The 65,149-nt window shown below is 36.8% G+C and overlaps 7 protein-coding genes across 7 annotated transcripts; 5 read left to right on the top strand and 2 right to left on the bottom strand.

The window, feature by feature from the left end:
* Positions 1-26,892: 26,892 nt before the first annotated feature.
* On the bottom strand, positions 26,893-28,261 carry K441DRAFT_581749 (uncharacterized protein; the record flags this gene model as incomplete). Its single annotated transcript, XM_067644427.1, has 3 exons — positions 26,893-27,656; positions 27,713-27,820; positions 27,871-28,261. 3 exons carry the CDS (start codon positions 28,259-28,261, stop codon positions 26,893-26,895), a joined length of 1,263 nt encoding a protein of 420 aa, XP_067499528.1.
* Positions 28,262-28,478: 217 nt separating this feature from the next.
* K441DRAFT_265793 (uncharacterized protein) lies at positions 28,479-31,440 on the top strand. Its single transcript, XM_067640844.1, has 11 exons — positions 28,479-28,783; positions 28,834-29,464; positions 29,519-29,563; positions 29,614-29,680; positions 29,745-29,952; positions 29,995-30,097; positions 30,155-30,261; positions 30,318-30,510; positions 30,570-30,711; positions 30,773-31,026; positions 31,088-31,440. Exons 1-11 carry the CDS (start codon positions 28,695-28,697, stop codon positions 31,160-31,162), a joined length of 1,914 nt encoding a protein of 637 aa, XP_067499527.1. The 5' UTR covers positions 28,479-28,694; the 3' UTR covers positions 31,163-31,440.
* Positions 31,441-42,739: 11,299 nt separating this feature from the next.
* Positions 42,740-44,726, top strand: K441DRAFT_699476 (uncharacterized protein). The gene is made up of 3 exons (XM_067653162.1): positions 42,740-42,870; positions 42,917-43,774; positions 43,836-44,726. Exons 1-3 carry the CDS (start codon positions 42,825-42,827, stop codon positions 44,471-44,473), a joined length of 1,542 nt encoding a protein of 513 aa, XP_067499526.1. The 5' UTR covers positions 42,740-42,824; the 3' UTR covers positions 44,474-44,726.
* Positions 44,727-45,308: 582 nt separating this feature from the next.
* On the top strand, positions 45,309-46,664 carry K441DRAFT_644057 (ribosomal protein S5 domain 2-like protein; the record flags this gene model as incomplete). Its single annotated transcript, XM_067646743.1, has 1 exon — positions 45,309-46,664. The coding sequence occupies one exon, from the start codon at positions 45,309-45,311 to the stop codon at positions 46,377-46,379; it is 1,071 nt and encodes a 356-aa protein (XP_067499525.1). The 3' UTR covers positions 46,380-46,664.
* Positions 46,665-47,041: 377 nt separating this feature from the next.
* On the top strand, positions 47,042-48,044 carry K441DRAFT_680716 (oxidoreductase-like protein; the record flags this gene model as incomplete). The annotated part of the gene is made up of 2 exons (XM_067651394.1): positions 47,042-47,117; positions 47,182-48,044. 2 exons carry the CDS (start codon positions 47,042-47,044, stop codon positions 48,042-48,044), a joined length of 939 nt encoding a protein of 312 aa, XP_067499524.1.
* Positions 48,045-49,506: 1,462 nt separating this feature from the next.
* On the top strand, positions 49,507-50,751 carry K441DRAFT_680715 (uncharacterized protein; the record flags this gene model as incomplete). The annotated part of the gene is made up of 3 exons (XM_067651393.1): positions 49,507-49,616; positions 49,671-50,273; positions 50,316-50,751. 3 exons carry the CDS (start codon positions 49,507-49,509, stop codon positions 50,749-50,751), a joined length of 1,149 nt encoding a protein of 382 aa, XP_067499523.1.
* Positions 50,752-52,582: 1,831 nt separating this feature from the next.
* On the bottom strand, positions 52,583-52,867 carry K441DRAFT_448475 (uncharacterized protein; the record flags this gene model as incomplete). The annotated part of the gene is made up of 1 exon (XM_067641684.1): positions 52,583-52,867. A coding segment is annotated over one exon (285 nt), but the record flags the coding sequence as incomplete, so codon positions are not given.
* Positions 52,868-65,149: the final 12,282 nt, after the last annotated feature.

Raw genomic sequence — 65,149 nt, 5'->3', positions numbered from 1 at the left:
GTAGTCTAACTTCTTACTTAGTTGTTAACTCTTAAAAATTTTGTATAGTAGCTATACTTTATCTCCCTCCTTAAGATCTGGTCCCTTAGATCTCTTAATATTATAGTACCTTTTTATTCTCTCTTATACTTCCTTTACTAATTCTATAAGGTCTATATAAAGATTTATTAGTGTCTTTATTCTTTCTTTAGCTATACTACTTGTTTTCTTTACCTATTGCGGTAACAATAATGTCCTTAGCTTATATCCATAATTTGCCTTAAATAGTAATATGCCTATTCCTTCTTAAGGTATTACATTATATGCAAACTATATAACTAGTAATAGTAATACCCAATTATTCTATATATAATTAATATAATGCCTTAGATACTATTCTAGTATCTAATTTAATCTCTCTATTTAACCGTCTATCTGCGGATAATATATAGTAAAAGTTACTGCTTAAACTCTTTACTCTGCTAAAAATACTTCCTAGAATACTACTATAAATCTTAAATCCCTATCTAATATAATCTTACTTAGTACTCTATATCTTATAAATACTTCTTTAATATAGATTCTAGCGATATCTTCCGCTAAGATTTCTTCTATATATGCTATAAAGTACCCCTACTTTATAAGCTTATCTACTATTACTAAGATTACGTTATAATCTTATCCGGTAATAGAATCTCTTAATTTTAGTAACTTAATAATAAAGTCCTATAATATAACTTCCTATAGTCTCTCTGGTATTTTAATAGGTTGTAGCCCTCTATATAGCTTATGCCTTATTAGTTTATTCCTTTAGTAATTTAGATATTCTTTTATAACCTTTCTAGCTATCCTTTAGATTCCATTAATAATATACTCCTCTTAGAGTCTTAATACTAAGCCCATAGCTCCATTATATCCTTAAGTTAATCCCTTATAGAATTCTTCTATAAATTACTCTGCTATACTTCTTAGGATATATTTTACTTCTTAATTTTCGTATATATCCGTCTATAGATCTTCTAGCTATTCTTCTAAAATCCTTTATACCTAAAAGCTTTCCAGTATCTTATAGACTTTCTCTAGTTTATTACTCTCTTAAGTTGCTATAATCTTTAGATAGTTATATCTAATTAATCTATCTATATCTTTTTACAGTAAAGCCCCTAATGGCTTTTTATCATTTTATAGTTTAGCCTTTTAACTTAGAGCATCTGCCCTTATATTGTCTGTACCCTTAGTATACTAAATCTTAAAATAGTATTCTATAAGCATCTCCGCCTATCTAACCTATTTTTAGTTAAGTTCCTTTATTATTAGGAATCCTATTAGGTTCTTATAATCTATCTTAACTATAAATAGTTTCTCTATACCTTATAAGAATACTCTTTATTTCTTTAATGCTGTAATTATACCTAATAACTCCTTATTATAAATGTCATAGTTTAACTCTAGTAGTGTTATCTTTTAACTATAGTATGCTACTAGGTGCCATCTATCTTAATATCTTTATATAAAGCACGCCCTTAGTATATAGTTTAATATATCTATTTCTATAACCGTCTCTAATTTTAGTTAATAGATCTTAAGAACTGGCTCCTAGGTAAATAACTCTTTAACTTTTTTAAAGAGTTCTTATTATTCCTCTCCCTATACCTATAGTTCTTCTTTCTTTCTTTATTATATAAATGGTTTAATATCTTTTAACTACTACGCTATAAACCTTCTATAGTAATTATAAAACCCTAAAAACAATCTTAACTATATAATATTCTCTAGTTTTTACCAATTTACTATAGCCTCGATCTTCTTTAGATCTATACTAAGTTAGCCTAATTTAATAATAAATTTAATAAAATTAGTCTTCTTAGTAAAGAACTTATATTTCTTAATCGCTACTAACATTTATTCCTCTTATAGTTTCTTTAAGACCTATTTAACATATTCCCTATATTCTTCTTTAGTTATTAAATAGATAATAATATCGTTAAAATATACCATAATAAATTAATTTAAGTGTTCTTCTAATATATTATTAATACGCTTCTAGAATATTACTAGTGCGTTTATAAGCCCGAATTATATAACTAATAGTTTATATAGTTCTTCCTTTAACCTAAAGGCTGCCTTCCATTTATTGCCTTCCTTAATCTTAATCTAATAGTACGCCTATCTTAGATTTATCTTTATAAAGATTTACGCATTACCTATCCTATCTTAGATTTCGCTAATTAAGGGTAAAAAATACCTATCCTTTCTAGTAATGCTATTTAACTATCTGTAGTCGATATATAGCCTTAGTTTACCATTCTTCTTTAGTATAAATAGTACTAAATAACCCGCTAATAATTGCGATGGTCTAATATATCCCTTTTATAAGTTTTCCTAGATAAACTCTTTTAATGCTCTACCTTCTTTTTCGGTAAGCTTATAAATTAGAAAGAACCTTAAACTTATTTCTAGTTCTAATTTTATCTTATAGTCCCATACTATATACTTTAATAGCTTCTTACTTTCTAGTAACTATAGTTTCTTACCATACTTATAGTATCTCTTTGGTATATAGCTCAGCCCTTTCTCTATTTCTTTATAGGTCGCTTCTACTTAGTACTATATTAACTTAGCTTATTATTATATCTTGCGGCGTTAAGTATCTCTAATATCGACCTAACCTGTAATCTAATTAATCCTTAGATTATATTCCTATAACTAAGGTATCCCTAATACTGCCTTATCCCGTCCTAATGGTAGGATATTAAAAGATATCTTGATTTATCTCCTTTTAATAGTTAACTAAATAGGTCCTGTTTTAAGACTGATAATCCCTCCTTTATAGGCTATTGGATCTCCTAAAATCATAACTAATAGGTAAAGTTGCTCCTTCTATCTATGCGGTAGCCCTATTCTCTTAACTACTGCTAGTAAGATATAGTTTTGCGTTACTTTACTATCTATTAGCGCTTTAAACTATTAATTTTACTATTTAATTCCTAAATTTAGGTGCCGTCTTTAAATTCCTTTAAGGGTCTAAGGCTCTACTACTGGCTCCCTCTAGTCCCGTAGGCCTCTACTTTTCCTAACTATTAGCTACTTAATCCTACTGCGCTTGGCTTACTCTTTAGCTAATGCCTAGTTCGCTTTTTATCTTTAATATACTATAAACACGTATTCTCTAGGCATTCCCACTACTATTATCCGTCTAAGCATTCTTCTATAAGGAATCTTCCTGGTTAAAGTATTAAATCTCCTTCTTCTTAGACTTCTGCTAGATGCCATCTATATATATATTTAGCATTCCTATATTATTACTTATCTATTATCCAGTATATCCTTACAGGGTATTTCCAATTCTTTTCCTTTAGATTCTTATATATCTTATATATATCGTCTATATACGCAATCCATAATAACGTGTAGTATACTAGGTGCTTTAGGTTAACTCTTAGCTCGTCTTTATCCCTAAGTTTAAACCTCTATCGTGCTAATCTAAATATTATAACTTTATTTGCAGGTACTAAGATACGTCTCTTACTTCTCTAGTCCTCCAATTATTCCTCTAGATCCTTTAACATTATAATTAAGGCTTTTTTAATATAATTTATAGCCTTTTCTATAATTAGGTGGTCTTGGATAACTTTCTTATCCAACTATATATAGAAATCTTCCTATTTATTATTGTGCCTCTACCTATACCACTTTTAGTATAGCTGCTAGTGTTACGGACGCTTTAAGTACGATATTATAACTACTTAGAGAAGAGACAGAAGAAGCTAGTTGGTTAATATAAGCACGGTCTAAGATGGAGCCGATAGAACTATGTGACGAGGAATAGTAACCGAGGTTACGTAGGGTGATCTGTATAATCCGTAGGATCTATATAATCTATAACAGAGTAGATAGAGCATACGTATATTACGTATAAGAAGGGTTTTATAGGAGTACGGTTGTATATTTAAGGACCCTTAGTCCCTACCTAGATAGTTCCTTCCTTATAGTAATTCTTAGAATACAATTAAAGTTAATCTATTAGGCAACCACTCCACCAGTTATTATTACTTATTAACTATTATTACTTGCATTTCCTATATACCTAGCCCAATAACAAGCCCACCGTAGTTCTTACTACTAGGTTCCATTATATAATTACTACCCGGTTACGGTATTAATAACAGTAAGTTAGATAACATGCCACTAAAAGCAGCCACTATAACGCTATTAACGGCAGTAACTATATTAAGGTTAGGTAACGACACCAGTATAGTAAACACTAACTTATAGCAACCTATAACAGTTAGACAGTTATAAGAGATAGTTAACTAGTTAACAGAAAATAATATAACGTTGGAAAATAGGATTAACGGGATAGGCGCAGCAAAGGTTAAGTTACTATTAATTAAAAGATACTTAGGAGAGAGATCAAAGCTTAAAGGATTTCTTATATAAATATACTTTAAGGTCGCGTAAGAGGGAGCTAAGCTGGCAATACCTATAGATTAAATAGTATACGCAGGATTATTCTTAATAGGAAGAGCACTTAAATAGTTTAAGCCTTACCTAATAAAAATCTAGGTAAACGGAATAATGACTACGAACCAAGAGGTACGGTTTATGTTCTTAAGCTAGAATGGATTTATTAAGTAACTTACACAAATATTCGGAGACCTAGAGGTAGTAACTACGGCGGAAAGAAAACTCTAAGACATTACGCAATAAACCTTAGCAATTAAGTATATAACACAGTTTCAGACGTTAGTAATATAAGTTAAGTGGAATAATAGGGCGCTTATAGTATAGTATAAATAAGGACTTAAGGCTAAAGTCTAGGACGTAATTATCCTAATAAAAGATACGGATACCTTAAGGGAATTAATAGATTAGGCGATTAAGATTAATAATTAGATCTACTAAAGGGAACAGGCTAAAAAGGGTTAGGATAGAGTTCTACAGTTATATAAGGCGTAGAGTACGCAATAATAAAAGCTAAGTTAAAAACTATAGTATAGCGTAGAGCTAATAGACCTAAGTAGTACTAAAGAAGCCTATAAGAGATAGAGTAAGAACCCATAGAAACCTAGGGGATAAAGATTAAGTAATTAAAGGTCTAAGAAGCAGAGGCCGAATTAGGGATCTTAGCAGCAGAAGATATTTAGGCGGACTTTACAGTAAGAAAAATGGTTTAAAGAAGGAGCTTATATAAATTGCGGAAAATAGGGTCACTATATTAGAGACTATAAAAGTAGGTAAAGTTACCATATAGTAAAGGGCATAAGACTAGTAGACAATATATATATATAGAGGGACAATAATATACTACAAGGAACAAAAGAATGTTTAATTAGAAGTTTTGCGTTTTGTTATAATAACGCATACTAAATTTATAAGAACGCTAAGTATGGCGCAAGCTATTAGCTATAGGAGCTAGCACCTATAGAATATAGAGGAACCAATAAACTAGTTCGCAGATCGGACATTAAGGACGATAAATTTAACGTAGGCAAAACACTTCGTGACGATAAGGCAATAAGAGCGGTTTATTAGGAACACGTAGCTATCGGAAATATTATACTAGAGGTAGAGAATAATTCCACTATAGAACAGGGAACATTAGTAGGGATTAAAACCCTACTAGACACGATGTCTATCGCTTTACAAGACGTAAGAGAAGTAGGACAGCGAACCACTTCGGCATTTAATAAAGGCAAAAGGCCAAAGGCTTAAGATTCTCACAGCGAGATAAGAGACGACTAAGATTCTTAAGATAAGATAAGGTAAGCTTAAGGACCTATAATAGACGATAACCAATAGAGTAGAGTAACGGCTTAGTTTAGTAATATACGAATAAGCTTAGGACGAAGTTTCCTAAAGGCATAAGACTCTTAAGATAAGATAAGTGAGATTTAAGACTCTTAAGACGAGATAAAAACACTAAGTAAGCCTAGTTAGACTAAGGCTAGAGCTAAGCTTAAGTTAGAAGCAAGCTTAGGATTAAAGAATCTAAGGGGCCAAGAATTCGGAGTACGAATTAAGACACCTATAGGTAAAAGGCAAGGAGCTTCTTTATAGATTAGAGAATCTATAGCGCAAATAGTAATTAAACTAGAAGACAAATATATAGACCTAGAGGACTTACTAGTAGAATACAGTGTTCGGACTAAAGATTAAAAAGTTAATACTAAGATTAAGAAGTACGAAGACTTTAAGGATCTAAGCATAAGGCATAAACTAAAAGAAACTATAGAAGAATTTAGGTAAAGAATTATCGCATAGTAAGAACAGAAACTAGATAAGAGATCTAGTATATTAGGACGTATAAGGGATAGAGCGCTAGTATAAAGAATTACTAATAGGCCTAGGGCAGGCACACTAAGAGCTAAGTGGCTTACTAAACTGGAAGATAAAGAGGATCTAGGAATCCTAACTAGGTTTAAAAAATAATATATAAAGGGCTATTACAACATAGTAATAAAAAGATACTTCCTTACGGACAAGCCGTACACACTCTAGTAGCTATACTAAAAGTAGTATAGGCAAAGGCACAATAATAAGTGGGAAGATTTCTATATATAGTTGGATAAAAGAGTTATCTAAGACCACCTAATTACAAAAAAGGCCATAACGTATATTAAAGGAGCCTTAATTATAATATCAAAAGATCTAAAGGAGTATTTAGAGGACTAGAGAAGCAAGAGGCGTATCTTAATACCTACAAATAAAGTTATAACATTTAGATTAGCATAATAAAGGTTTAAACTTAAGGATAAAGACGAGCTAAGAGTTAACCTAAAGCACCTAGCATACTATACGTTATTATAGATTGCGTACATAGACGACATATATAAAATATATAAGAATCCAAAAGAAAAGAATTAGAAATACTTTATAAGGATATACTAGATAATAGACGAGTAATAGTATAGAAATGCTAAATATATATATAGATGGCATCCAGCAGAAGTCTAAGAGGAAGAAAGCTTAGTACTTTAACTAGGAAGATTCCTTACGGAAGAATACTTAGACGGATAATAGTAGTAGGAATACCTAAAAAACATGTGTCTATAGTATATTAAAGATAAAAAGCAAACTAGGCATTAGCTAAAGAGCGAGCTAAGTATACTAGGATTAAGCAGCCAATAGTTAGAAAAAGTAGAGGCCTACGAAATTAGAGGGAACCAGTAGTAGAACCTTAGACCCTTAAAGAAATTTAAGGACAACACCTAAATTTATAAGTTAAATAGCAAGATTAGCAGTTTAAAGCGCTAATAGATAGTAGAGCAATAAGGAACCATATCTTACTAGCAGTAGTTAAAAGAATAGGATTACCTTATAGACAAAAGGAGGAACCTTACCTATTAGTTACAATTTTAGGAGATCTAATAGCCTATAAAGGAGAGATTATTAATCTTAAAACAGGACCTATTTAGATAACTATTAAAGGAAGACGAATTAAGATATCTTTTAATATCCTACTATTAGGACGGGATGAGGCAGTACTAGAAATGCCTTAATTATAGGAATATAATCTAAAGATCGATTGGATTATAGGTTAAGTCGATATTAGAGATACTTAATGCCATAAGATATAATAATAAGCTAAAATAGTATAGTACTAAGTTAGAGTAATATATAAAGAGACTAAGCGAGGCTTAAGTTATGTACTAAAGAGATACTATAAGTATAGTAAGAAACTATAGTTACTAGAAAGTGAAAAGCTATTAGAGTATACAGTATAGGACTATAAGATAGAGTTAGAACTAAGAATAAGTCTAAAGTTTTTTTTAATCTATAAGCTTACCAAAAAAGAAGGTAGAGCATTAAAAGAGTTTATCTAGGAAAATTTACAAAAGGGATATATTAGACCATCACAGTTATTAGCGGGATATCCAGTACTATTTATACTAAAGAAAAATAGCAAACTAAGGCTGTATATTAACTATAGATAGTTAAATAGCATTACCAAAAAGGATAGGTATCCTTTACCCTTAATTAGCGAAATCTAAGATAGGATAGGCAACGCGTAAATCTTTATAAAGATAGATCTAAGATAGGCGTACTATTAGATTAGAATTAAGGAAGGCGATAAATAGAAGGCAGCCTTTAGGTTAAAGGAAGGACTATATAAACTATTAGTTATATAATTCGGGCTTATAAACGCACTAGCAACGTTCTAGAAGCGTATTAACAATATATTAAAAGAATACTTAGATAAATTTATTATAGTATATCTTAATAATATTATTATCTACTTAATAACTAAGGAAGAATACGGAGAATACGTTAAATGGGTTTTAAAGAGACTACAAGAAGAACAGATGCTAGTAGTAATTAAAAAATGCAAGTTCTTTACTAGAAAGACCGATTTTATTAGATTTATTATTAAACTAGGCTAACTTAGTATAGATCTAAAGAAGATTAAGGCTATAGTAAATTAGTAAGAACTAAAGAATATTACGTAGTTAAGATTATTTCTAGGGTTTTGTAATTACTGCAGGAGGTTTATAGCATAGTAGTTAAAAGATATTAAGCTATTTACGTAATTAATAAAGAAAGAAGAACTATAGGTATAGGGAGAGGAATAGAAGGAACTCTTTAAGAAGGTTAAAGAGTTATTTAGTACCTAGAAGCCAGTTCTTAAGATCTATTAACTAAAACTAGAGACGGTTATAGAAATAAATGCATTAAACTATATACTAGGAGTATACTTTATATAAAAATATTAAGATGGATAGTACCTAGTGGCATATTATAGTTAGAAGATAACACTATTAGAGTTAAACTATAACATCTATAATAAGAAGTTATTAGGTATAGTTATAGCGTTAAAGAAATAGAGAGCATTCTTATAAGGTATAGAGAAACTATTTATAGTTAAGACAGATTATAAAAACCTAATAGGATTTCTAATAACAAAGGAACTTAATTAAAGATAGGTTAGATGGGCAGAGATACTTATAGAATACTATTTTAAAATTTAGTATACTAAGGGTACAGACAATATATAAGCAGATGCTTTAAGTTATAAGGCTAAACTATAGAATAATAAAAAGCCATTAGGGGCTTTACTGTAAAAAGATATAGACGGATTAATTAGGTATAATTATCTAAAAATTATAGTAACTTAAAAGAGTAATAAGTTAGAGAAAGTCTATAAGATACTAGAAAGCTTTTAGGTATAAAGAATTCTAGAAGCATAGCTAAAAGATCTATAGATGGATATATATAAAAATTAAGAAGCGAAGTATATCCTAAGAAGTATAGCAGAGCAGTTTATAAAAGATTTCTATAAGGGATTAACTTAAGGATATAATAGAGCTATAGGCTTAGTATTAAGACTCTAAGAGGAGTATATTATTAATGGAATCTAGGGGATAGCTAGGAAGATTATAAAGGAGTATTTAAATTGCTAAAGAAATAAACTAATAAGGTATAAGCTATATAGAGGGCTATAACCTATTAAAACACCAGAGAGACTATAGGAGGTTATATTATAGGACTTTATTATTAAGTTGCTAAAGTTAAAAAATCCTATTACCGGATAAGATTATAACGCGATCTTAGTAATAGTGGATAAGCTTATAAAGTAGGGATACTTTATAGTATGCATAGAAGAAATCTTAGCGGAAGATATTACTAGAATTTATATTAAGGAAGTATTCGCAAGATATAAAGCACTAAGTAAGATTATATTAGATAGAGATTTAAGATTTATAGCAGTATTCTGGGAGGTATTTTTAGCGAAGTAAGGAGTTTAAGTAGCAACTTCTACCGCATATTATCTACAGATAGACGGTTAAACGGAAAAACTAAATTAGACACTAGAGCAGTATCTAAGGCATTATATTAATTATATATAGAACAATTAGGTATCGCTATTACTAGTTATACAGTTTATATAAGCTTTGCAGTGTATAGGAATTAAACAAGCGACTTAATTATAAATCTATGGAAATTAAGTGGTATATATACATGAGAAAGGTATAGGTAATAGGATAAAAGGGGAGACTAATACGTAGTCGAAATAGGGTAATATAAGGTATACAAGATATATAAGGGTAGTGCTGACGTAGGTGAAATAGGGTAATATGCAAGGTCCGGTAGTCGGTTACAGTTTATATATAATATAATACCTTAAGAAGGAATAGGTATATTACCATTTAAGGCGAATTATAGATATAAGCTAAGAACATTATTGTCACTATAGTAAGCAAAGAAAATAAGTAGTATAGCTAAGAAAAGAATAAAGACGTTAATAAATCTTTATATAGATCTTATAGAATTAGTAAAGAAAGTATAAGAGAGAATAAAAAAGTACTATAATGCTAAGAGATCTAAGGGACTAGATTTTAAGGAGGGAGATAAAGTATAGCTACTATATAAAAATTTTAAGAGTTAACGACTAAGTAAGAAATTAGACCACGTTAGACTAGGACCTTTTAAAATTACGTAGAAGATTTCACTGGTTATATTTAAGTTAAACCTACCAGCCAAAATAAAGATCTACCCTATATAGTATATCGCAATACTAGAGCTAGTATACGGGAATATTAAGCTACTAGTTTACAAAGCAGACACGTATAGAGGATAAGAAGAAGACGAATAGCAAGTTTTAAAGATTATTAGTTATAAGGATATTAACAATAAAATATAGTATAAGGTTAAGTAAATAGGCTATACTAAGACTACCTAGGAGCTACTAGAGAATTTAAAGAACGCTATAGGAAAGGTATAAGAGTATTAAAAAAGATTAGGTTAAGCAGTATTAATAAAGAGGAATTACTAAAGAATAAGTCACCTAAGGGGGACCTAAGAAGAGTAGTTACCGAACTACTTAGATCTATTTCCTTCTCTATTAGAAGAGAATTCGTTCTTTTATTGCTAAGTTCCTGCAAACCTTATTTTATAAGTTTCTACTCCTTAAAACGCACCTTCTTACGTACCTTCTTAAGACGGATTAACCGAGCGGACGCCGCAAGACGAGACTTAAGGGCCCGTTACTAAGCATCGGCAGCCTCCCATTTAGCGTCCTAAGAATAGCGTAATTTAGTAAGAGTAATAGACAGTTTATTATCTAGCCGCGTAGCAGTAGATTAAATATAAAACCCTAAGACAAATTAATTAGGGAACCAGACGACTATTAAGAGTAATAGGTTATATATATTTAGTATTAGAGATAAAGCAAACGTTACAGAACGAATAAATATTCGCTTTAGTGCACTCTAAGTAAAAGGACGGTTATCGCGAAAATAGGTTCGCTAACACAATATAAACTAACCCCTTTTTTAAATAGCAAGAATACGGAGATGGTATAATCTTACTAAGAGATAATATTATAGCAACAGTGCAAACATAACAAGTAGTTAAGAAAGAAGAAATTGCTTTAGGTATAATAAGCAATAATATTAACCAAATTAATTAAACGGATATTATACCTCTAGTAAACAACTTAGAGATATTTTAAATCTTTAAAGACAAAGATAAAGAGGAGGGAGATAGTGTTATGGACGCTTTAAGTATAATATTATAACTACTTAGAAAAGAGACGAAAGAAGCTAGTTAGTTAATATAAGCACGGTCTAAAATAGAGCCAATAGAACTATGTAATAAGGAATGGTAATTAAGGTTATATAGGGTAATCTATATAATCCGTAAGATCTATATAATCTATAATAGAGCAGACAGAGCATATATATATTACGTATAAGAAGGGTTATATAGGAGTACGGTTGTGTATTTAAGGACCCTTAGTCCCTACCTAGATAGTTTCTTCCTTATAGTAATTCTTAGAATACAATTAGAGTTAATCTATTAGGCAACTACTCCACCAGTTGTTATTACTTATCGACTATTATTACTTACATTTCCTATACACCTAGCCCAATAACGAGCCCACCGTAGTTCTTGCTACTAGGTTCCGTTACAGCTAGAGTATATACGGCTTATCTATAAGGAAGTATCTTCTTATTACTATATCGTAACAGCCCTTTATATATCGTTCCTTAAACCTAGTAGGAATTTCTAAATCCTCTTTATCTTCCAGTTCGGTAAGCCACTTAGCTCTTAGTATGCCTGCTCTTAGCCTATTAGTAATTCTTTATACTAACACTCTATTCTTTATACGTCCCAATGTACTAAATCTCTTATTTAGTTTCTGTTCTTGCTATATAATAATTCTTTGCCTAAATTCTTCTATAGTTTCTTTTAGTTTGCGTCTTATGCTCTAATCTTTAAAGTTCTCTTACTTCTTAATCTTAGTATCGACTTTTTAATCTTTAGGCCGAACACTATATTCCCTTAGTAAGTCTTCTAGGTCTATATATCTATCTCCTAGTTTAGTTACTATTTATATTGCAGATTCTCTAATCTATAAAGAAGCTCCTTACTTCTTACCTGTAGGTGTCCTAATTTGTACTCTAAATTCTTAACCCCTTAGATTCTTTAATCCTGAGCTCGCTTCTAACTTAAGCTTAGCTCCAGCCTTAGTCTATTTAGGCTTACTTAGTGTTTTTATCTCGTCTTAAGAGTCTTAAATCTTACTTATCTCGTCTTGAGAATTTTATGCCTGTAGGAACTTCTATCCTAAGCTCATTTATATATCTCCAAACTAAGCTGCTGCTCTACTCTATCGGTTTTTGTCCGTTGTAGGTCCTTAAGCTTACCTTATCTCGTCTTAAGAATCTTAGTCGTCTCTTATCTCGTCTTAAGAATCTTAAGCCTTTAGCCTTTTGCCTTTATTAAGTGCCAAAGTAGTTTACTATCCTACTTCTCTTGCGTCTCGCGAAGCGATAGATATCGTGTTAGGTAGGGTCTTAATCCCTACTAATGTTCCCTATTCTATAGTAGAATTATTCTCTACTTCTAGTGTAATATCTCTAATAGCTGTATGTTCCTAGTAAACCGCTCTTATTACCTTATCGTTATAGAATGTTTCGCCTACATTAAATTTATCGTCCTTAATATCCGATCTGCAAACTAGTTTATTGGTTCCTCTATATCCTATAGGTGCTGGCTCTTATAGCTAATAGCTTACGCCGTACTTAGCGTCCTTATAAATTTGGTATGCGTTGTTATAACAAAACGCAAAACTTTTAATTAAATATTCTTTTGTTTCTTATAGTATATTATTATCCCTCTATATATATATATCGTCTATTATTAATTTAGTTCCTTTTATTACATAGTATCTCTAACTATCTTTATAATTCCTTACAAAGTGACCTTATTTTCCGTAATTTATGTAAGCTCCCTCTCTAAACTATTGCTTTTGCTATAGAGTCTGCCTAAATATCTTCTGCTACTAAGATCCCTGGTTTAGCCCCTACTTTTTAAACCTTTAATTACTTAATCCTTGTCCTCTAGGTTTCTACGGTTTCTTACTTTATCTCTTATAGGCTTCTTTAGTACCACTTAGGTTTATTAGCTCTGCGCTATACTATAGTTTTTAACTTAGCTTTAGTTGTTACGTACTCTACGCCTTATATAACTATAGAACTTTATCCTAACCTTTTTTAGCCTATTCCCTTTAGTAGATCTAATTATTAATCTTAATTACCTAATCTATTAGTTCCCTTAGGGTGTCCGTATCTTCTATTAGGATAATCGCGTCCTAAACTTTAGCCTTAAGTCCCTATTTATATTATGCCATAAGCGCCCTATTATTCCACTCTACTTATATTGCTAACGTCTAAAACTACGTTATATACTTAATTGCTGAGGTTTACTGCGTAATATCTTAGAGTTTTTTTTCCGCCGTAGTTACTGCCTCTAGGTCTCTAAATATTTGTGTGAGTTGCTTTATAAATCCATTCTAGCTTAAGAACATAAACCGTACCTCTTAGTTTATAGTCATTATTCTGTTTACCTAAATTTCTATAAGGTAAGGCTTAAACCACTTAAGTGCTCTTCCTGTTAAGAATAATCCTGCGTATACTATTTGATCTATAGGTATTGCCAGCTTAGCTCCCTCTTACGCTACTTTAAAGTGTATTTATATAAGGAATCCTTTAAGCTTCGATCTCTCTTCTAAGTATCTTTTAATTGATAGTAACTTAACCTTTGCTGCGCCTATCCCGTTAATCCTATTTTCCAACGTTATATTATTTTCTATTAGCTAGTCGACTATCTCTTATAGTTGTCCAACCGTTATAGGTTGTTGTGAGTTAGTGTCGTTACCTAACCTTAAAGTAGTTGCCGCCGTCAATAGCGTTATAGTGGCTGCTTTTAGTGGTATATTGTCTAACTTTCTGTATTTAATACCGTAACTAGGTAGTAATTGTGTAACGGAACCTTATAGTAAGAACTATAATAGGTTCTGTTATTAGGCTAGGTGTGTAAGAAATATAAGTATAAAAGTTAATAATATAATAATAACTAGTAGAGTGGTTACCTAACAGATTAACTCTAATTATATTCTGAGAATCACTATAAAAAAGGAACTATCTAGGTAGGGACTAAGGGTCCTTAAATATATAACCAAACTCCTATAAAATCCTTCTTGTACGTAATATATATATGCTTTGTTTACTCTGTTACGGATTATATAGATCCTATAGATTATATAGATTATATTACGTAACCTTAGTTACCATTCCTCGTTATATAGTTCTATCGGCTCCATCCTAGACCGTGCTTGAATTAACCAACTAGCTTCTTCCGTCTCTTCTCCAAGTAGTTATAACATCGTACTTAAAGCGTCCGTAACATTATAGAGATAAAAAGAAAGAAAAAAAGTTGCTGCTTATAGTGATAGGTATCCTAAGTAACGGCTTACCTATAGAAGGATCTTTATAGAAGACCGTCTCTTAGTAGAGCTATAATCCTTAAGACGTAATAAGATTATAATATAATTAGAAGGGAGGAACGTATATAAAGGACAGGTAGAATTAACTATAACTATAACGTAATCTTAGTTAATTACCGTTTATAAAGGCTTTCTCTCTTACTTCTTTCCTTCTGCTTTCTTTCCTTAGAAGGGTTTAATTAAGCTTAGCTTATATAATCCTTATACTAATAGAGTAGTACAGCGCTATACTGGTGTAGTAGGAAACTGGCCGTTTGTCTTTTAGAAAGCTTAAAGAAACTCTTTTAATAAGTAATAGCGATTAAGTTGCTTAAATAAGAGGGTAGGAGGACTTTTATAGACAAGAACTCGGCTAATTCTTCTTAGAGATCACCTTTTCTCTACCTACGCTACGGCCTCCTCCTTAGGTGCCTCCTCTTTTGCGGGGACCTCTTTTATATTATATTACTTTTATTTATACGGCCTTCTGGTCTAACTTCCTTAAGATCTTATATAAGGAACCGTTTTAACCTATTCCCATATAAATTGCCTCTTATTTTAGTACCATTAAGTTTATAAAACCCTTTTTCTAATACCATTTTAATCCGGAAAGGACCCTGCTATTTTAGCTATAGCTTTTGCCACTATAATATATCTTTTACCTTCTTTACATCCTATACTAGCACAAGCCCCCCAAACTTAAGCTTGCCCTTATAGGTATTCTCTATTAGCTAGACAATAGCGGCGCATCCTCTCCTAAGCTTCTTTATTATTTATCTCTTATTACTTAAACTGTTTTATTCTTAGAATAATTAACTCTTTTATTATCTTCACCTTATTCTATAGGAGTATCTACTATACAAAAAGGCAAAGCTTAATTAGGGGTATATATTCTTATCTACAGAGCATTTAAGCTAGTATTATTCCCGTTATTGCCTTAACCGTTATTTAGTCAGCCTAAAGCACTTTCGTTAGATTCTACACCCAGTTACCTCCGTACTTCGCTAACGCTGCTACTAGAGGCTAATGTCCTCTCTTAACTAGGCCTTATCCTTATAGATAGTAAGCTAATATAACTACTTAATAAATCCTATATATTTCTACAAGAATAGCAACTACATCCTTATTCTCTAGTCCTCCGTCAATAAAAAGTTGTCTAAACACTCCCTATCTTAGATAACCTCTTCCCATAGAAATTTCGCTACTGCTTTAGATATTGCATTTATTAGAGCTCTTACCTCTAGCCAGCCTAAAAGGTACTCTCTAGCTACTACCAGATACTACTTTCCCAATTTAGCCGTTAGCGTATAGACAATATCTATTAAGGCCTGTTCCTAAAGGATAGCCATCTAAGTTAGATATAAGGCTTCCTCCGTAAAGGTAGTAGAGGAAGCGGCAGAAGCTGTGGTAAAAGCTAAGGAAGAGGAGTAGATTTAAGAATCTCGTTAAGAATATTATTAAAGTTAAACTAAGTATCTAATATTTTAATAAGCTTATAGGCAAAGCTGTAGGTTAATTAGATCTAGCTGCTTTTTAAAAGGGAAGGTAATATATAGACACTAATTTAATTATAGCAGTAAATAATAGAGAGCTAGTGTGGAAGGGCAAAGCCTAACACTAAAAGATAATACTTAATTAAGCATTATAAGGGGAATAGGACTAGATAAGTTACGCTAGAAAGGTAGAAGAATAACTAGAGGGTAAGTTAAAAAAATTTTAGAATAAGGTTAAAGCCTAGGTTGCTTCTGTAATATATATAACCCTAAGCCCCCTATACGTAATAAGAAATAAACTAAAATAATTAAGGAGCGTTCCACACCACTATATTACTACCCCTACCTAAAATTTTATCCCCTAACGTTTCTTTACAGACCCTATTTAGTAGGTAAGAAACGCTTAAGGATAGAAAAAAACAACCTAACACCTAGTATACCTTTAACTCCTCTAAAGCTGCCTACACCCCTTCCCTATTTATCGCCTCTGTTCCATATTATTTACGCCTTTCGCCTTAAGCTCTATATTTATATTATCCTATATATTAACAACACCAACCTAGAGTTTTAAAGACACCTTTTTACGGATAGCATTTATTTCCGCTTGTATTGTCTTCCACATAGAAAGTTAGAGAACACTAAAATTAATCGTCTATTCTTCTAAAGCAGTACCCTTTTTTAAAATTAGTAAAGGCGTTAGGCGGTATAATACTACTAGCTTATTAATATTCTCTAAAGCATTAACAAATACCGGTAAATATTTAGAAGCAGTATTTCGGAAGCCATCTTCTTCAAGCTTACTTATATCCTTTGGCTCCCGGTAAATTTCTATAGGCGCTACCTTATTATTAAATATATTAGGACCAAGGTTTAGCGCAGTAGTCCTAGCGCCCTAAGGCGTAATAGCCCCAGCCTCGCCTTTAGAATAGCCTTTAGAACCATAATTGGTTAATAGGGGAGCGCTAAAAGTCATACTAGCTAGGTTATATTCATATTCTAGATCCAAAACTAAGTCTTTAGGATATTCTAGGTTATCTACAGGACACTTACACCCTTATTCTTTTACTAAAAAGTAAGACTTTACCCTAAATACCTTCCGCTTAAATTCCTTTAGCTCTCTAAAGCTCTTATAAACAGCCTTAATAATACGCGTCCTATATCTTTCCCAAAATACTTCATATTTATTATTTAATAAAGGATTTAGGATTAACTGTTACTCTCTTCTTACTTAAGGGTCGTCCCATAAAAGTCTCCTAACTAAAGCATTTAAAACAGCGCTCTTTGCCTGTAGCTATATATAGGCCAAAAACTTATATAGAGGAGCGTTAGAAATAGGTTTACTAGTAGGAGTTAAAACCAGGGAAAAAGCGTCCAGATTTATCCATATAACGGCCTACTAGCTCTTAAGCCTAGGAATCTCTAATCTCTTAGTATTTAATAGGATTGCGATTAAGTCTAGTATAACAATTAAGCGACTTAATATTGCTTAAGAGGCTCCTTATACAACAGTAGCTTTTATAAACTACACTTTATTAGTCCTTAACGCAATAGGCATCTAGTTAAGCTTAAACTTCTTAGCATTAGCTTTAGTCTAGGTAGTTTCCATATTCTTAATACGCCCTCTACTATTAAGTTCCCTACATTCTTAAAGTAAGCCTACTTATTCCGGTATATACTAATATATATTAGGTAGGAACTCTATATAAAACTAACTCCCCTTATTAATTAAGGAGACATAAAAACGAAGCCAGCTTTCTCTAGAATTTGGCCCTCCTTTACACACTCGTAGAAGGTTAATTTCCAAGTTCCGCTTTTTAGGGAGATGGCCACTAAGGAACCGAAGCGTATAGCTTAGATATGTAATAAAACGAGTAGCGCTATTAGCGCGTAAAGCCACTATATGCTAGTAGTGCTCCAGATCTATCCAAACTGCCTACTATAGCAAAAAATAGCATATAGTTTAAAGGATACCGCTATTTCCCTCTCTAGCGGTCTTATACAAATAATACGTATATATATTAAACTCCTCTTTAAAAATATCTAGAATCCTAGTATCTTTCCACTATTTAAATAAATCGGCCTAGTGAATTCCAAGCAAGTCCTATTTTATTTCCCCTTTTAAGCCTAATATAAGCTTCCTCAACCCTATATAATCTACTTAATAATTACTAAATCATACAGTAAAATAAGCGTAAATCCTAAGACTATTATTTGTATACTCGAGATAACTATCCCTTTTAAACTAAAAATAAGAGCTTTCGGCTGTCTAGAGAATATTAATAGCATTATAGTTCTTAGAGACTAAGTAAATTCGCAAATATAAATTTATAGAGAAAGTACTGGCATCTAGTCCTAGCAATCCTACTATTTTCTAAAGATATATCCAGTATAGCGCGCGGACTTCTATTCCATTTCCTTACTAGGCTATAATAAACTATTATAAGACGGAAGAGACACTACCTTCTAATTCTTTCTTTAAATTAAGAGCCTTTATTAATTTAACTAGCGTTTTAAAATAGCATAAGCATTTTATTTTTCATTTCGGCTATAGTTTCCTAACAATTACCTCTCTATTAGCTTTAGTAATTATAGCTACTTTTCCCTTTTATCTATTAGCTTTACTAGAAGCTAAAGGTTCCACAAGTCCTATTTTTAGCTTCTTTCTAGGAGATTTCTTAAAAGCTTTTTCAGCCTTGCGTTTCTATAAGGAGCTAATAACAAAGACATCCTCTAAAGACGTAGATTTATTAGATTTAAAGTCCTCTCTATTAGCTTTAGGAACCTTACCTCTAAACAGAAATGTACTATATAGCATCTTTACATTTAAGCCTTTAACCTCTTTAAAAGGTACCAATAGAGGTCCCAGAGTAACTAGCTCTAGTATAAATCCCTCTCCTCTAGCTTTAACGGTTAAGGCTAGCACTAAAAGCTTATAGCCCTAGCTTAGATAATAAGCAAGCCTCTATTTCTTAACTAGCTCCTTATTAACTTCTAGTCCAAATTTATAAGTATTAAGGAAATTTAAAGGTGTCGGGTATAGAGTCCTTAAGATCCCGGCCTTTAAGAGTTCCAGGCGGTTTAGTATTATATTATTAACTATCTTTAATATATTCTCTCTAGCGATCTCGCTCTTTTTAGCTTAATTAATAAGAATATAAATGCTTTTTAGTGCATAATATATATAGAAGAGCTTACAGGGACCTTCCAAAAGTTCCTCTCCCTACTCCTTCTTAACTATATCCCACACCGTCTTAATCTCATTAATCTTATAAGTAATCTTAAAAAGCTTCCTAATATCTACAAAGGCATTTTCCCACTCTTTACTTTCCAAGTTTCCTTTAAGCTCTCCATCCTTTTTAATCTTAATTATAGCATTTCTCGCAGCCTTAACCACATTATGCTCCTAGTTTAAAATAACCTACGTTAAACCATAATAGATATTCACGCGCTAATTAACTAGGTAGCTTTAGGCAGCTTTAAGGATAACCTCTATTATCTGCGCCTTTCCTTAGTATGCGAGGGCCATTAACTAAATAGTAGGAGGCGGAGGCGTAGGAGGCAAAGGCGGCGGCCTTCCTTTTAAGCGGAGTTCCATAGTTCTAGGCATTTTTATAGTAAAATTCCGCGTGCGCAATAGGCAATTTAAGAGAAGGGTAATAATAGTGCTTCTTAATATAAAGAAAGGCAAATAGGCGTATATAATTAAATAAGATAAAGTAATAGAATAATAGGATAATAGGATAACAAGAAGTTAAAATAAAGATCTTATAGTATTTACCAAAAAGGTAAATTAAAAGGGTCGTTACGTGAAATCTTAAGATATTAAGGAACTTTAACCGCCGGTCAAAGTTGTCTAATTAGTTAGATTTTCCTTGCTAAGACATTTACATAACAATAACTTTAACATTAACTATTTTTTAAAAGAATAAACGAGACTTAGATAATGCCTATCTTTAATCTCCAGTATACTTAACCAAGACTTCTTAAAGTAAAGTAGCTCTTCTCTTAACTTAAAAGGAAATAAAAATATTAATTTAAAAATTATAGAATATAAAAATATAAAATACTTATAAGAGATAGTTATTAGTAATAAAGGTAAAAGGAAGAAAACCGCGTGTATAGTTATTCCTTATAAGAGTAGTTGCTAAGATAGAGGATTTAAAACTAGCTTTAAAGAGCTAAACTCTTTTCCTAATTTCTTATGCCAGTAGAATAAGGTAGGAGTATAGTAGAAGACTTTAATCCTTATAGTTACTTTGCGTATTTATTATAGAGGTAAAAAGAAGAAAGTAAATAAGTTACTGCTTATAGTAATAGGTGTCCTAAATAACAGCCTATTTATAGAAGAATCTTTATAAAAGACTGCCTTTTTAGTAGGGTTGTGTAATCCTTAAGACGCGGTAAAATCGTAGTGCAGTTAAAAAAAAGAGACGCTACCACAGCCTCCTCTTTAGGTGCTTCTTCTTCTATAAAGACTTCTTCCATATTATAGTTACTTTTATTTATATAGTCTTCTGGTCTAATCCCCTTAGGATTTTATATATAAAACCGTTTCAACCAATTCCCATATAGGGTGCCTCCTATTTTAGTACTATTAAGGTCCTTAATTTTATAGAACCCTTTTTCTAATAACCTTTTAATCTAGAGGGGGCCCTACCATTTTAGCTACAGCTTTTACCATCGCAACATATCCTTTACCTTCTTTATATCCTATACCGGCATAAGCTCTCTAGGCTTAAGCTCACTTTTATAGGTATTCTTTATCTTATTAAAGTATTCTTTATTAGCTAAACAATAGCCACATATAAAACACTAGAACTAGATAGGAAGTCCACAAAATTAGGTATTAAGTGCAGCTCTATTAAGTAAGGTATTAATTAGTGTTATCTTAGGCTCATCTACGTTAATATCGTCAAGGCCTTCTACCATAGGAATACGCCCTTATAGCTTTACATTAAAGCCATTAATAAGCGAGTCGTAGTAAGCTGGTTGCTTTAGGATTCTTTACTTTCTAGCTCTAGAAGGTTCTGATTATAATAAGGTTAATTTAAAAGGTAGCTTTATAGGCTGTCCTTTCTTTAAACCCCTAAAGAGCCTCCAGGTTCCAATATCAACAATATCCTTACAGCTAAGGTAACTCTTTCATCCGCTAGGCCGCCTTATAATAGTAATTAACAGCTTAAGCGTAAGATAATATACATTAGTAGCTGCGTTAGCTAGCGTGTAATGTGTGCTATTAAACTGGCTAAACACGTCCTCTATAGCATACCGCAGCTCTAGGCAGTAACTAGCGGTAAGTAACACTTAAGTAAATAACTCTGTCACATCTAAACTAGTTCGCCGTCGGCCTTAAAGAAGAAGCTTAAGAACAAGGTTGTAATATTTGTTAAGTTAATCTATCTTAAACCAACTATCTTACTAGCCTCTACAATTAACCAATATACTAGCAAGTAATGATCTTTAAAGGACTTAATCTACGGCTTTAGTTATAAGCAATCTAGTAAGATATAAAGCCAACTGTATATATTAACTCTTTACACTACCAGTAAAGAGAAGACAATAGTAAACAATTACCCGTTTAATAAGCCTAATATTAGCATGCTTAATAGCAAACTTTAATATAAGGTACACCTCCATATCTTATATAAATCAAACATAGTTTTGGAACACCTTATTAACTAGTTTATTACTATAGGACCATTAGCTAGGCAAGAAGAACTCCTCTTAAATACGCTGTAAGGTAGTAAGGAATCTTACTCTTACTACTACCGTTTTATTACCTCTTCTAATATCTTATCCGGTAATCCAATTATTAACCCCCTTATTACCCTAGTCCTTAATATTTTAAGAAAAAAGACTAAGGAAGCAGGCAGTAATTTAGGCGTTAAAGGACTTAATTACAACCTCCTCTTTATAATGGAACGGCGTCCTATAACCCTAATACGCGCTAAGATAGACCTTGCTATAATTTAACAATTTAAAGCAGTTGGATAGTCTGCCGTAAATATCGTGTATTATATCTATATAGTTAGTTCGCCAATAGAACAATCCAGCCATAGGAAGAAACCATTTTAGCTATTCGTAGTAACGCTCTTTAAGATAGCGCTCTTACTATATAGATTAGAGGAGGCCTATAGTCTTCTAATCGCCATTAATTAAGACTAATTCACTATTATTAAAGGATCCTTCCTTATACCCTAGCTGGCCCTCTTAAAACCCGCATTTACTATTATCGCCACCAAATATATTCCTAAGAACACTATACGTGCCCTCTAAAGTGCCCTTATTCTCTAGAATTGGACCTAATATAAAGTGGCGTAGCTTTCGTAAAAGGAGACTATCTATAATAGGCATACTAGGCTAGAAGTCTATAATAATATTAAGCTCTTTAACTTTTAGTATTGTATACGCAATAGCCTCAGCAATCCAATATAACTGGCACTATTCCATATAGCTGTCTGCCTAATTACTAAGATAATTAAAGATCACGCTATAAGTAAGCTATTCCGTAGGTTTAAGTATAGAAGTGCAAAGACCGTTATACGGAAACTCAGGGTTAAGTATAAGCTTAGAAGTAGTAGCGGAGAGGTGCTTATTAGTGTTTAGTATAGTCTTATATTAAACCCTTTCATTCTAATTAAAGTTATTATATACAGCCGTCAGCTGGTTCCGGTTCTTTAAAGTAGTTACCTTAATTATACGCTATAAAAAAGTTACTATTTATTACACTAGCAGTAACCAAGAAGCCTTAAGTGCGTAATCTACAGCTAAGATACCTTAACTATGCCCTCCGCTTATAGTGACGGAGGCGTCTTATCTAAACCCTTAAGTATAAAAGCACATACCCTACCAACTTCCTCTAGTTCCTTTTATATCTTAGCAAGACTAATATACGATATTATAACTCCTAACTTATAAAGAAGCGCAATACACCTTCTTTTAACACCTATATTATATAAATAAACCCCTAAAGCAGTATAGAACCGGTAGCTAGCTTAAGGGGCTTATATATTTGCCAGGATTACGCACACTATAAAGAGCTTATTATAGTAAGGCGTAATATCGCAAGAATTAGCATATAGCCTTTACTAAACTAAAGCTATAAGGAAGCTCTATAGCGTTAGAGCAAGGCACTATACGTTAGCAGTAATTATATTAAGCTTAAGCTTTTTAACTAGTTCTTTAGCGTTAAATCGTCCAAGCCTACTAGGAATAATAACTCCGTTTTCTTCTCTTAGGCGTATAAGATCCTCTAACTCTTACTTTATCTACTTATATAGAGGTTTTTAATAGAGCCTTCCTAGCTAGCGATTACTATACACTATAAGCCGTTCCTTAACTTCTGGCTCTTTAAATATTGCCTTCTATAGCCTATTTGTATATCGCTCTAGCGTATTATAATTAGAAGGGCCGGAAGCGGTTATATAATACTTAATAAAAGTTATAATGCCCTAGCGGTGCTTATACAGCTATTCTAATATTAAGTTAACTCTTTTACGTTCTAAATAAAAGACTTATAGTCCTTAATTTTTATTTAAAGCTAGCTCATCGGTTTGGGTACTCTAGCTACAGTAAGAAAAGGGCGGCGGTGGTTATAGAAGAGGTACAGCTGCTACGACTCGGGGGCGTTGGGCGCAATAATAAGATAACAAATTAGAATTGGGCAAATCGGGCAACATAGTCTTCTTCGCTAGGTTTAATTTAGTAATTCTAGCTATTAGGAATAGCTTAGGGAGCTATAGAAGTTAAGATAATTTGGCTTAAAGTAGGTGTATATAGGCCTAAATGCCCCGCGCGGGACTAATAAAAATCCGAACCATGTACCAGACCTTCTAACGAAGGTCTTGCCAAAAGCGGCTAGCGGCTTGGCAAGGTAAGCCCTCTTTACCTCAGAAGCTCAGACCAAGAAATCGATTGCGGATATTGGAATATCCGCACCGTCCGCTAAGCTGATTTAGGACGGTAATCGTTTTCTTGGTCTGAGAGACTTTGGCGAGATTTATAGGAAAACCTAAACACGGTTTATATAAAAGACCTTATTAACTTTAATAAAATTGATCTACCCTCCCACAATACCTATCGACATAAAAATTACACCAAATTATAGAGAAAAGCCTACTCTATAAAGCTATGAGATCCTTAGCTCCTTATACACGCGCGACGTTAAGAGGAATTCGTCGCCGTAAAGGCCCCAATTCTACCTCTATACCGCCGAGCCGTGCAGTAAACAATAACGCTAAACGCTTACGCCTACGCCGGCAGCCCTCTGCGTAGAGCTGTGGAGCTTTGCGAGAGCTCTGCGGAACGAAGCTTAGGGGGAGACCTGCACAGAGCTCTGCAGGGAGCTCTACCGAAGCTCTGCAAAAGCTCTGCACGAAGCTCCGCACGAAGCTCCGCTCAAAGCTCCGCACGAAGCTCTGCTCAAAGCTCTGCTCGAAGCTCCGCACGAAGCTCTGCTCGAGAGCTCGCACGAAGCTCTGCTCGCAGCTCCGGCACGAAGCTCTGCTCGAAGCTCCGCACGAAGCTCTGCTCGAAGCTCTACTCGAACCCTATTGTCGATTCCCATTACCAAATACTGACTGAGTGGCGTTGTCGACAGTGGCAATTACAAGTCGTAGTCGTCAGCTCTATTCGTCAGCCATCGTTATCAGCGTTTCGCCACCTACCCTCATGTATATTATACGGTCTCTTTTTTTCACCTATATAGAGCTCCAAAGCTCTATTAACACGCAGCACTAATATACCAGGAAGGTTCTACAATCGCCCGTACAAACGCCCGTACGAACGCCTATACAATCAATTGATCAATTGCCCATACAATCGTCTCTACAAACGTCTCTGCAATTGATCGCCCGTACGAACGCGTCTGCACGTCTGCACATCTACACGTCTGCACGCCTGGACGTGGCTCTGCATGAAGCTCTGCATGAAGCTCTGCACGAAGCTCTGCACGAAGCCTCTGCACGAAGCTCTGCACGAAGCTCTACACGAAGCTCTACTAAGGCTCTATATAAGGCTCTGCCCAAAGCTTACCCCCTAGTAGTAGCTCCGGGCCAAGGGAGGATATTTTTAAGGAAGGACCCAACTATAGGCACCTACTAGGTGTTGCAATCAGGGTGGTTTTGGATAAATCTTATCGCGATAAGATGCAATGGATATCCTTATCGCGATAAGGATATCCATTTGCGTTTTATCGCGATAAGTCTTGGCATACCCCAAATAAATGTTTCGTTGCCTTCTTCTTTATTATCGTATAAAATATAGCTTTAGAAGTGGAATTAGAAACTCTTAACTCTGTTAATACCTTTAAATTAAAAATATAAGAGGTTGCTTAGCTCTTTTAATATGGGAGCATACCCGTCCACTATGGTGTGGTTTTAGATAAATCTTATCGCGATAAGTCTTAGTATACCCTAAATAAATTTTTAGTCGCCTTCTTTATTATTTATATAAAAATAACTAATTTAAACCTAGTAAATAAAGTTGTATTATTCCCCTTTTTTCTAAATTTTAGTAGGTTGGCTCTATATATATAGCTCTACATTCAGCTGCTCTACGTATGGAAGCTCTGCATATGGAGACTCCGTATAAAGCTCTACACGAAGCTTTTCACGAAGCTCTGCACGAAGCTTTGCACGAAGTTCCACACGAAGCTCCGCACGAAGCTCTACACGAAGCTCCGCGCGAAGCTCTGTANGAAGCTCTGCGGAAGCTCTGCACGAAGCTCNGCACGAAGCTCTACGCGAAGCTCTGCGCGAAGCTCTGCATGAAGCTCTACACGANGCTCTGCACGAAGCTCCGCGTACGGAGGNTCTGCACGAAACTCTGTATACAAAAGCTCTGCACGACGGCTCTGCGTACGACGGTTCTATCCTATTCAGNTTGGTTGGGGTAGAAAAGNCCCGCACAGGGCACTTTTATCCTTATCGATTGCGATATTTTATGCATTTTCTATTGGATAAAGGATATTTTATGCTCGCTTATTCGCATTATCCAAAACCACCCTGGTTGCAATAGCTTTAAGTAGTAGATATCTATATATCTGTATAGTTTTATCTATATTAGCAGACTATTTAATAAGATATAATATGTGCTCAGGCTTTTAACAACGCGTTTTTTAACTTTAACGAAATTAATGTCAGGACCGAGCAATAGCCGTATAATAAAATTTATACCATTTAGAAGCCCTAAGTCTTAAAAAAAAAGTGACTATGGGGTTTAATAATAACGCGTTATATAAATAAATAAATTAGATATCCGCAATCTCTGTTTTACGGATTTTGCTTATGCTTTTAACAAAACTCGCCAAACCCTCTCAGACGTGATTTTGCAATTCGGAAGACGGCGTAGGTTATTCCGATGCTAGCTAAAAAATCGCGTCTGAGCTCGCTGAGGTAAAGTCCCTCTGGAGCAAATGCCAGAAGCCCCGCAAAAGCCCTCTCAGGTGGCATCTACAAGCCTTTCAACCGCTTCGAAGCTGGAACCTAGCTGCATGAGCAGAGGTATGTGTAATTACTTTATGCTCGTAAATCCGTGGTCTGAGGTGTTCACTTCGGTGCTAGACTAAATTAAGCGAATTTGACCAAGCCGTCCTTTGTGGGTCTAGCACGCCGTTCATACCAAATATTTGACGATCAATACAAGGTTCAATTACAGTACACCAGTGAAGGATAATACCGCAAATGTAATTGACACAACCGGAGTAAGGATTTGGACAAACTTTTGCACCCGGCTTAGCACCTTTGACCACTTCTTCTTGGGGCTCGTCTTCTCTTCCTTCTCAATCTCTTCGATCCTCTGGTCGGTTTCAGACGCAATGTCTTCCCTCAGTGCTTGCCAATCACTCAACTGCTGGCTATGCTGGTTTCTTTGACCTACAAGTTCACGCTGTATTTCCTGATGCTTCCTGTAGTCATTTGCTCTCTCAGCAACCTGAAGCTGGTCCTGAAGGCTACGCATGCCCTGTCGCCTGTCTTCAAGTTGCTGCCAGAGATCTGAACTAACCATGTGCCCAGCGGATGTTTTATCCAAGGATCTTTGCTTGTCCACAAGCTCCAGTTGTATCTTCAGGACGATTTCAGGCTTTACCATAAGCTGACCTACTATCGTCTCTGCCATCTCGGGGGTTCCGTTGTACTGAAACATATAGGAACCTTTTAACACCATTTCTTTCCAGATATCTTCCCGCAGCTCAACATCCCGTCTTAGGCCTTCTCCCAAATCTACCTTGGACCACATTGTGCTAACAAGAGCGACGCTTGGAAGAGCATTATCTCCCCATATCTCGCGGAAGATTTTGAGATAACGGAGCCCGGACCCACCAATGCGGTTATCATTAATCTTATGGAGGAATATAACTCCTTTAAGACGAATTCGTAATTTATATTGCGCGGTAAGGAAACGGGTAATTTTATCTTCGAGGCAGGGTAAGAGCAGGGTTAATGGTTGAACAAAAGGTGGGTCTCCGTACTTAGCGTTTGCCCATCATCTTGTGCATCATCGTTGAAACCTGGAGTGTCAACCACAGTTACGCTGTTTGAGCCGATAGGTATTGTGACTGCTTGACAGTGCTTTGTTTCTAGAATCTATTAGCTTGACTGACGATTTGTTCACTTCAGGGTCTATAACCTGATCTCAGCCTATGCCCCTCTCTCACTTCATTCCTTCGGGCCAATCTATTGATGAAATAACTTTTCCCTGAGCCTGTCGTTCCCATGACAAGTATCATATCCTCTGGCTCCTCCGGCGTTGTCGTAAGGCTAGTGGTTGCTGAAGGGGTATTTCGTACTCGATTATTCAGCCCAAGGTCACTATCGGAGGACTGTGTCCGCTCATGACTTTCGCTTCTGGTAACATTGTCAAAACCCGGAGGGCGTGAGTAGGCAGAATGAGAAACCCTGGAGTTGTTAGAGGAGTGTCTCCTTCGAGCCGAGCAGTCTTTAGACAATCTCCGCTCAGACAGCTTGCTTTTCGGTATTGTCAAAGAGTTTGATCCAATGAATGGGATTGTCTCCCACATTTTAAGCAGATCAGAAGGGAAAATAGAATTAATAGTTCACACAGGCTGTTACGACGTACAGTATTCGGTGTATGCTATTTCAATGTGGGAACGATAGCCTGATCCGCTATCGCGATATCCGACCAACGCATTCAGCCCCCGGCCTTGGCAAACAACTATAACATGTGCAGCCTTGCCACGAGACAAGCAGCATAATGGATGTAAGGACTAAGGGAAAAAAGAGAAAATGATGTTGGAGTAGGCGTGGTCGTCTTGCTTATGCTTCTGCCTTACTTTTTTTGCAGCTCTGGGTTGCCGACCTATTTCTCGGAAGTTGCAAAACTACTCCACCAGACCCAGGTTCTCAGCCTGGTCGCAGAATAGATATTCCTGGTCCCTTCCGTTTTTTAAGGAATGCCATACCTATGCACATTGTCTTTTCCATTTATTGAGAATGGCAACTGCCAGCGGAAGCACGAATGGGATGGCACAATCTATCCAGACGGAACCGTATGTGATCATCGCGATCGATTTCGGGACCACGTGAGTAAGATTCGGCTAAGAAAGCACTTCGACGGCTGACGGTGACTTAGATATTCTGGAGTCTCTTGGACTTGGTCTGGTGATCTTGACAGCGTCCAACCCATCCGGCGCTGGACAGATGCTCTGAACGGCTCAGATGGGACTTACACTCAACCGAAGATACCTACCAAAATTAGGTATCGGAGAGATAGGCCAACTTCAGAAGCATTATGGGGCTGGAATCTGAATGATGGTGATGACGAGAATGAAATCACATTCGAATGGTTCAAACTCATCCTTAATTACGAAGCGCTAGACGAGAGAGTCAAGGTTTCACCCCGAGTCAAGAGCACCTTCGAGAAGCTCGAAACCATCTACAATAGGGATAATGCCATACCTGGGGCAGTTCAAATTACGACTGACTATCTCCGATTGCTGTGGAAAAGCGCTGTCCAAGCCATGGTGGCGAAGGAAGGTCGCCAATTTTTTCATGATTTACCATGTAAAGTAGTTCTTACCAAGCCAGCGATATGGAGTCCGCAAGCATGTTTTCGGACAAGAAATGCTGCAAAAAGGGCCATTTCTAGGAACTTGGAACCCTTTGGGCGCCTGTTGGCTCTAGAACTTGTCTCAGAGCCGGAGGCTGCTGCCCTTGCTGTTCTTAACACCCCAGTAATAACCCAGCGGCCGGATATTATTGAAGTCAGTCAAATCATATAAAGTGCTTGAGATTATCTGCTAATACTAGTTTTACAGTTTGGGGATATTTACCTTGTGGCTGATTGCGGCGGAGGCACCGTTGTAAGAATAACTAGCGCCCATACCATCCGTGAGCTAAATTCCTTCTATAGGATGTGATCAGCTATATAGTCCGGAGTCTCGACCCTCTAAGGCTTGAAGAATGCGTTGAAGGAACTGGTAGGTAGTATTTCTATTAAAGCTGGGAAAACAAGAGGTACTGATAACTATTGGTGAAATGCAGGAGATCTTTGTGGTTCTATTTTCATCGATGATGAATTTGAAGTGTTCATGAGCAGCCGTACTCATATTCCATGGGAAAGCCTTGAGCCGTGGGAGAGACAAGATATCATGCTCACCCAATGGGAGCTTGGTATCAAGCAACGATTTTCACCACGACCACACCAGACTTGGCAAGTGAGGCTCCGTGGACGTCGGCAAATCTACAATGAGTAAATCAGGCCTACCTCTTCCGAACAAGGCTAACTATTAAGTAACCACATCGAACCTCTCTTCCAGCCGGCTTGCGGTAAGGCGCGAGGACTCATCGAACAACAAGTAGGAAGAATTTCTGCCAAAATGGGCCGAATGCCAAAGGTACGTCCTGGCATCTGTGATGGCCTTGAGCACTTTTCACTCATTTGAGCGTTGCAGGCAATCCTATTAGTGGGAGGAATGGGCAGTTCAGAGTACCTCAGCTTCCAGCTAAGGCAACAATACCTTGGGGAAATCGAGATACGCCAGTCTAATGACGATCAGCCGTGAGTTTTATTATGCTACCCTTCATGAAAATACTTTAAGCCAACCATTTCTACAGATGGACTGCAGTCTGTCGAGGAGCTGCAATGGCAATAGCTTTACAGATGAATATTGGTAGAATTTCCCGATGCAATTACGGGTTTTGCTATACTGGCACATTCAACCCGAGGATCCACACAATGGACGACGCGATCTGGGATAATGTGACTAAGCAACAGCTCGCGCCAGTGATGGAGTGGATTGTAAGAAGGGTGCGTCATTTATCGTTAGACGAAACGTTTATAGCAGTTGTCTGATTACGTGTTCACAGGGCGATGTTGTTCGACATCTTCTGCCTGTAATGACGGAGTGCACCGAAATATACAGATACCCTGACCAGATCTCTAGCGGTATTTTTAGAATACCCATCTGGGAGTCTCCACGTGAGGGCGCGGATGAGCGAAAGGACCAATGTAAGCATATGGCAGTCTCAGCTCATGTCTAGTTTTCGCAACTAACTACCGTATTATTCAGACGTTCGAGAGCTTTGCGCAATCGACTGCTTTCTCCCTGGAGTCTTTCGTACGACCTCTACAACCCACAACGGCATTGAAGGTCCTCATCTTGAGGTTGATCCCCAGGCTGTTCTTCGATTCTTCACATCCCTTCCCCAATTCATTAACCGAAAAAATGAAGTTTATCGCCAACTTGATGTAGACATAATCATGTCTCCCCGGGGTCAAGACCTTCATTTTGATGTCTGCTTTAAGGGCCTAAGCCTGAAAACGGTCAGTCTGTTAAAAGTTGATGCCTTTGAACATGACGCTGATGCTTGTCCCTTTTATCTAGGAATTTCGATGGCCTGGAAATCGTGGGCAACGGCAGGATATTCCTGTTGAACTGGAGCCTGTGCGACTCGATTGAGTAATCCTGGAATATCCCCTTAAGTTATTGGCGTTCGGGTGGGACAAGGTTGTGAATGTGGGGTTCATCCATCCTGACCTCTGTAAGGGCGATCATGATCCTGTAACCTCGAAAAGAGGAAGCTGGGGTTATATACCCGTTATTTTTGAGTCCACGATGATCTCACTGCTTAATATATTAATATATTTTTTCCTTGTTTAAAACCAAAAAAATTGTATACATGATAGATAGGCATTGTTAAATAATACTTGCTAACCAACTACAAAAACCAGTTCCCTCCTGTCGACCTGAATCGAAGTTCCTTACTACCATCGTAATACTGTCTGACGACCTAGATCGTCTATACGAACTATGTCTCAGTTGTCTCGTATCTTGAGCTCGTATGTCTCATCGAACGTCTCATTACCTGTTTCTCTTAACTATGACCTACTACATGACGACGTCGTCGTTATTGTATTTGGACCTACCTGATGTATATAAGAGAGCTTCTAGAGCCCTCTTTAATAAAACAGAGTTCTCATTCTAAATTACCAGTTCAACAGTTATGAGCCCGGGCCGTCTACTGCATCATCTTTAATTCAAAGTCTTTTATTCCCATCAATTTCCATCATCATCTTAATCATAGATACCCACAATGACCTCTTAATAAGATACCCCACTGGTTACTGTCTCATCCGTAATCCTTACAAGCCTAAATAACTGGGACGAATGGATTAAGGTTATTAAGTTAAAAGCCAATAACAATTGTCTCTGGAAGTATGTCAACCTATTAACATCTAAGACCGAGTTACTAAGGCTTAAAGAACCTGTTTGAGCCTTACTAAAGGATACTAATAGCTAGGGGAAAACAAAGCTCTCAGAGCTAGATAAGGATAAGAAGGAGGAGCTCTATACACTTAAAGCGGACTATAAGGACAACTTAAAGCTATATAGAAAGCAGCTGTTAGCTCTTAATACGTTACGCAGTTAAATCCTAAGCTCTATCTCATAAACCTACCTCGTCTACACGTTTAAATGTGACTCCACCTATAATGTCTTAGTGTCACTTAAGCAGAGAATTGCTCCGTCTAACCACGCCTAAAAGCTTTAAATAGCCACCCAATATGCAAGGCTTAAGAAGGCGCCTCAGAACCAGAACTTTAAGGTCTAGTTATAGAAGTGGGAGAAGGTATACACTAAGTGTAAGGAGCTAAAACTACCTAAGGTAGATGGTAATCGTTTAGTAATAGACTTCGTATTTACAGTTAAATCTATTATACTAAGCTGGTTAGAATATTAGAAGAACGAGCTTAATAGTTATAAGTGGGAGAAGAAGATGCTTCCTACCTTCTTTAAGCTAGTTAAAATATACCAAAACCACCGTTGTAAGGAGCTCGCTTAGAAGGGTAAGATCTTATAAGGATCCTTTGTAGCCACCTTAAAGAATAAATCGAGCAAGTTATTGAATTTAAAGCCTAAATCGTTAGCAGATAAGCAGAAGAAGGAAAAGTGACAGGCACCAGAGTACCTATATGGAAAGCGTTACTACTTTAATAAGTGCTGGTACATCGTAGAGTCGATTCCTCGCCTATCTTGGTTTAAACCCAGTAATAAAATCCAGAAGAAGGTAGATAAGAAGATTGCCAATGCGACGCCTAAAATTAAGGCTTATATTAAGCAAATTAAAAAGGATGATTAAGCTAATAAGAAGCCAAAGGATAGCAACAAGCAGAGTTCTTAAGAGCCTAGTAAAGGAGCCTTTGCTATTTATTAAGCAGAAGTATATAACACAACCTCTAACTACAAGCTTTATAATAGCTTTATCCTTAACTTAAGAACCACTATATACGTCGTTAATAATTAAGCCAGATTTATTAGCGATATTAAGCCTATGTTAGATTGGCTCTATATAGGATTAAATATAGAAGAGATCGTAGGCTATAGAACAGCTATAGTTATAATTAACCGCCTAATAGGCAAGATATAGATGCAGCTCTTATAAGCAGCCTATATACTAAGCTTTTATACTAACCTAGTATACCTCTAAAAGCTTAATAATAAGGGAGTCTATTAGAATAATAAAGAGAATACTATCTTCTCTAGTAACAACGAGACGTACTTCCGCTATAGCTACCACTATAATTAGAAAACGGTTAAATATAATAAGCTAAAGGACTTATGAGAGGCTTTATTTATAACTTAATTAAAGCCAGTAAAGCATTTATTAAAGCCTCTACTAAATTAGGCGGAAGGCCACATATAGTACTAGCGATTGGGCTATATAGGAAAAGAAGCAATAAAGCAACTACCTTAGTTAGTAATGGGGGCGATTCTAAAAGGCCCCTTAACTGTAGAATGTAAGTTATATAGAGTAAGTAAAGCTTATAAGGTAGTATTAAAAAGGAAACCAACCTAGTTAGCGGTTCCTTTCTATAGGATACACCTAGATTTAATATCCGGAATTATTACATATAATAGCCATAAGTACGCGGTATACTTTCTTAATAATGCGATACGGATAAATAAGGTAGAAATAATGGCTAAGAAGTCGTCCCTAACCAAAATAGTTATTAAATATTGTAATATTATTAAAAGATAATACGGCTTTAAGGTAGCCATAATCCATATAAATAAAGAGATATCTCTTATAGGCAAATTTAAGGAATAGGCAGCTAAATAAGGAATTACTCTTAAAAGATTAGCACCTAATACCTAGTCTTAAAACAGTCTAGCTAAACGTTTTAGGGGGGTAATAATATAAAAGGGTTGATGTGTAAGGGTTGCAGCCTATTTACTAGAAGAACTGTGGCCTAAAGTCTTTAAGGCAGCTACCTATTTACTTAATTAGATACCTAGCAAAGGACTTAAATAGAAGACACTGTTTAAAAATATCTAGTTAGTAATAGGTATATCACCACTAAAACTAAATATAGGTTACCTATAAGTCTATAGCTATAGGGCCTATCCTCTTAAGTATAATATTTTATACCTAAATAAGCTCGCGCTAAGGGCCTATATAGGATATCTGGTAGGGTACAATTTAATAAATATCTTTTAAATCTATATTCCTAGTTAGAAGAAGGTCATTAGAATAAAAGATATACGATTTAATAAGCAATTACTTTATAATAACTTATAGCCAGATCTAGCGAATATACTTTAAGTAAGGACTAACCAAATGTTAGAAATAATTAATATCTATTAGATATAAAACCTCTAAGATAAATTAGAATTGTTATTTAATAAAAGCGATAAAAGTAATAAGACTGTTGGTATGCTTTAACAACGTGTAAAATACATATATCACGATGATATGTACTATACGGTGTTATAGATAGATGTTATCTTTTTAATATAAAGAAGGGTAAGGAACTTAAGGTTCCTTACCACGCTAGTGCCNCGGNAACACGTGACGGTAACTTGCCTTACGTAACGGCAACTTGCCATACATGGCGGCAATTTGCCTCCTATTGCAATGCAATATATTCTAGCTATACTAGGAGTACTTTAGAAAATGCGGAGGACTAGTATCCTATAACTATATAGTTCGAAAATCCATATATATACTTTTCTTTCTTTTCTTCCTTCCTTCCTTCCTTCCTTACCCTATGCCTTTATATCAGTGCTATTATCAGTAGCACGTTCTACCCATTCTACTGTCTTTAACTCAATTCGGTTTATGTTAATAAGTTGCTTAAGAGCTAATAACGGTTTGCTTTTAGTTATAGCGTCCATAGGGTTACTGTCTCCATTAATCCACTTAACTTTAGCTATTTTGCGTCTTTTATATAACTAATATAGGCATATAACATTAATCATAAGTCTCTTCTTCTGTGTAGTTCCTAGTTTAACAAGGTATTTATAGATTGACTTTAAATCGGTGTAAAGAATAAGCGGTAGGCTAATGTTAAGTTGCAATTTAACTGTGGCCTTAATTATAGCGCTAATATTAAAACTATAGGCTATAGCATATAATTCGGAGGCTAGTACGCTTTTAGTAATTCTCTTACACTTAACTAAGGACCAGTAGACAATATTCGCCTTATTTAATAAGTCTGCTAGTACTAGGATATATCCAATCTATAATAAGAGATCCTTATTATTTGCAAATAAGGAATTAGTGAATATAAGTAGTTATAATGTCTCTATATTAAGTTTAACAAAGTTTAAACCTCTTATTAGGTTCTTAATTTGCCACTAAATCCTCTTATTAAGCAGCTTTATGTCTTTCTTATTAGGGTTAATTACCTAGGCAGCGTAGAATAAATTAAAAGAAGCTTTAGGCTAGTATACGGACGCAATATAAGCTCCTCTTACTTATTAGGCGATATATTAGTCCTTAAGTGTAAGTGCTGTGTAAATAATGCCTCTGGAACTAGTTATTATAATAGCTTCCTTAATATTAATAAGGGTTAAGTTCTGGCATTAGCGCTCCTGTATAAGCGTGATTATATAATCCTATTATCGGATAATGCCTCCGTTAAACTTAATTGGGTATTCCGGCGTAAGTTGTTCGCGTTCCTTAATTAGAAACTTAGCTTTCTTAATCTTCTCCTATTCTAAAGCTACAAAGACTAAGTTAGCTAGTAGGAGGGTGTTATTAGTCTATAAACTAACTATTCCGAAATTTATAGGGTTGTTAAGGTGGAGTAAGTAGGGGTTATAAGTAGATTGGCTTATGTTTAGTTCTTTAATATAGTGGTTATAGTAAGTCTTAAACTAATAATTGCCTGCCTTAGAAATGCCGTATAAAGGTCTAACAACCTTTAAAATTATGCCTTATGAGACTCTAAGTGCCGTACTAAGTTTAAGAGGTGCCCTAATATAAAAGTCTCAATTTAGTCTTATAGCTGATTGTATATAGGCCTGTAAAATATCTCGTAAGTAGAGATGTGTGCTATTGTTCTAAGTTATGGTCATAATATAGAGAATAAGGCGTTGGCTAACTTATTAGATTATAGGTGATTAGGTTAATACAAGGTCTTTTTCTGGGTCATTATATGCCTATATAACTAGTCTTAACTTCTTAAAGGCTTTATTAGAACCGGGGTTCTTAATCTCGTTAACAAATCTAGAGTTAAATACTCTGTTGCTTTGTGGTATATCTTTAGGGTTAACTAGTTTAAAAACTCCTTTCTTAAGTAATCCTTTAATCTCTTTCTGGCGTAATGCTATAAACTAATTAGATTTTGTGGGCTGATTATTGTCCTTATCCTGTAGATATATTAAGATATTCGCGGTATTAGCTTTAATGGGGTACTTACGTAGTTTACCTCTTCCACGCTTAACGGGTTAAGGTTTAAGCTTAGTTTGAGGTAGGGGTCCAGGCTCGATTTGAGGTAGAGGTGGTTCGCTCTCGTTATCTTCTGGCTGCGTATCCTCTATAATCTTAGGGTCTACCAAATATGGTTTTACAACCATACTGCGGAAGTTAGTGGGTCTATAGGGAAGTTATATGGTATAAGTCTTATTTTTAGTGCTAAGTAGGTTATATGGACCAGACCAGTAACCGGGTTGGCCTATAGGTCCTTCTCTCCATACCAATACGGGTAAGTTAAGTAGTAGGTTATAGATTATAGTTGTCTTGGGTCCGTTGCGCATGTTAATAGCATCTACTACTTAGCGAGCTCTAAGCTTCTTAACTTCTTCTATAGCCTTTTTAAGAGTTGCTGCTCGTTATATAACTATAGCGTTAAGTACATTGGATTCCACTATACGTAGGTAAGCTCCAAATACTAGTAAGGTGGGTATAAGACCGTTAAGGCCTGCGGAATTATTAATTGCTTTAAAAGCTATTTATAGGGCCATATCCTTACTAATATCTAGCAGTTTTATAGTAATAATATAGTATATACAATAGAGGGGGCCATAGTAGCGTTCTACTATTCCGACTAAATTGTGGGCTTTAATAGGTACACTTCTTATAACTATTCCAAATATTATAGCGTATTGTTTAAATTCCTTACTTATAAAATTCTTGCCTATATTATATATAATAATATTAGAAGGTCCTAGGTATATGTTAATCTAGCATATTTATAATATATCCTATATATACTTAGCGCTAATGTTTTATAGCTATTTACTAGCTTAAAATCGTATTCCTTTATTAACGATATATAAAAGGGGTGCGCCCTTAATATACATAATATTAACTACAATTAAATAGTTGAAATCGATATTATTATATAAGGTAAATCTAAATCTACCAGGCAACTTTCCATGTTTTTAATAATGGTGGCAGTAGTGTGTAAGATAATCTAAGGTCTTGCTGTTAATATTATGCCCTAAGCGTTTAAGTATTTGTACAAGACGCTTAGCTAAAGGGTGGCTAAAACGGCGATATAGTCGCTTTAATTCTACGTCGGTAAGGTAGCAGGGGTTTTATTTAAATAACTTAGTTAAATAAGTACATAGGGATATGTTCTAAAGTAGGAAAGGGTGGCTAAAGTAATATACGACGGGTACTTCGCTCTAAGGGGTAATTAGCATATTTTTTAGGTTGTTATAGTATACTTATAGGTGATCTATATCTGCCAAGTAAAGCAAAAATGGGGTGTTAACCTTAATAATATAAAACTCGATTATGCTAATTAGGGTGGTTACTTTAGCTGATCCGATTAATGAGGTTAATTTAATGCCGAACTGTACGTTAACTATGCCTTATATAGTGGTATTAAGCTATATATTAATATCGAGTCTCTAAAATGCTAAGAATTGGCCATATCCTGCTGTAGATCGTTTGAATGCTCCTATATTAATTATTATACCTATAAACTTATCTGCAGTATAGCGGGACGTAGATATGGTTGTATTGTAGGTAAAGGGGTCCTAGTCGGTTATAAGAGGTACTATATTGTCTATAGTTGTGACCAAATAGCTAAAGGCTTTGTTAGCTAGGGTAGCAGCCATAGAAATCGCTTTATGCTGTTCCACTTGGCTAAAGGAGGTATAGTAGTAGTCGATATTTAGTTATAAGTTCTTATTAATTACCTTATGACTTACATTAATAGTTAGTACTTAAAAAGCTTCCTTAAGCTCTTCTTCTAAGTCAGTATCATTATCCTTATAATTTATAATATATTAGTTAAGTCATTTCTTAAATCGGTCGTCGAATTTGCCAAACCTATCTCTATTAGCAGTTCTGAACTTAGCTTTAGACTCTTCTTACTCCTCCTTAGTATATCTTTATAAGCGATATCCTTCCCTATTACATACAAAGCAACGTAGTTTCTTTTGGTTGCGGTTGTACGGAGGGTTATTGCGGTTACTGCGGTCGTAGTTATTATCTCTTTTATAGAACCGTTGGTCTGTAAAGAAGGCTTATATCTTCTCTATATACTCTTTCTCGTATGCTATAATAGACGATTAAAGTTTGTTAATAAGGGCTCTAAGGTTATCTGGTGGGTCAGAGACTATATATCTATATACTGGTATTCCCTAGTAAGAAGTGACGATTTTATTATAAAGAAAGTCTATAGTTTGTAAGGTAGGTCTAAGGCTATACTATAGTTAACGAAGTCTATGGATTAACAATTAGAGATATTCGCTTATCGACTTATCTATATTTCCTACCACTACTATTATAAGTATAATGGTATTTCACTTATCTAGGTTCTTGCATTAAAATCCTAGTCCTTTAAAGAAATTCTAAAGGTGCTCGCAAGCTTTAGTAAATGGTAGACGAGATAGTTAGTTTATATAGAAGTGGTCCAAAGCTAGTCCTTTTAGCATAGTAGGGAATGTCTTAAGGTAGGCTTCTTGGGGTACATCCGCTTAATTGCAGATATTATAGAATATTGTTAATTTATAGTCAAGGCTTTTATTCGTGCCACCGTATTTCTGCTCCTCTATGTATATCTTAGCTGCATTCGCAATTTCCTTACTATAGCCGGTTATAGTAATAGGGCGGTTCTCCTCATCTATAGACTATATGTAGAGTTGCTGTATTATTGTTGCGGGTTAAGGCGTAGCAAATAGTATAGAGGTGGACGTAGTTATAGATTAAGGTATGATAGATGGTGTAAAGGTAGAGGTAGTTAGTATACCAGTTAGTTGGGTTATAGTAGTTTTAGCTTATCGTTGCTCCTCTAAGGTACCCTCTATTATATATACCTTAATTGATCTTAATAGCGTCGGTCTATACTTATTATTAGCTAATTTAATTATCTCTTTACTCCATTTAGTTTGGTCTTTTTCTTATACTATATCGTATAAAGACTAAGGGAGTGTTTTATTTCGTTTGTGGTTAATATTAACCTATACTCCTCTAATGTTTAGGCAGTTATATAGTTGCTAAAGCTAGTATAAGGGTATTTACGTAAAGATATCAACCGTAAAGTCCTTAAAATCTCCCTAAAACGATTCCTAGAGTGTTAAGTTAAGCTAGTTATATATCTCTGTATATAGGTACATCTTGCATTATAGGTAGTTAGTTAAGTCGTCCTTAGAGGCTTCTATTAGGTTAATTCCATCTTCCTATTTAGCTGCTTCTTCCTCCCAGTCTTTCTTTATTCCCAACATCTTATGTCTTATATATTATTTAGGTAGATAAGGGTGTTTATAGGGTAAAGGTAGGGGAGCAGTTAAGGAGGCGGTTAAGGAGGTTCGAAGGGGCGGTTGAGTAGGATAAAGTGTTTTGCGTAATAGTCCTCTGGAATAGATAGAACAAGATATCTAGAAGTCGTCGTAAATACCAGATAAGTACTTCTAGGTAGTTTTTCTTCTTCTCTTTAACTGAAATAGGCTAATACGAAAGGTAGATAAGTACAACTATCTTCTAATCTGCTGCAAGGTGGATAGTATAACTATCTTCTAAGCTATCTACGTGTTTCCTAATCTATGCGCGCTCACTAATTAGTATTAGTATGCTTTAACAATATGCAAAATATATATATTACGATAATATATACTATGCGGTGTTGTAGATGGATATTGTCTTTTTAATATAAAGAAGGGTAAGGAACTTAAGGTTCCTTACCACGCTAGTGCCGCGGTAACACGTGACGGCAACTTGCCTTACGTAACGGCAACTTGCCATGCGTGGCGGCAATTTGCCTCCTATTGCAATGCAATATATTCTAGCTATAAAGACTTTAGATAAGATTTAAGTTAATATTAAAGGAAGATAATAGGTAGAATCTGGTGGAAATCAGGAAGAGCCTAATATTAAAAGTAGTAAGTAACTAGATTTAAGCTCTAAAGATAGCTTAACTTTAGGGCTTCTTACCCTAAATAAGATACTAAAATCTAACTTACCGGAGCCTCTACCGTCCTTAAATACCTTAGTAAAGAAGAAGCCGCACTATATTATAGTTTTAACTAATAAAGCTAAGCTAAAGAAGAATATTGTTGGTAATATAGGAGAGCAAAATGTTATTAAAGGGAAGAGACTTAAAGAACGTCTAAAGGCCTATGTAGGTTTCCTAACTAATATTATTAAGGATAAGAGCCTTCCGGCTTAAAGAGCAGCCTTTAATATAGGGCTTACCTTTTACTAAAAGCTATATTATAATTAGCTCCTACCGCCGCCTAGGAACTAGAAGGAGCTTTAAAGATATTAATATAAGGAAGAATTCGTGGCTACTGCTTAAAAGGAGTTTACTAACCTTTAAAATAAAGGAACGTTTAAGGTTATTAAGGAGACGATTAATATTAAACCTATACCTATTATCTAGACGTTTACCTATAAAACTAATACTAATAGCTATCTAATAAAATTTAAAGCCCGCCTTTATATATAAGGTAATCTATAAAAGTCAGTATATAAGGATACCTATACCGTAACACTAGCAGCAAGATTATTTAGAGCACTAATAGCTATTGTCGCAATATTTAACCTAGACTACTAGTAGGGTAACGCTATTAACGCATTTATAAATAGCCCAATTGATAAGGTTGTTTATATTAAGAGCCCAGATAGATTTATAATTAAGGGTAAGTGCCTACTACTTTATAAAGCGCTCTACGAATTGCGACGATTACCTCTACTATGGTATAGTGACTTAACAACAACACTTAAAAAGGAAGGCTTAAAGCTAGTAGCGAAGGAGCCTTACCTATATCACAACGATTGGCTAATAGTCTTCTTCTATATTAATAATATTACAGCCGCCTACTAAAAGAGAGACCTCCTTAAGCTTAAGACCTTTAAAGAGCACCTTATAAAAAGGTATAAGATAAAGGACCTAGGTGAACTTACCTAATTCCTAGGAATTTAAATAATCCGTAATAGAGAGAATAGGAAGCTTTAGCTTAGCTAGGACGCTTATATTAATAAGATCGCGACAAGCTTTAATATAAAGGACTATTATAAAGTTTATACACTAATGGGTAATAAGGAACTTAAGCTTAATCCAGAATAAGCCTTAAAGTAGGACATTTATACCTATTAAAGGAAGGTCAGATCTGCGCTCTATATAGCCTACATTACCTATCTAGACGCGATAAGATTAATAAGCAAGCTGTTAGAATTCTCTTAAAACCCGTTACTAATTCACAACGCAGCTGCTATAAGGGCAATTGCCTACCTTTATTAAACCAGGACTCTTGCAATTGAGTACTTAAAGGAGAATATAATAAATTAAATCTTCGTAAGGGCTAGTAATGTATCGTTTGGTAATAACCTAGTAAGTAGAAAGAGCATAGAAGGTTATCTATTTACCTTATTTAGAGGGCCAATTAACTGGCAATCTACGAAGTAGAAGTTAGTAATAAAATTAAGCATAGAAGTAGAGCTCTTAGCCTTATCATATACAGCTACCAAGTTAATTTAGTGGCAGTAATTCTTTAAAGAAATTGGATTTAACCCTAATAAAAAGCAAATGATATATTGCGACAACCTATAGACTATTTAACTACTAACTAAAAGCAACGCGGAGCTTAATACTAAGCTTTAACACGTTAATATCTATTACCACTAGCTCCGCCAGGAAGTTTATAAAGGAAGTATTAATATTAAATAGGTACCTACTGCGGATATAACAGCAGACGGCCTAATAAAGGCTCTGCCTCGTCAAAAGCATAAGATATTTGTTTAGTAATTAAACCTCGTTAATATTAAGGATCTAATTTAATTTAATTTAAATAATATTTAGGCAAAGTAAATATATAGAGGATTTCCTTTAACTCAACACCAAATTGCTATTATAACTTTTTAGTATTTCTACAGCAGCCTAGAAGGCTCTGTGCAGCTGGGGGGGTGTGTCAACCTGAATCGAAGTTCCTTACTACTATTGTAATACTGTCTGACGACCTAGATCGTCTATATGAACTATGTCTCAGTTGTCTCGTATCTTGAGCTCGTATGTCTTATCGAACGTCTCATTACCTGTTTCTCTTAACTATGACCTACTACATGACGACGTCGTCGTCATTGTATTTGGACCTACCTGATGTATATAAGAGAGCTTCTAGAGCCCTCTTTAATAAAACAGAGTTCTCATTCTGAATTACCAGTTCAACACCTCCCGAGGGTTTAAAGCTAGGATACGGAGTTTAACAGGAGCCCTTTAGATGATTTTGGGATAGCGTTTGCTTGGCGTGGGGGCTAGACTGTTGCTTGTGAGGCTGAAATGTCAGCTGATCAGCATAGAACAAGACCTTAAGCAGCCTGACGGATGATTCTAAGTGTATTAACATGACTACGAGCTTGATCTGAGCGTTTTGAAGGGGATTCACAGTGATGTCGAGTCCTATCATCATGGATTTCGCCAAATCTAAGCCCCCTGGTATGTGACCGGGCGAAATCGCGAGGGAAAGCTAACATAACGGCAGACGAGAACGTCCGAAGACGGACCTCAGCTGCTATCCTTGAGATATCACCCATATTTGACCCAGAAAAGTTCGACCGGGAGCTCAATTCTCAAAGGGCGGCGAACGGCAGTCGACCTTCGAACGAGGACCCGTTTCAAGACCCTCAGGACCCTAAGCTCCCGATCGATCCAGATGAGGACGCAGACGATGTCCCAGAACAGGGGCGGGAGGACGAGCAAAATCACAGACTTTCTTCGAACATCAATAAGCACAATGGTGGAGTAGACGGCGTACGCAGGAATTCTGGAAGATACCTCGGTCAGCTCAGCGATATCACGACAACTACAGCCACGGACTTTCGAAGTGCATCGCAGGCAGTAGACATAACCCCACCGGAGAACTTGTCTCCAGAACAGTTGCATCAGTTAGTGTATCGCCTTCAAAGCAAGATCCAAGACCAGCAGTTGCAGCTTAACCAGACAAGGAAAGCGTTACTGCAGGAACGTACAAGCAAATATCAGGGTCTGAGCGATGAAGATCTGGTGAAGCGGATGAAAATCTTGCGAGAGGGGGTCTTCCAATGGAGTGGCGCATATTTCACCTATGATGGTGGCAGGTATTCAAGGTCCAAAGCTCAGCATCGCTTCCGTCACCTCGTTTCTGACTACGAGGCATACCTCGGGTCTCGTGAGCTTCGTCCATGGCTTATTCAAGCACATCTGTGGGATCTATTGCAAGAAAACATTTTTGAAGATCGTACGAAGTACTATGGCTTTGTATGGGCTGGTGGTGTGGCGAGGCGCCGATTCTACACTTATACATCTTCTGAAGAACGCGTCAGCCGTAATATGCTACCGTTGGATACTATTCTGAAGCCAGGTAGTTGCTCAGAATTCACTAATACTTTCTTGCTTGTGCGTTGACTAATCTTGATTGACAGATACAGAGACGACAAACCGACAAGCTTGGAAGGAATATCTTGAGTGGAGAACCCTAACGTTCAATCTTCTGTGTCCTGGTGGCGGGAAGAACATCCGACCCAAGCTCAGTCAAGACGAAATTCAGTCGCAAATCGATTTAGTCACCAACCGAATTTGGAAGTCTCTCGGAGCGTACGTGAAAGCCGATAGGGAATCGCCTAAGAAAAGCCAAGCAAAATTAGAGCTGCGAGAGACCGTGAAGAACGCCATGCTGTTAGATCTTGATTTCAAGAAACAAATGGCCGAGTTCGAAGTGCGGTGCTTTAAATCTTCGCATCACTCCGGATCCGTCCGCAATCAATACGGGTTTCATTTCGAAGCCGACAAAATGGTAGACGTTGGCCGGGCGTCTAGCGGGAAAGTCGATATGGTCGTCTCTCCGGCACTCTTCAAATGCCAAGACTGGTCAGAGGGTACTCTCAAGGGAAATGGAGCATATATATTGAAGGCAGGAGTATACCGACGCCGGCATTCTAAGGCTGGGGCCACTCAACGTCTGGTGCCTAAGCCGCCCCGTCAGGTCACTGTAGCAAGGCCAAAGCACCCATCAAAGGAAACCAGCTCGACTCGCTCGAAGTTAAATAGCCTTATGAGTTGACCATATCATATTGCAGTCTGACCTCATTCTTCTAGGTAGCAAAGCTAGACTAGTTATCTGTCCGAGCGATACTCCTACACCTCGCCTTGGCGAGGTGGCCCAATAGGTTACTAATATAAGATAATCTATTACTGCTACTACCACCGAATAAGGCTGTTACGGTAGCGAATATTATATATCTAGAAGTACTGCTATATTAGGTAGATCTATATAATAATATAGTGTAGAGTTCTATTAGCTCTAATTATTAAGGGGTTGTTCGGTTGCAATATGGAGGCCTCATTCAGTTCATAATCTGTTGATTCGGAGTGATTTTGTCTGCACAGCCTCGAAAATTTAATGTTCCTCTCACCGCCCGCAAACGCCAGAATAGCACGCTAAAATATTGGCAACTTTACCGTACATAGCTTCTGAGCTCTTGACGTCATTTCAATATGGAGCTCGAAGCTCCTCATCTAAAGGCTTCAGATTTGCACACGTCCGTGCAACCTGTAGAGCCACAGACGCGTGTCAAATCGGGAAGGAACGCGTCCTTTCTGCCGGACCTTCAGTTCACATTCAATCTGACGGTTTTGCAACCGAACAGACCCTAATTAGAATTTTCTATTCCGGGGTGGAAAAATCGCTATTGGTTCAGTTAAAGGCGGTGAGCGGAACTAATTTATGGCAACGCAACGTCAGGTGACCGCATCAGGTGACCGCGTGTCGTGGCAACACCTCGCCTCAGAGTTCCAATTCAGTACTCAATTTTCAGCTGGCGAGGAATTCCCATAATATCCCACACCATCTCCAAACAAAGGGCCAAAGCCGCCGAATCTTATACCCCAAACCGCCAATGGCTGCATCAACCACAGCAGCTCCCTTGTTATCTTTTCCCCGCGATATCTTTGCCGCCCTATCTCCCTCGCCCTTCCTCCTCGCCCACCTCTCCCCGCAAACGCCCTCCACACCTCCCATCCGCCCGAACGGCCGCACCCCCTCCGAATTCCGCAGGCCAACCATAAACGCAGGTAGTCTCACCCACTGCTCCGGTAGCGCCGTCGTCCGACTCGGCGACACCGCCGTCGTATGCGGCGTGCGCGGGGAAATTCTTCTAGCATCAGACATCCCGAACCCGCCCTCCGCGCCTCCCCAGCCAACGCCCACAGAAGTCGACAACACAGACGATGAAGACGACAGCGCAGAGCTCTCGCACCTCTCCCTCCTCGTCCCAAACATCGAGCTCGCAACCGGTAGCACGCCCGCACACCTCCCAGGCTCCCCGCCGTCTTCGCTCGCGCAATCCCTCGCGGCGCGGCTGCGCGCTCTCCTCCTCTCCACGCGCCTCGTCCGCGCTCGCGATCTCCGGATCTTGTACCATCCGCCCCCGACAGCAGATGAGGCGGACATGCCTGATGTCCCGCCGAAAGTGGAGGTCAAGGCGTACTGGACGCTGTACATCGACACTATGTTCATCAGCCTGGACGGCAACGCGTTCGATGCTACATGGGCCGCAGTAATGGCCGCGCTGCGCGACACAAAATTGCCGCGCGCGTGGTGGGATCAGGATGTCGAGGGGGTACTATGCTCAGACGTGCCGTCGGAAGCCAGAGCGTTGGAGTTAAGAGGGTTGCCGATGGCGGCGAGTTTTGCGGTTTTCGCGCCTAATGGAGGATTGGGAGAGAGCGCGGATCAAGGAGATGAGGGGAAGGCGTGGGTACTCAGTGATCCCGATGCGTTTGAGGAGGTGTTGTGTCCTGAGGCTGTGACGGTGACAGTGGATTGCTCGGAGGGGAAGAGGAGAATGCGGCGGATTGAGAAGAGCGGCGGAGGCACTGTGGGGAGGGAGCTGATAAGAGGTGTTGTACAGCGGGCAGAGGAGAGGTGGAAAGACTGGTTAGAAGTTCTCAGTGCTAGGAACAGCTGACGAGTTTGTTGTGTTGAAATGGTTTGCCAAAGATGCAGTCGGTTATCCAGAACAGCCGGGGTGATACGCATAATCAGCCCTGTGCAGTCCGTTTGAGGCCGAAAACTCTAGAACATGATGCCATTCGACCCTTCGCAAGCCTCCTGCAACTATACCGAGGGAACCCTATATATTCATCACAGCTACTAAGCAGAAAGGCAGTGAGATCGTTATGCGATCTTAGGAGAGGGTACCATGATTGAACGAACATAGAAAACGAAATAGTATCATACATCCTAGCATAATCACTTCCATAAAGTGCGGTTCGGCTTAGGACTATCGTATGTATTCTATGGCATGACGGCCGGCCAGGGCAGCTGCGTGCATGCTGCTTCCGGGGGGGGACAGAAGGCCCTAGCTCAGCTGGTCTGTGCGTACGGCATCCAAAATTGTCCCGCGATGCGCAATGAATGTGAACATGCACTCAAACACAAATGGATATAAAATGGCCAGCCGCAGACATGATCAACAGCACTCGAGCTTCATATAAACACACTGCAGCTTCTACAATAGCTTTGATCACTAGCCAATTCCTTCAGCAACTCGAAATTCTTCCGCAAGCAATCCTCGACCTTCTCATACTTAGTACCCTAATTCCACACTTCCTTTCCTCATACTTCGCCATGTTTAGAGGCAAGAGCTTCGATACCTCTAAGGATATTCCAGATCTCTCTGGAAAGGTCATTCTGGTTACAGGAGGTATGTAATCGCTCAATTCAAGCTCTCTTGTCACTCCACATGAGTTTTTTTAACACGAATATAGGAAATGCCGGCCTCGGTCAAGAAACAATCTTCAAATTAGCTTCTCAAAACCCCGCAAAGATCTACTTAGCAGCGCGTACTGCTTCTAGGGCACAAGCTGCAATTAAAGAAGTCGAGAAAACCGTCCCAAATGCTCCAATCGAACACCTTCCTCTCGATCTTGCCTCCTTTGCTTCCATTCGCTCTGCCGCTGAAACTTTCACAAGCGAATCTACTCGCCTTGATCTCCTCATCAACAATGCGGGTGTCATGGGCACACCATACGGCCTTACGAAGGACAGATATGAGGATCAGTTCGGAACAAACGTGATGGGCCATGCGCTTCTTACCAGGCTGCTCCTTCCCACACTCCTCAAAACCGCTGAAGAGCCAAACTCCGACGTGCGCATCGTGAACCTCGCCTCGATCGGTCACCATATGGCGCCCTCCGGCGGCGTGATCTTTGACCAAGCAGCCCTCGAGAACTACTCCACTTGGCGCCGTTACGGTCAGGCCAAGCTTTCCAACATTCTCTTCGCTCGTGAGTTCGCGTGCCGCTATCCTACTATCAAGTCCGTGGCAGTACATCCCGGTATCATCATGACGAATCTGTACACGCCTATGCAGTCTAATATCCTCTCAACATTTGCTGTGTGGTTTGCCCGCACGATGGCACCACTGCTCCCAGGCGTAATGGCCAGCACCAAGGAGGGCGCAGCGAACTCGCTTTGGGCTGCTACTGCGCCAACCGAGAAAGTCAAATCTGGACAGTACTACACGCCAGTTGCATATGCAAGTAATGGCAGTAGGTACGCTCATGACGATGGCTTGGCGAAGAAATTGTGGGAGTATATCGACACGGAGTTGCAAAAGCATGGATTTTAATTAATGAGTTTTTGAAACAGCTATGATTTACAAGGATGCTACCTGGACACTATGATTTCTGTACGATATTAGAAATGAGATAGGATCTGTATGGGTATTACTTCTAGAGGTTTAGGTTTTGGATTTTCGCATTTTTAGTCTTTCACGATTTTAGACATCTACGGCCGTAATATCTATCTCGTTTTCAGTGTCTAAATAGTTTCTTAATTATAATCATGTGCGAGTCATTACCCATTTTCGTCATCAAATATGACAATACCTTCCAAATTAGCGCCTTCAAGTAGTGTTTCTTGATAAAAAGACCGAAACCTCCTTCTCATGTTCACGCTCATTGGCTTGCTCTCATTCTCTCTTTAAAAATCTACTTAGTCAAAGCATAAACTCCCTCCAGTGGTCTCGAATGGCCTAGGCGATCCACATCCATGTGCAACCAAGCAGCGCTACACCACATCCCCTGCCTACAACTTGATAGACATCTCGGTACAGCTTTTCTGATCTACTAAAACTAATCGACAGAAGCAACCAGCCCCCCTGCCTCTTCTAAGATTTCCCAAAGGACTGCGAAGAGGACTTCGAACGAAATTGCATTTTCGACTCCTGCAGTGAAAGAATAGCAATTTATACCATTATACAGCTGCTAGAAGTCTCAACCTAAACACGCCTGTAACTACCAGCTGATTGATTACCACACTAGATACAGGTCTCCGCCTATGGCCTTTCCTCTCAGATTTGGATATCTCAGGTCGTTCTAAAAACGGGCATAGATCACGCTCACCCCAGGCTTGTCCAGATCTACTTCGAACAGCAATTTCCATTATCCCTAGCGCAGCATCTTGAAGATGGACCGAAAGACTAGCTAGCATGAGTCGGAGATGAGGGCCCTGACGGTTATAATGACGACGCGAAGATGGCCGCACAATTCGTTATTTGGAAATTTTGCAGGTAAGCACCTGTTACAAAGTCATATTGCAGGCCGCATCCACCTCTACCGTTGACCTTACCCCTACTGCTACTCTACACCCCTGTGCCAACCACTACTACTACCGCTACCGCTACTAGCCTCTCTAGTTACATTCCGTGATTGCCGTTCCTTGGAAACCTAACTCGGCGATTTATTTTGCTTCATGTCTCCACTTCTTGGAGCCCTTGATATGCTGGCAATCTATGTAAACTAGCGGAAAGTGACAAGGGTATATACAATAACCGCAACAACAGCAACGGCCCACCATCTCACTCCCTTTTTTGACAAGATGTTGACGTTTATACCAAAAACAGACTTGACGAAGCTCTCATATATGAAGTTTAGTCATGGCGCACTCCAAAACCTCCACAACCAGGCCCCGGGTTCCCCGGACCCCACCATTCGGCCAATGCGGGGACGCGGGACCAGACAAGAAACCACGCAAACATCATTTCTAGCATAAGGTAGCCACTAGCAGTTATTGAGAAATAAGAAGCCGACATGCATGTTGTTCAAGAAAGCCCTTGTATTCGGGGGGACTGTAAAATCGCATGCGTTCCGGAGCGCACTCACCTCCGGACTCCGATCCATAATATATCTTGCCCAGTAACGTACTCATGAGGGAAACCTACACCAAATCAGATAATCCTATGCATTGTAAATAGCTTTGAGGGTAGCCATGGCGACTACAGTAAGCGCGTATCCATATCACAAAATCCAACCTCCGGCCCGGGGAAACTCTCCCCCGAGAGGCCGAACGGGATAGTATGGTTCTGGGCCATTCTCGAAGCCGTCATCATTACGCTATTCACAAATAACTGGGTCCGCTGGGTGCAGTCCTCAGACTTCGTTCGCTCGAATCCAGGTCCAGACCCCTATCCCTACTTCTACATCCTTCGAGGAACGGAATTCCTTAGCTGTGCAGTATTCGTATATCTGGGTAACCGCACTCCTATTCAGCCATGGCTCCAAAATGGCGTACCGAGCCTCGACGGCAAGATGTTTCTCGGCGGCGCATTCGCATCAACGCTGGACATCATGTCCGCCGCCTTCAACCCTACATGGGCTATGAACGCGTACGGATACGCCTTCGGATCCTGGGCTAACTTCATCCCTGGTTTTCCAGGCCTAGGCGCGAGCAAGGTGCCGTGGGGCTTGCTGTGGTGTCTCCCGGCATACATCTGGCTTGGGGTCGGTGCCGCGATTCCCGGCTGTAGCATTCTTGAGAAGCTGAGGCAGACGTTCCCGCGCATGAGTACCATGGCTATGTATTCATTCGCGTAGCTTGTCTACATGGCCGCTTTCTTTAGTCTCATGACCTTCTGGAACCGGACTCGGGTGTACACTTATGTCTCTCTGCCGCGCGGGCTCACGCTTTGGTATGGAGAGACCTACCAGCTGCTGCTTTACGAGCCATTCTTGATCGGAACGTATTGCTGGGGATATACGTGGTTGCGTGACACTCGAGACGCCAACGACCGTTGCGCAATCGACCGCAAGGTGGATGATCTGGAAGTTGGGACATTTACGAAGGAGTTGTTGTCGACTCTGGCCGTTTGTGGGTGGGGGGCTGCGACAACTGTCATTACGTATATGGTGCCGCTCAGCTGGTTGTGCATGACTGGAGATAGCCATCCGGCTCTGCCGTCCTATCCTCAGTCGGAGACGTATTGTGGGCAACCCGGAGAAACCCTGTGTCCTGGGCAGCAGCTGAAAAGGATTAAGATTAATGGCCTAAATGAATAATAATAGCTTTCTCCCATGGAGTATTTTACTGTATCGGCGAGAAAATCGTGACACTATAGGGCTCGTGTTATGGTAAATATGGCATAAATGAGGCTTTCACAACTCGAATTTTGAATATAGCGAATTGCATGAGCTAGGGACTTCAACGACAGGAAAGCGAGACAAAAGAAAAGACATAAAGATAGACAATTACTCAAATATCTCTGTATTGAATCCTCCGGACTGTTCTTTGGCCTTTGATTGGTCTTAACTAATCCGACCAAGGATCATAATGCTCTGGATAACCGTATTCTGATGCAATATCCTCCCATTGTAGATATTCATTCTCAGAATCATAATAGTCATAAAAGGTATTGAACGTTTCTGCAGCTCTCGGCTTTGCCGCATCCTTCTGGGGGGATTGTTTTTTCGCTTCTTTTGCTTTCCTCTTGGCTTCCCGTTCTTCTTGCTTCCTGCGCTCCTCGACATTTGCTGCGATTCCCCAGGCCTTGAATTCGGCTTCATTGCTAGTACACCATAGTACGACCTCTCTAGTAGCATACGTGTCCTCTAGACAGTCGTGTCCTTTCTTCCCATGATCCTGGATCTGGGTGCTCAAAAATTCTTTACACAGCGTTTTGAGTCCCCATTGACGCGTAACGCCTGCACCAACAGCATTTTTTGCTAAGATCGCCGAGTCTACGACACGGGCGTGGATAATCCTCAATACATCTAAGTCATGATGGAGAGCGTGACCAACTAGGATGGTTTTCGTGTCAATGTGTTTCCATAACTCTGCGCGGGCCTCCTCCCACCCGTTCAATGTTTGACCTTGAGACTTCGCAAGAATCATTGCCGAATAAGTGATACCACTGAAGCGGGTACGCCAGTCGACAACTTTCTCTTTGGGATATATGAGGGTGTTAATCAGAACTTCGCCAGTGATATAGTCGACCGCGGAAAGCAACGCAAGTTCGCTTCTGCCACCCTTAACGCCAACCATTTCGCAATCCAAAGCAACTGCAGCACGCTTCGGAATTCCACTGGCGTTACTAGGCGATGAAGAAAACACTCCAAATGTAGGTCTACTCACACTAGGGAAATAGCCGTGTTTTGCAAGATCATCAAGTGAGTGGCAATTCTTTGCAAGTGCATTCAGCATTCCCTGCTGTTGAGGAAGGGGAATAATAGACCATCGGTTCTTCCCATGAAGAATTGCCTTCAGTGCATCGTCTGTGGTTGTTCCTGTATTTATCTTGGAACCGACAGTTTTACGGACAACCGGGTCTAAGGGCTGAAGGATTTTGGAATGGTTTGAGACTGGTAGCGCATTTTCTCTATCTTGGACTTGTACGCCGACTGAGGTGTATGAATGGGTAGCATTTCCCGCGATTGGATTTTCGGCATTGATGTTGAACTTTCGCATCTCTAAAATTGTTTCCATACTTTGGCAAAATTCTTGCCAAACATTAGATGATAGACCGGGAACTTGATAAGTTTGGGGGATGACATGGATGGGTGATCGTAAGTGGTCTTGGAGAGCTTCCGGACTTTTGAAATGTTTTCGGCAACCAATACAATAGTGTAAAGGGATATGAGTGGCGGGCGCAACATAAGATGGGACCGCTTGCTTGAGAGGAGGCGTCTTGAATTCTATCTTGATATTCGAGGGTGCATGAGCCGCAGACGACAAGTGCATCTGGAGGGCTTGGTCGCTCTTGAAGGTTTTGGCGCAGAGATAGCAATTGTATCCAAGACGAGCGGGACCGCTGGGTGCCAGATTTGGGGACGAGACGGTGGCTTCTCTGAGTAAGGGATTTTTATGGTGCGTTGCATGAAATGGAGCGTCGGCCAGATGCTGCCGTAAAGCAATTTGGTCACAAAATGATCTCTTACAAATGGAACATCCCACCTGCTTAGATTGACCATTATGAGCGGTGGAATTTTGATGTTGGTCAAGAGCTTCTGGACTCCCAAAGGTTTTCGCACATGTCCTGCAGGGCAAAGGAGGAGTGTGGCTGGTCGAACGCATGTGTTGCTGGAGCGCTTGCTTGCTAATGAACGATCGTCCACAGTTATCATAAGTGCATAAATGAACGTGGGTAGGAGACCTCATGTGTTGCTGTAATGCAGTGGAGCTGAGGAAACATTTCGTACATATAGTACAAGGATATGTCATGGCTTCAGAAATAGGAGGAAACAAGAACTTCTCTAGAGTGGTTGTAGATTGGTTGAGGTGTAAGAACGGCAGAGGGCTAGGTACTTAAATGCCGGGTGTTTGCGGTGCTGCGCCTCAGCGTCAACTTCTGCCTACATCTTAGTTGTGCCACAGGGGCGTCTCAACAATGTTTCAACCGCAGCCAACGATTCGTTCTCCATTGTTTCTTAGAGATTCTCGTTTGACACTGCCATTGATTTGGCTTCGCGCTTCCATGCGTGGGAAAGAGGTCGGGTGGAAAGTCAGGGGTAAGGAGACTCAGCTGAGCGTTATCTCCCCGGTGATCGTTGGTACGTGCGCATAGCGCACGTGCGGCATATTGCTCGTTATCACCAACGAATTCTCCATTGACGGTCTGAGAGTTTATGGTCCTAGCTTTGGTGGTAGCTTAAAGTTTCAAAATTCTATGTAGTCTTCCCTTACTGCTATACCTTATATACTCCTCTAGGTCTAATTATCTCTAAATTACTACAAGGTGAAAGCTCCTTATCTTCTCTATCGCCTCTACGTTGTAGCGATATCGTAGCTCTATTCTCCGAGAAGTTGGATATGAACAGTCGGTCAGTTTTAGTTTTAAATCTGTCACACGGGGAAGCAAGTGTATGATGGTGTGTGTGGAGACTCCATAAGGTGGAGTCGTCACGAAGAACGAATATCTATACAAGCGAGATATCACGTGATCGCAGGAAGCTCCTGTGGATGCATGCCTACCCCCTACCAAGAAAATCTATAAAGATGCGTTTTAAAATCCAACTTACGTTCTATAACGATATATCTCGCCCCTTAGTATTCTAATTATAGGGCTATAGTATATACTTATAAAGATATAATTGCCTAAAGAATCCATTACATTAAATATATATAATATAACTATCGTAGTTGGGACATGGCTCGTAAAATTCGATTTCCAAAACATTTAGTTTGTACCAAAACGACGCCTATAAGCTCTCAGACGCTTCACAGAATATTTGGGGGAGCCGTTGCACGTGCTTCCCCTGCCCCGTAACCAAAATCTACGGAGGTGCGTTTCAAAAGTCTTTGCCGCCAAGAAATTGACCGCTTTAGTTTACCGCCTTCCAAATCTAAATATCTATCACATATCGGAGGGGGAGGTAGATATATCGCGAGGGCCGCCAAGGCGCTAGCGGGGAGCGGGCCAATAGCGATTTTCCATCCCGGGGATAGAAAATCCTAATTGGCTAGCTAAAGTCAGGGTCCGCGAAATATAGTAAGTAGCGTGCCCCAGCACCGTTATATATAGATAACCAATATAGTATACACTAAGCGCTAAAGGCGAAAAATTGGAAGTATCTAGTAAGGATATATTAGGCGCTAGATAAGTAATAGTATAAAAATGCTAAGTATATACACGGCTAGTATTTAGTAAAAGTATAAAGTTTAGAGGACTTAATACTTTAATTAGGAAGATTTTTTTTAATAGAAAAATGCCTAGACGGATAATAGTATAAAAAGGAAAAAAAATAAACTAAGTATTAGCTAAAAGTAAACTAAGTATAAATAGGATCTAGTAACTAATAGTTAGGAAAAGAGGAGGTTTATAGAACTAGAGAGAGCTAATAGTAGAGCCTTAGACTCTTAAAGGAATTTAAGGACAATACCTAAACCTATAAGTTAATTAGCAAGATTAGCAGTTTAAAGCACTAATAGATAGTAAAGCAATAAGGAACTATATCTTACTAGAAGTAGTTAAAAAAATAGGACTATTATATAAACAAAAGAAGTACCTTTATCTATTAGTTATAATTTTAGGAAATCTAATAGCCTATAAAGGAGGTATTATTAACCTTAAAATAGGACTAATTCAGCTAACTATTAAAGGAAGACTAGTTAAGGTATCTTTTAATATCCTATTATTAGGACGAGATAAGGCAGTATTAGATATACCTTAGTTATAGAAATATAATCTAAAAAATTAATTAGATTATAGGTTAGGTTAATATACTAGTGTCTATATATTGCTTAGCAGCATCCACTTTAGCAACGCACAATGCTAAGACCTCCTATAATATTCGCGAATATTAAACGCAGTCACTACGTGGCTAATTCGCTTTTAATATCGCTAAACTCATTAATATTTATTATATATTCATTATCCATTTATTTAAGAATTATTTTATAACGCTATTACCGCTTATAACTAACTAGGAGATTTATATACGTATATAATCCTAATAAGCAAACCCACCTAGACGACCTACCTTAACTACACCCTCCTTTATTAGTTATATAATGCCGTCCGAGGCTAATATACGCGCTACTGCCGTAGAAAAGCGCAAAATTACTAAAGAGTAAAGAGAACAAGCCTAAGATAAAAGGGAGATTTAGAAGTATAAGGAAGAGCGTAAAGCCTACCTAGTAGAGGAGGCTCGCTAGTATAAATACTACCTAGCTTAAATAGCTTAATTATAGTTAGGCTTAGCCGCTTTGGCCTTATAGGCTACTATAACAGCTACTAACGTGTTCCACCACTCCCCGGCAAACACCACTCCCTAATAAACCCCACTAAAATTAAGACGCGTCTTCAATCAAATTAACTATGGTATTACAACACAACGTTTAGAAGCTTTAGTAAGAAGGCAGACTAGCTCTTTTAAAGCAAGCTATTTAAAATAATTAGATTTCAGGCTTTTATAGGGCAGCTAGGTTGTATAGCGTCCCAGAAACGAGCCTTTGGCGTCACGTTAAGGGCTTAGTACCAATCGCGCAATTTAACTTAAAAAAACGAAAGCTACAGCTATCTAAGGAGCAGGCACTTGTGCAGTAGATCCTAGAGCTTAACCAACGCGGATTTCCCCCCTAGATTATTGACGTACAATAAATGGCAGACATATTACTTGCCGCGCGTGGCCAGAATCCTCCCCCTTAGCCAGTTGGTAAGAACTAGGTATCGCGATTTATTAACACTTAGCTAGAGCTTTAGACAAAGTGGAATTATAAATTCTACTTATAGCGCGCGAAATGCAAGGATCCAAAGATAATAGGCCTATGGTTTAAGCTTATAGAGGAGACGCGTTAGGCGTATAGCATACTTAATAAGGATACCTACAACTTTAACGAGACTGGATTTATAATGGGTATAGCTATAACCTTAAAGGTTATTATAAGCTCTGATACAATAGGCTAGGCAGTTACTATTTAGCCAGGTAATTATAAGTGGGTAATAGCAATTGAAGGAGTTAACGCAACTAGGTAGGTAATTCTACCCTTTATTATCCTATCAGGAAAGCTCTATTAGGTAGGCTGGTATTAAGGCCTACCTACTAACTGGGTACTTGCTATAAGCGATAACGGCTAAACTATAGATAAGCTAGGATATAAATAGATTTAGCATTTTAATAGGTGTACGCAGTTTTATATAAAGGGAGTCTATCGCCTACTTATCCTAGATGGCTACGGCAGCCACACAATACCTAAATTTAATTAATTCTGTATAGCGAATAAGATTATTACGCTCTATATGCCTGCGTATACCTTATACCTTCTTCAGCCACTTAACGTAAGCTGCTACTCTTCTCTTAAGCACGCGTACGGACAAGAAGTGCAGGACTTTGCCCGCTAAGGCATCTATTATATTAATAAAAAGGACTTTCTATTAATATATTTAAAGATACGGCTACCTATCTTCTTAAGCCAGAATATTAGAAGTGGATTTCTCGCTATAGGCCTATTACCATACAATCCTTAGCGCGTTTTATTATCGCTTTTAGTCCTAAAGACACCTTCTCCGCTAGGCATAGCTAACGGCCTAGTACCTTAATAGATGTTAGAAACACCACATACTACTACTTAACTAGAGCAGCAGGTAAGGCTTATATATAACCTCCTTTAGCGCTAGTTATAGAGCCCTACTAGCTAGGCAATAAACTAGCTTATTAAAGGCTGCCAGCTTGCTATATATTTAGCAGTAATGCTTATAAAGGAGAATATAGAGCTCCACGCAGCTAATTAATGTAGAAAGTAGAAGTAATAGCAGCGCCGAAGGTATATTGCACAGGGAGGAGCTCTATAGGCTTAGCAGGGCTAGCTTCTAGTTTAGAGCTTAGAAAGTGCTAAGCAGGAGGAGGTTTAGAGAGAGGCTACTTAGGTATGCCAGCGCGCACCACCAACGTACTTAAATTGCTACATCTAAGGTTATAATAGGCTTTAATGTACTAGTAAATAGAGAATCTATAGGCTAGATTTTTAATTAAATTTATTTTATTATGGTGGAATAATTATGCAAAAACGCGTCTTAATTTTGGTGGGGTTTACTAGGGAGTGGTGTTTGCCGGGGAGTGGTGGAACACGTTATAGCTAATATCCTTAGTAAGCCTCTCCCTTCTAGTATAAAGTCGCTTAAATTCCGCCTTCTTAGCGTTATAAAAAGGGATTACCTAGATATTTTTAAGGGTACCTTTAATCTAGTAAACCTTACCTATCTTTAAGTCTATACTGCTTAAATTAAGATCGCTAATAAGACATAGATTAAGAATAGTACTCTAGTTATAAGGAAGGTAAAGGTAAATAGGAAGTGCACCTTCAAATCGGAAAAGTAACAGTCCGACGTCCAAGCAGGCTTAGACCGCCCAGGCCACGCGCGCTTAGGCCAAATCTTAACGTTGCCACTAAAGATAAGCCCCTTTCTCAGAAAAGTTAGCAAAATTCTATATATGGCTTAGTTAATGCCTAGAAATACCTAGTACGCCTTAATATAAGATAGGGCGCGGAGTTAGACTTACTCTAAAAGTATAAGATAATATATTGCATTTTATATATTTTCTAAGAAAAAAAAAATATTTAGTCCTTTTTCTAGTACTTAATAAACTGTTATAATAGAACCTAGCGCTAGGTGTTAGTCACATAGGGTGACTCACTAATAACGACTACTCGAGTAGGGTTACAGTGATGTTAGTTAATAAGCTTTTTCATTAGAATGAGGGAGGGCGAGGAGCTTAAGACTCTACGCCACGCTAGTGCCGCGGCGTTACGTAACAACCGCTTACCTTATTCCCGATACTGGCAACTCTTCTTTTATAGTTACCATCTATATATAAATACTGCTTAACTAGCGTAATAAATATCAATCCTCCTTACTTACTATTGCTATTGTAATATAAGTCTCACTGTTCTAAAGTTTGCCTTTAAGCACGTGGTGCTTTCTTACTTAAAGTCGTAGGTGGATATTATATTAGGGCCGCCAAGGCGCTAGTTATAAGCGAGCTAATAGCAATTTTCTATCCTAGGGATAGAAAATCCTAATTGGCTAGGTTAAGTTAGGGTCTATAAAATCTGGCCAATTAGATAACTTTAACTGGCGGTTAAAGTTCCTAGATATCTTAAGACCTTATATAACTAAGAAATTTCTAAGGACTCCCTTTTAACCTAACCTTCAACTCGTATATATAGAGTATTTATATTAATAAACGTCTCTAGTGCCTTATTTAGGTTCGCCTTTATTATTACATCTACTAGGTTATCTTAGCTATTAATTTATTAAATCTTAAAGAGTTTTTAACGCTTATAGGATTGCTAAAGTGCCATAATATTAATTATAAGGCGCTTCTCCTTTATAGTACTAAGCTTAACTAAATACTTATAGAGGGAATATAAGTCGGTGTATATAATTATAGGGATAATAGGAAGTTCGAGTTAATCTATAATTATCTTTAGGGTAGTTTTAATTACAATTGCTATATTAACTCCGCTAACTATTCTATATATCTCTAACGCTAAAATACTTTAAGTAACGCGCTTACTCTTAGTTAAGCTCTAATAAATAAGATTACTATAGATTATAAAGTTATTCTCTCTAGTAAATTTATTTATAATAATAATCTTATATCCTAACTAGGAGCTAAAATCTTTATTATTTATAAACAATTTATTAATAAATATAAAGAGCTTAGTAGTAGGAAGATTAATAAGCATATAAAGTAGTCCCTAATTAAGATAGTTCATTTACTAAAAAAGATATTTATTTAAGGCAAGAACGTTATTTTTAGTTAATTCCTAGTATTAGGCGGTAATAGAGAAATTAAATAAAGCCTTAGGTTAACAGATAGAAGTAACATAAGCTCTATAAGCGCGTTACTCTACATATCCTTATTTTAGAGAGTTAATGTTAATAATATTAATCTTCTTACCTTAACCCTTCTGGCGTAAAGTAATAGAATCCTTATTTAGGGAGAGGATACATCTATTAAAAAGTAATAGTATTATTAAATTAAGCTTTTCCTTTAGCTTTATTATAAGATTTACCTTTACTAGCTTATCTTCTTTAAGAGCTAAAAACTAGTTATCTCCTAAGATAATTATATTATTAGTTTATATACTAATAATTCTAAATAGAGTTCCTATAGTTATAATAAGGAAGTAGGGATTAAATATAGAAGTAGTTATTAAAAGCTTCTCTTTATAGTGCTTACTATAGGTAGCCTACTAGTAAGTTCCTACCTCTGCAATTCTATATAATGGCTTAAGTATAACTATAATTATATCTTTGGGATATTAGTAGCAAATTTACTCTAGAAGGTATGCTAATATTAAGCGCTAAAGGTATATCTCTAATTAGGTGTAGGCCTAAGTAATATTTTACAAATAGACCGCTATTCTATTCTTTATTAGGGAGGAAGCTAGTGCAATAATAACTCGCTAACTAGCTCGTTAAATTATAGAAGATTACGTAAGAATTACCTCCTTACTATTATTATTATAACCTTAAATAATAAGCCTTAATTTCTTAAATAGGGCGTTAATAGCTTTACCCTTAATCTTATTAACTATTCTTAACTTAAAGATATAAACTCTACTAAATTTAGTAGGGTTATACTTCTTAAATTTAAAGACTCCTCTTATAATAAAACTATCGATCTCCTACTTATCGGATACTTAGAAAGGAACTCCTAGAGTTATAATACAACCTTCCTTTTAAAGCTATTTTATAAGCTTAAAGTTAGCCTTCTCCTTAGCTATTATAAAGGCCATTAATAACTTAACTCTATTCTTAATGGTAGTAATAAATTGCTCTTTAAAATTAATAAGGTATTAGCGATTTTGTAATTTTTTCGGGCGACCTCTACCGCGTTATTGTTACGGCGTATCTACTATAATTATATTAGAATCGTGGTCGCCTTCTAAATCACATTAATTGTAGCTCTCTTTTAGGGCATCTTCTATAGCATCCTATAAAAGCTTAGAACTATTATCTTTATAGTAAGGCTTAATAACAGTTAAACGGAATTAAGTAGGTCTATAAGGTATCTAAATAGTATAAGTCTAACTATTAATTATAATAAGTTAATGTGGGCCTAACTATCCTCCCTTTTTACGCTATACGCGTACCTTAGACTAGAGTAGCAGATTAAGCGTAGTTAAGGTGTTTAGACTATTTCTTATTTCTAATACATCGTTAACCTAGTATATAGCGTAGAGATATTATACCTCCTTTGTTACCTTATAAATAGCCTTAGCTTATTATATAATAGAGGAAGATAATAAAGAATTATTAGTTATTTAAGGGTAGGTGCTAAAGACTAGTAATATAGGTATAAGTCCATCTGGGCTAGCGGAATTATTAATGGCTTTAACAGCTATTTATAAGGTAAGTTTTTTACTAGCGTTCTCTAGTTTTAAAGAGATAATCTTATATACGCGGCATAATAGTGCGTAATATCGCTTTACTTTTTTAATACTATTATATGCCTTAATAGGGACTTCCTTAACCTTAATTGCTATTGCTTTTATCTATTATTAAAACTCTATAAATAAGAAGTTCTTTTCTATATTATAGATAATTTAATTAGGGGGTTTTAGGTAGATATTAATCTAGTATAATTAAAGGGTATCCTATGCATTCTTAGCTAATATATCCTTTAAGAATCGTGCGGCTTAGAAGGAGGTTAAGAAGTTAATAACTTAGAGTACTAGCTTGCCGCTAAGATATATAACGTTAACAATAATATAAAAGTTAAAGTTGTAGTTATCTTTAAGGGTAAACTTAAATCGGCTAGGGGACTTCTAGTTTATTTAGTAGTAATAGTAGTACTTTATAAGATACTTAATTACCTTAACTTTAACTTTATAGCCTACTTGCTAAAGAACCCTAAGTAATTAATAAACGGATAGGTGGCTAAAATAATAGTATAGTTGGCGTAACTCTAACTTAGTTAAGTAGCTCTAAGTAATACTCTTTTCTAGTTAATAAAGGAGTAATTAAAGGTAACCCTACTTACATATAATGGGCACCCGATTATCTCCCTAAATAAGTATATCCTTAAGGTTATTAAGTTTAACGCCTAATTTATTTATATCTTTAATGTAAAATAAAAATAGGGTATTTATAGGAATGATGTAAAAGGTAATATACCCTAAGGGGGTTTGGACCCTAATTATGCTAAAAAAGATTATAGTACCTTTACCAAAATAAATTATATATTAGCCTACCGTTAAATAGTTAATCTAAATAGAGCTATTAAGCTGCTAAAGGGCTTAAACTTAAGGTTCTCCTACTATAGATACTTCTGTAGCTCTAGTATCTAACATAATACTATAAAAGATATTCGCTAAGTATTTATTATTAAAGAAGAACATAGAACTCTTCCTTAGCTTATTAAAGATATCTAACTTTATAGTAAAATAGAGCGTAGATTAGTTATTAAGAATAGTAACAATTTATATACTATTTACCTCACTATACTTAGTAAAGTATTGGTTAAATAAGTACTTCTTAATTTCTATATCTATAAGGAGCTATTCGGCCTTATTAACCTTACCCTTAAGATCTTCTACGCCTTTATATTAAACTAGGAAGCTTTAGAAGTAGGCTATAATAACCTTATAATTTCTAATATTTCTTATACTTTAATAAAACTTATTATATGCCTCCTTTTACTTATTAAGAGAATGCCTAGTTAACTAGTAATTTAGTTTCTTATAAATATAGCACTTCTTTTAGCAATTACTTTAAAATAAACCTCTATAAGGACCTCCACCTTTACCTTATAGTTATTAATTATACCCTCTACCGTATTACCTACCCTAGCTACTATATATTCGATTAGTCTAGTTATAATTATATTAGTTAGGCGGGTTAATTAAAGTAGGTTAAAGTTAGGTATTAAATTACTATACTTTTTAAGAGCGTAAAGCGGTGTTAATAGAAGATCTTAATTAAGTATATACTCCTTTATAAGTATTTATAGGATTAAAGAGAGTAAGGTTATATTCTTTAACACCTTAGCATACGCTAATAACTTAATTACGTAAGCTAAAGTCCTCTTAATATAATTTGGATAAACCACGCTAAATCATCTAAAGTTAATTAAAGAGCTTTTAAAGATAATTAAGTTAAGGGATACCTAGGTTTATAGCAATAATCCTTAAAAAAGTAATCTCTCTCTATTCTAATATATACTGCTACTTATTCTCTTCTATTTTAAAGTAGTATCTTAACTTATATATTATGCGGTTAAAATTATATCCTTTTCCTGCTAAATAATTATAATAGAAGGTACTAGCTTAGCCCTTAAGCATAACGGAATAGGCATTATAGTATTAATTAGACTCTATTCCTATCTTTTAGTAATAATTATAGAAGATACGTAGTTTTAAATTAAAAATATTATATAATTTCCTACTAAACTTCTTCTCTTAATCTAAATAGAGCTTTATAAGCTCTATAAGTAATTTTAAACTACCTCTAATTTAAGATTAAGATAAAGGAGGTAGGGGTTATATTATAGGCTATAGTAGGGACGTAGGTTTAGTCGGTGGAGTCTAAAGGTTATTAAATCGCGAAGTAATAGGATCCTATGCCTGCTCTTATTAGGGTATAGTATTTAACGTTAAGGTTATAGGTTAAATTAAATATAGAGAAGTTAAAGGTAGAGGTAGGTTCGTCTTTAGAGGTATATTACTTGGGTTCTATTATAAGTTAAACTTCCTTATAGTGCGTAGTTAGTGCTTAATTTCTTATCGAGTCTATTTATGTTCTTCTTTTATATTAATAACCTACTCCTAAATATTGTCTCTAATAGTACCCCCATCCTTAGGGATAAATACTTTATTCTCCTAAAGGAAGTTACGAAAGTCCTATATAATATCCTTATTTATAGGGGCCTATATTTCCTTTATCTATCTAATAAAGTCCTCCTTTATACATTCCTATAGCGCGGTATTATTATATTTACTATCCTTATAATACGCTATACGGTATAATAAAAATCCATTTAAGTCTTGTTTATTAGCGTTTATAAGGTTAATTATAGCTTTATTCTATATCTTTGGGTTAATATCTTCCTTATACTTCTTTAGGTAGGTTAATGCTATAGTAGGTATAAAATTAACGGGGTGTCGTACGTTAAAGGTAGGTAGGATTTTCGGTTTTATAGGATCTCATAGGTTTGCTGTTAAGAAGTAGGCAATTTAAGATGTTGTTTAACGCGTTTTGGACGTCATTTAACGCGTTTTAGACGTTAACTTAGGACCTTAGGTTTAGTGACACTTCTGACCTAAAGTACTTAACTAAATCTTTATAAACGCGGTTGTTCTATATAATAGACGCAACTTAGTATCTCCTAGTACTTAATAACACTTCTATTACTAGTTTTTCGTAAGTTTAAGGTAGTATAGTGTTACCGGGATCCATTCCATATAAGCGTATATAGCACCTCTATATAAGACTGTCTCTTCTATTTAAAAACCTAGCTGCTCTATAGTTAACTATATATTTAACCACTAATTAGTATTAGTTATATAGGGTGACTTACTAATAACGACTACTCGAGTAGGGTTATAGTGATGTTAGTTAATAAGCTTTTTTATTAGAATAAGGGAGGGCAAGGAGCTTAAGACTCTACGCTACACTAGTGCCGCAGCGTTACGTAACAACTGCTTGCCTTATTCCCGACACTAGGTTTCCAAAGGCATATAATTACTAGTAAAATTAGCTTAAAGCTTCTTTAAAACCGAAAAGTAACCGTTTAGTAACTATCTAGTAATAGTCTAGTAAAGGTCTAAATATAGTAAAGGTAACTATTCTTAAGGGGTACTACTAGAAATTTGGCCTTATCTACTAAAATTTTTAAGAAAATCTTAAAAGCGGGCATATGCCGTAAGCACGAATTTTTTAATATAGTAGATACTAAATCTTATTATAAATTCTAAATGCGCACTTATAATTTATCGGAAAAAACAAGAGAAAAAACCGTAAAAAAGTTTTATCGTTTTATTGCGCTAATTAAGATTATTATTATCCTAAGGCCGAGATTCCCCTTTAAGTTCTCGGTATTTCTAAGCAATTTAGTAATTACTCTTATATACCTCCACCTTTAAACCTTTTTAATATATAAAAACTTCGTTAAAACCTAGTAATTTTCCTTAATATTTAGCTCTTGCCCTTATAATATCCTCGGTATTAATTATTTAATATTTTAACCGAGCTTTTAATACTATTTCCATCCATTTTATACGCCTACTCTACTTAGAGCTCTTATTAACCGTAAAAAAGTCCTCCTAAAAAGCAGTTTTACTAGAATACATACTATATATTAATATAATAGTCTATAAAATAAAGTATAATTAGTAAATATAGGTAGGGCTTTTAATATAAATTAGATATATTAATACCTTTTACTCTAAATAGCCCTTTTTTAAGGGTTTCTAAGACTCTTTTGCTACGCCACGGTATAATTAAGCCCAATATTTTAATAGAATTGGAATACCTTTTACTTTTATAAGTAAAAAGTGGTGCCAATTATAAAATAATTAAGAAATATTATTAGTATAACTAATAATTCCGTACGGCTATATAATATCCTTATTTAAGAACTTTAGTAGTATTCCGTTTATAGTAATTTCCCAAAATAGGGAATAGTTTTCTTAAAGTAACAGAGAAGATTTAAGGGTATTTAACTAGAAAATCGAGGTTAATACTTAAGGTTGGTTAAGGTGCTAAATAGTATTAGACTAAGATAGATTTCGCGTAAGTTCTAAGAAAGTCTCCTAAAGACCTCGCTGCACTAAAGTAAAATCTCCAGTAGTTTCAATATTTAAGTTAAAATTAAATAAATTCTACCTTTAAATAGTAACCTCTACTTAGAGAAGTAAAGCGCGATTTCTTTTTTAATGCAGCTAAGATATATTAGAGAAATTCTTAAAGACTAAGAGAGTATAAAAGTAGGTCTTAGAGGGACCAAAAAGTAA

This window comes from Cenococcum geophilum (genome assembly GCF_001692895.1).
Source record: "Cenococcum geophilum 1.58 unplaced genomic scaffold K441scaffold_51, whole genome shotgun sequence".
Lineage (NCBI taxonomy): Eukaryota > Fungi > Ascomycota > Dothideomycetes > Gloniales > Gloniaceae > Cenococcum > Cenococcum geophilum.
This window is presented reverse-complemented; position numbering and strand designations above follow the sequence as displayed.

Coding starts and splice junctions, on each gene's coding strand:
- K441DRAFT_265793 (XM_067640844.1), top strand. CDS start 28,695: ATGGCAACTGCCAGCGGAAGCACGAATGGGATGGCACAATCTATCCAG. Junction 30,511..30,569: donor TGGAGTGGATTGTAAGAAGG/GTGCGTCATTTA, acceptor ACGTGTTCACAG/GGCGATGTTGTTCGACATCT. Junction 31,027..31,087: donor AGGGCCTAAGCCTGAAAACG/GTCAGTCTGTTA, acceptor CCTTTTATCTAG/GAATTTCGATGGCCTGGAAA.
- K441DRAFT_699476 (XM_067653162.1), top strand. CDS start 42,825: ATGTCGAGTCCTATCATCATGGATTTCGCCAAATCTAAGCCCCCTG. Junction 42,871..42,916: donor CGCCAAATCTAAGCCCCCTG/GTATGTGACCGG, acceptor ACATAACGGCAG/ACGAGAACGTCCGAAGACGG. Junction 43,775..43,835: donor GGATACTATTCTGAAGCCAG/GTAGTTGCTCAG, acceptor CTTGATTGACAG/ATACAGAGACGACAAACCGA.